Below are 55106 nucleotides of genomic sequence, written 5' to 3'. Positions count from 1 at the left end.
CCATAACAAAGGATGATGTAGGAGCAGAATTAGGCCATTCAACCCATGAAGTTTCCTCATAACCCCCAATTTCCCTACTGATGAACAATCTTGCTACCTCAATCTTATCTCTATTTAATGACCAACCTCTTCAGCCTTCTGTGGGAAAGAATTCCACAGATTCACTACCCTGAAAAACCTCAACCTGAGCTACAAATATTCTCAAAACTCGCTAGAGGGCATAATCTCAGACTAGGGTGTTGCACACTTGAAAGGACACCACTTTGATTGGGACAACACATCCATCCTCGGACAAGCCAAACAGAGGCACACACAAGAATTCCTAGAAGCATGGCATTCCAGCCAGAACTCCATCAACAAAACACATTGATTTGGAGCCCATCTACCATCCTCTGAGAAAAAGAACAAGAAGTGACACCACCACAGGAAATGACATCACCAACCCAAGGAAACCTGAACACAAATAGAAAGCGGAACATAACACCAGCGCTTCATCGGAGGCTCACTGATGATGTTCCCTAGAATGGTGACGAAATGGCTGAAAACTAACCTTCCAGCTCAGCAAGCAAACTTACATCTATTATGCCCTCTGGTCAGAGACACTCTCACAAGACAAAGTAGCCCCTCCACATCTACCTTACTGCTAAGGATCTGCCATTTCTTTATTCCCATTATGAATTCTACTGACAGTGTCTACAATTTCATTTCAGTCAAACATTTTTACCAATATTCCTAAGGAAGCTTTTAGATTTGTTTTTAGCTAGATTGCCTTTATGTTCTATTCCTCCCTTCCTTATCAGTTTCTTGGTCCACCTTCGTTGTATTTGATAAATCCTCCCAATCCTGAGAATTACTGCTTTTTCTGGAAACCTTATAGGCATTTTCTATTCATACTACACTGTACTGAATTTGGTTTGCTATGGTTGGCTAACCATTTTAGAATTTGAAGGAATGTACAATTGCGAGGTCATGTAACAATTTTTAAAAAGATTATACATTACCTACATACAGTCATGCCTGATAACGTTTCCTTGGTCCACTTCAATTTGTGCCTCATTTCATTATTCAAATGTAACACCCGTGCTTTGGAGCAAACTAATTCACTAATATGTCAGTTACTTAGCTGTGGGGAGAAAAATGGAATTTGCAACTGATATCAATTTATCTATTTGCTGCACATTAGCTCCTAATGTGATTGTATACATATACATAGGGAAGGTTAAGAATGTCTTCAAAGTCAAATAATTTGCCACTTGCCAAAGGTTATAAGCAAGTAATGTCCAGTTTGGAAAGGTATTGGAAGTTGACCAATTATAGGGAACTCTTCTACAATAAACAATGCACCATCTTCACAGAAGAAAAAAAATCCAGTACGACATTTATTGGTGTTTTAACTGTCTTATTGCAAGATTTCTACGCTCAGCATAATACTGCTCAATAATGAAACAGTGATGCCTTCAAAGACTCTGACTGTCCTACAAGGCAGTAGCATTACAGCATTCAACTTAACAGCTTAATTCCATAGGATACAGATCTGTGTGCGTTACGTAGGAATGTTCCAAATTCAACCACTTGCGTGGCAGATGGGTGCACATAGTACTAATTGCATGCTGCATTTAGATGCAAGTGTAATATCTAGCCTCCCTATAAAGTTGCATGTATCACACAAGTAAATATCTTCACATGCACCTTGTCAATGAACAAGGCATGGCATATGTTCCCTGACTGAGGAAACACTTTTCTTACAATGATGCTACATTGTCATATTTCAGGTGACGTTAAACCAGGATTTCTTGTACCCGAGGCAAAATATTTCCTACCAAAATTGAAACAGGGTATCTCTCTGCTGTCCTAGCTCATATCCAGTTGTCAACTCTTGCAGTACTCCCTTGGAATGAGGACACTTAGCACAGAATTCCCGAGTAGGGAGGGAGACAGAAGAGCTTGCAAGTTAAGAGTTGTGTGAAATCAGAATAGAGTCAGTGAAAGGCAAAGGAGGTGGTAAAGAAAAGGCTAACAGAGGGGAAAAAAGATCTTAAAAACAAAAATCAAACAGTGGCAGTCATTTGTTCGTGCTCTTATGTCTTGGTTTCACATCACCCATTTTATTTCGAGGCCAACTACACCTTTGTGAAATAGGGAATGCCATTGTAGGTAGTCCAATGCACTCTTCCCAGATGTTAAGTAAAATTCCTAAATTGTCCTATGTTGTTTGATCACTCATGAGCTCCAAGTAGAGAGGGGAGTTTGGAATGAAAATATTTGCCATTCTGATGTTATTGCCTGCACATCTATCATTGAATACCATCAATACACATGAATTATCCAATTTCCTCTCTAAAACTGTGTATATGCAGCTTTCAAAAGACTGCAGTTTAATAAAATTAAATGGCTGCAATCCGTTTTGGTACATGCAAAGGATGTGGAAGGCAGTGCACGTGATAAATGCAAAGTAAATTAACAATGTTTATTAGAATAAACCATGAACAATGAGTTTTACTGTCATTGTTAAGGTAAACCTTCATGTAGATGTAGCCAATTACATCAAAATGCCATATTACCAGTAGTTTGTAGGAAGTGATTGCTTTTTGTTCTTCAGCTACCATATGACGAGAGATGATAATGCAATGGTAGACGTTAGGAAGCCACAATAAATTACACAATGAATCAAAGTAAAAAAATAAACTTACCTTACAGTGTGGAATGAAATAAGGCTGGAAAACAAAACTGATCAACTAAGAAACACCATTCTGCACCAAAACAAAGCTAGGATTTTGCAGGATGATGTAAACTGTTGTGACTGATCACAATACAACTTGCAAAATATGAACATATGTTCAAGCACAAGATCCTAGATTCATTCAGGGAACTGGTTCTTTATAAAATTATAATTCATGCTTGTTTAACCTAATCTATTTAAAGCCATGTACAAAAACCAAAGTTGATTTTAGCCCAACCAAAAAATCACAACTGGTTTTGCATATATGTGTCATGGATTTGAGGCTGGTATAGTTTAGAAATCTCAAAGAGTTCTCATATGTTAACAAACCTTAGATTATGACCGTATGGACCACACCGGGAACTAACTTTCTCACATCACAAAGGCACTAACAATTATCTTCTATTCAATTACAAAATCTTACAACCTGTTGATTACCAGCTTATATTAAATGAGACAAAGCTTGTAAAAAGATCCAAGATCAATATATTGATGCAATTCTTATACACAGCTACAACCCCAGTGGGTTGGGAACTGAAACAACGATTGCGATTATTTAATGGGCAAAATGCAGAGTTGTTAAATGATGAATTTTATTCAATTAATATCCATCATTACACTATCAGTTCTGCAGTCTTATGTTTAACGGTAAAACCTTAAAATCCCACAGTTGGACCAAATAATCTGGCATTTTTACAAGATGTAGGATTTTCCCTATTTCATTCTGTAAATGTACTGTCTCAAGTTGATTGCCAACAGGCAGACAAATTGAGTTCAACCTCCACTTTACAACTGGGTCTACTCCCTGTATTAGAAACTATACTGGAGATACCAATCTTAACTGCATTTCTAGGATGCTAAATATAAGGTAAGAGTAGCTAACTAGGCACAACATTCATGCCCTCCATGATTCAATCAAGCAAAGCCCTGTTTTCACACGAAGAACGGCAAAATAGAATTTTCCAAAATTACATTCTCTGTAAAAACGAGGCAGAATTATAATTATTTGGCAGCGTTTCAATCCACAACCTTGTTACAGCCATATTGTGTGGGTATGCCAAGAGGAACACCATTGCACATTTTCAACCGTTTTGAGATGGGTAGGTGTGATACAGTCTCAGAATAGATTTGCAATCATCTCTGTCACTAACACTGGTACTTGGTAAGAATGCAATTGGGAGGATCATAAGTTCAAAATACCCTCTTCACCAGATAAAATGAAAATAAATGAAGCTTCATTACAGTCCAATTTAATGAAATGAACATTGAAATGAAAGATACACAATGTACGACAAGGAGTTACTCAATCTATTTTATTTGCATGTCATGAGGAAAAACCTTAAATAAGACTTCTTCGCCAGCTTGTCCACGACTGTGTTTACAACCTATTCAGGTTGCATTTTAATGAAATCTCAATGTCTTACAAACTTCAGACCAAAGGATTCTCTTTCGAAGTGCAAAATGCAAACAAGTGATTTCAACCAATTGAAAGATGCTGAACATTCAGCATCATTAAAATATAAAATGCCTTAGTTCACTGTATTTGCAAACTTGTGATTTTTCACTTTTAATATAGTAAAACTTTGGAATAAGTTTCCTTGTTGGTACAGTCTTTATCCAAGTCTATGGTGTGCCAGCAGCTTTTAGTTGGCTTCATTCTTTGATGCTTCATCAAAATTTTCAACAAGATCTGCATAAACAAGTTTAAATACAAGTTTACAGTGAAACTATTGCACTATTTACTTATAAAAAAATTTCCATCCAATTTTAACAGGTCAAAGTATAAACCGTTCAAATTATTAGTAGAGAATTATCAACAGCTCCAAAGACTGCAGCATCAAATCTGTAATAGGAGAATGTTAAAATGTCGATTCTAAACCTTATTTATTCCAAATATTTTACTACAGCTTACCACTGTGCCATCTAGCAACTTCTTTCAATTGTCAATATTACTTGACAGCATTCCTTCGAAGGACTGGCACGAGGGGAAGACTCAGATGCAGTACTAACAGTGGATGTTATGCAAGTGCAGAACGAAAAAAAAAGAGAAATATACTGTCTTTAAAAATGTTTCAATGGCAACTCCAGAAGGATGCACAGTAGGTCAGTGCTGATTTGTGGAAAGGAAAAAAAAAATCACCAGTTCAGGCCAATTTATCAACAAGTCAGACTGACACGACATGAGTCGTTCATATTCTCAGTTACCAAATATTTAGGAATGGCAGAGGGGGAAAAAAAAGGGCCATTGGAATACTGAAAAGGTTGATGATATTGCAGTTTTAAATTGAACTGATTTAGTATTTGTCAGCGGAAGATCATGGGAATGTTATATTGTTGACAGTTTACTTGATTTTATTTACATACCTCCAAAGAAGCAAAATAGGCTACCAGATTTCAAACCTGTGGGACGAAACTAATACCCCAATACAGACTGGGATAAACTGTGGTAAGGGAAGAGGAAGGGAAATATCTGAGATGGGAGGAGTGCACGAGAGAATATTCTCAAATCAATAAACTTCTAGTTCAACTAGGAAGCAACCAGTTTTAAACTGGGTTCTGTGAAATAGGTACAAGTTTACTACAACAGGAGATAGTCCAGAAAACAGGAACAAAAAATTTAATTCTTGCTAAGCTAAGAATATATCCAAGTTAAAAATGTTCAACTAGGTCAGAATCAACTTAAGAAGGAACCTAACACACAGAAAGATGAATCCAAAATAAAGCAATAACCAAGCAAATGAGCACATTCAGCAAATGAATGAGGTATATTCCTTTAATGTAAAGGTAGAATAATCAAAGCTCATGAGACCGGCAGAAGAGGAAAAAAAGTTTAAAAAAAAAGGAGACACATCATTGAGGAAGATCCACATTTGCTCAGCACTTGCTGCATATCTTTTCCTGTTCATTCACTGGATTTGGGCATCATAGCTAGGCCACCATTTACTACCCAACCAGAGTTGCACTTCAGTGCTGGGAGTTGCCTTCTTTAAAATCTGCAGTCCATTTGGTATTGGTCAACTTTCAATGCAAATAGAAAGGGCGTTCTAGAATTCATTAACCAGTGACTGGTGATTATTTTCAGGCTCAGATGATGAATGGCCCGGACAGAGACTTGCAGATGGCGGCATTCTCATATCCACTGTTATTGTCCTTTTAGATGTCAATGGTCATGGGTCTGGAAGGTGCTGTTAGATACAGCTTGGTAAATGTTTGCCACGTAACTCGCAGATGCTGAAGATCTTAAGCATCGCTCAAAGGAGAGAGTGAATGTTTGTGGATGTACAGCCTTTCAAGCTGTTTGCTCTGATCTGGACAGTGTCAAGCTTGAATGTTGCTGGAATCCAAGCTGAGTGTCAATAAGCAGGTTATTGCGTGGCAAGTGCTGCTTGATAGCAGTGTTGATGACACCTTCCATCACTTTACAAATGAAAGACTACAAAATAGTGAGACAGTAATTGGCTGTGTGGGATTTGTTGTTGTGTACAGCATATACGACACCAATTTTCCATGTTGTCAGAAATTTCCATGTTGTCAGAAAGCTATGTTGTAACTGTACTGGTACAGCTGGCACATGGCTAGCTCTGGAACAGATCGCCTGTACTATTACCAGAATGTTGTCTGGGCCTGTAGCCATTATTGTATCAAGTGTTTCTCTAACTGTCTCTTGATATCATGAGCAATGAATCACATGGGCTGAAAATTAGCGCCAGCAATGCTGGGACCATTTTCTCTAATACTGATTCACAACGTGATTGGTGTTGCATAGGCAAGTATTCATCCCTAATTGCAAGGAGGCAGTTAAGAGTCATCAACATTGCTGGGGTCTGGAGTCACAGGTCGGCTCGACCAGGTAGAAACTGCAGTTTCCTTCCCTAATGGACATTAGTGAACCACCAACAGATTCATGATCATCATTTGACTTGAAATTCCAATTTCATTTTAGTCCATTCAAATTCTTCCATCTGCGATAGCAGGACTCAAACCCAGGTCCCCAGAACCACTACCTGGAATTTATCTCTGGATTACTAGCCTAGCAATTAAGCCAATAGGCCATCAATTCCCACCACCAGGTGGGGCACAGATGGATCATCTACTCAGTGCAACTTATTCAAACTGTTTCAGCCTTGTCTGAATTATGCAGGGCTTTCCCACTGGGGGAGAGGGATATTTGTGGATCCATTTCCTTCTCCAGTAAATTGTTTAATTGTCCAAAACCATTTGCAATTGTCTGTGGCAGGACTGCTGAACTTACATCTAATTCACTGTTTGAGGAATTGCTTATCTCTATCATGAGCTGTGTATCATGCAAGTAGTCCTGTTTTGTATTTTCACCAGATTGACACTTAAGTTTTAGATATACTTGGTTCTGCTTCTGACATGCCCGCCTGCATTCTACATTGAACTGGGGCTGATTACAATACCAGCAAGTCAGGGGAAAGCAGGAATATTCAGGGCCATGGGAGTGCAGATTGTGCTTGGAGAACAATTTGGCTGCTGCTGATGGACCCTCAAGGCCTCACAGGGGCTCAGTCTTGAAGTGCCTGATCTCTTTGCAGTGGAGAGCGGCGCGAGCCGGGTGGACGTGAGGTCAGGGCAGAGAGGCAGTTGGGAAGCTAAGTGAGTGCTATTTAAGTACTTACCTCCAAGCCAGCCGGTCCTTTTTGCAGCAGAGTGCTATTTAAGTAGGTGTATTCTCAGCCCCAGGTCCTACACGGTAGGGCCTCCCTCCCACCCTCCTCCTTAAGATTCCAACGACTCACAGCAAACACACAAGGGCTGAGGGAAGTGCCTGGTGAGTGAAGTGCAAGTTTTCGGTGAAGAGGCTCAGTGAGGAGATTACACCACTGTTGAAGAGGGTGAAGACATGACTGCCAAGCTGATTCAGTGTGCTGCATGCATGATGTGGGAGGTTAGGGACACTGATGATGTTTCTGGCTCCTATAACTGTGGTAAGTGTGTACACATTCAGCTTCTGAAGGAGGCTGTTGCAGCACTGAAGAAAGAACTAGAAGACCTCAGGCTCATCCGAGAGAATGAGAATTTTCTGGACAGGACCTTCAGCAAGGTCACTACACCGAGGATACCTGAAGAGAGAAGGGGGACGTCGATGACAAAGGAAGACATGAATGAAGTACAAGTGACCCCAAGGGAAACACCTATTGTAAACAGGCTGACTGCCTTGGAAACCGCAGAGACAGACGACACTGCCAGTCCGAGAGGTGGGACAGGTCTGCGAGTCAAGAACTGCTGTAGAGGCAGAGCCGAGAAGTCAGACATCATGGAGAGCTGTGGTAATAGGGGACTCCATTGTGAGAGGGACTGGCAGGGGTTTCTGCGGGAACAGGCGATATTTGAGGATGGTGTGTTGCCTTCCTGGTGCCAGGATCCAGGATGTCACAGAGTGCAGAGAATCCTCGAGGGTGAAGGTGAAGACCCAGAGGTGGTGGTGCATGTCGGCACTAATGACGTCGGGAAGAAAAGGAGGAGCATTCTACAGCGGGACTTCAGAGAACTCGGAAGAAGGCTGAAAAGCAGGACTTCCAGGGTGGTTATCTCTGGTTTGCTTCCAGTTCCTCGGGCTGGAGAGGGCAGGAACAGAGAGATAATGGACCTGAACGTGTGGCTGAGGACTGGTGTCGGAAGCAAGGATTTAAATTCTTGGATCACTGGGCTATGTTTTGGGGTAAGAATAAGTTGTACAGGAGGGACGGTTTGCATCTTAATAATCGGGGAACCAGCTTTCTGGCAGGCAGGTTTGCCACTGCAACACAGGTGTGTTTAAACCAAGTGGGGGGTGTGTGTGTGTGTGTGTGTGTGTGTGTGTGTGTGTGTGTGTGTGTGTGTGTGTGGGGGGGGGGGGGGGGGGCAAACTGGAAATTTAAGAATGAAGTTAAAGGGAAATTGAGAATGAGAGGTGAAGAAGGTCTACAGAATCAACAGAGCAGAAAACTCAAGAAGAGATTGTACAGTATGGCCGAGTGAAATAAGGATTGATAGGAAGGGTGAGGGGAGAAACAAATTAAAAATATTATATATGAATGCACGAAACATAAGAAATAAGGTGGATGAGCTTGAGGCTCAGTTGGAAGTTGGCAAGTATGATGTTGTGGGGATAACTGAGACATGGCTTCAAGTGGACAGGGCCTGGGAAATGAATATTCAAGGCTATACGTGCTATCGAAAAGACAGACTGGTGGGCGGAGGGGGTGGGGTAGCCCTGTTGGTGAGGAATGATATTCGGTCCCTTGCGAGGGGGGACATAGAATCAGGAGGTAGAGTCAGTATGGATACAGCTGAGAAATTCTAAGGGTAGAAAGACCCTAATGGGAGTTATCTACAGGCCCCCAAACAGGAGTCAGGAGGTAGGGTGCAGGTTGAATCAAGAGTTGAAATTGGCCTGTCACAAAGGTATCACTACAGTTGTTACGGGAGATTTCAACATGCAGGCAGACTGGGAGAATCAGGATGGTACTGGACCCCAAGAAAGGGAGTTTGTAGAGTGCCTCCGAGATGGATTCTTAGAACAGCCTGTACTGGAGCCGACCAGGGAGGCAGCAATTCTGGATCTGGTGTTATGCAATGGACCGGATTTGATCAGGGACCTCAAAGTAAAGGAGCCATTAGGAGGTAGTGACCATAATATGATAAGTTTTAATCTGCAGTTTGAGAGGGAGAAGGGACAATCGGAAGTGTCAGTATTGCAGTTGAATAAAGGGAACTATGGAGCTATGAGGGAGGAGCTGGTCAAAGTTCAATGGTGCAAGACCCTCGCAGGGATGGCAGTGGAACAACAATGGCAGGTATTTCTGGATATAATGTAGAAGGTTCAGGATCAGTTCAAACCAAAGAGGAAGAAAGATCCTAAGGGGAGGCGGGGGCAGCCGTGGCTGACGAGGGAAGTTAAGAACTGTATAAAAATAAAAGAGAAGTAAAACATAGCAAAGATGAGTGGGAAGCCAGAGGACTGGGAAGCTTTTAAAGAGCAACAGCGGATAATTAAAAAGGCAACACACTGAAAAAATGAGCTATGAAGGAAAACGGCCCAAAAATATAAAGGAGGATAGTAAAAGCTTTTTTAGGTATGTGAAAAGAAAAAAAATGGTTATGACTAAAACTGGGCCCTTGAAGTCAGAAACGGGTGAATTTATTATGGGAAACAAGGAAATGGCAAATGAGTTGAATGGGTACTTTGCATCTGTCTTCACTAGGGAAGACACAAGCAATCTCCCAGATGAGTAGTGGCAGGAGGACCAAGGGTAATGGACAAACTAAAGGATATTTATATTAGGCAGGAAATGATGTTGGATAGACTGTTAGGTCTGAAGGCTGATAAAGTACCCTGGGATGCAGACCATCAGGTCACGGGGACTTAAGGAGATGGCTCTGGAAATTGTGGACGCATTGGTAATTATTTTCCAAGATTCTATAGATTCAGGATCAGTTCCTGCGGATTGGAGGGTGGCAAATGTTGTCCCACTTTTCAAGAAAGGAAGGAGAGAGAAAACAAGAAATTACAGACCCGTTAGCCTCACATCAGTGGTGGGAAAGATGCTGGAGTCAATTTTAAAAGATGAAATTATGACTCATTTGGATAGCAGTAACAGAATAGGTCAGAGTCAGCATGGATTTACGAAGGGGAAATCGTGCTTGACTAATTTTCTGGAAGTTTTTTGAGGATGTATCTATGAAGATGGATAAGGGAGAGCCAGTGGATGTAGTGTACCTGGACTTTCAGAAAGCCTTTGATAAAGTCCCGCATAGGAGATTGGTGAACAAAATTAGGGCACATGGTATTGGGGGCAAAATACTGGGTTGGATTGAAAATTGGCTGGCTGACAGGAAGCAGAGAGTAGTGATAAACGGGTCCCTTTCGGAATGGCAGGCAGTGGCCAGTGGTGTATCACAAGGTTCAGTGCTGGGACCGCAGCTGTTTACAATATATATTAATGATATAGACAAAGGCATTAGAAGTAATATTAGCAAATTTGCTGATGACACAAAGTTGGGTGGCAGTGAGAAATGTGAGGAGGATGTTATTAGAATACAGGGTGACTTGGGCAGGCTAGGTGAGTGGACAGATGCAGTTTAATGTGGATAAATGTGTGGTTATACACTTTGGTGGGAAGAACAGGAAGGCAGATTACCATCTCAATGGAGTCAACTTAGGTAAAGGGGAAGCACAACGCGATCTCGGTGTTCTTGTACATCAGTCAATTAAAGCAAGCATGCAGGTACAGCAGGTAGTGAAGAAAGCTAATAGCATGCTGGCCTTCATCACAAGAGGAATTGAGTATAGGAGCAAAGGGGTCCTTCTGCAGCTGTACAGGGCCCTGGTGAGACCATACCTGGAGTATTGTGTGCAGTTTTCGTCTCCCGATTTGAAAAAGGACATTCTTGCTATTGAGGGAGTGCAGCGTAGGTTCACGAGGTCAATTCCCGGAATGGCGGGACTATCATATGTTGAAAGATTGGAGCGACAGGGCTTGTATACTCTCGAGTTTAGAAGGATGAGAGGGGATCTGATTGAGACGTATAAGATTATTAAGGGATTGGACACTGTGGAGACAGGAAGCACGTTTCCACTGATGGGTGAGTCCAGGACCAGAGGACAGTTTAAAAATAAGGGGTAGGCCATTTAGAGCAGACTTGAGGAAAAACTTCTTCACCCCGAGTGTGGTGGACATATGGAATGCTCTGCCCCAGAAGGCAATGGAGGCCAACTCTCTGGATGCTTTCAAGAAAGAGATAGACAGAGCTCTTAAAGATAGTGGAATCAAGGGTTATGGGGATAAGGCAGGAACAGGATACTGATTGTGTATGATCAGCCATGATCATAATGAATGGTGGTGCTGGCTCGAAGGGCCAAATGGCCTACTCCAGCACCTATGGTCTACCCCATTGACTCACAGTGACAGAACATGATGGAAAACATTATCATTAAGACATCAGGACCTCATCTCCACAAAGTCTGTGTGATAGTCACTTTTACCAATAGCATTGACAATAGGTATATTTTTGCCAAGCAGATCACTGAGAATGAGGTCAATCTTAAAAAGTTGCCCAAAGAAATTTGTGGTTTGATGTCTGTGGTGCAGATTTCCCATTTCCCAACAGTCTTTCCATCTATATAGGATCTCCATGGATAGGAGACTCAAAGAGAAAAAGCTTTTTCTTTGAACCTGAAGTAATACGTAACCAAATCAAGACAAGTTCATTTTTTTCCAATAACTGGTCTGCAGAGAGATGATTCAAAAGCAGGAGCATGGATGTTTTGCTGCAATTGTAGAAGGCCTTGGTAAGATCATACCTGGAGCAGCGTGCAATGTTTTGGTCTCCTGACAATGACTGCATTCCAAATAACACAAGTAACATGTGACAGACAGAGCAAAAGTGATCATATAACCAAGGGATCAGACCTAAGCTTTGCAATCCTGCCACATTCAGTTACAAATGATAGGGGACAGCTAAACAACCAACTTCAGAAATATCCCAGTCCTCAAAAGATGAGGAAACACAGCACAGATGACAAAGCTGAAGGACACGCAACAATCTTCCGTCAGAAGTGCCAAGCGAATGATCTATCTCAATCTGCGCCTGAAGTTCCCAGCCTTACATATGACTGTCCTCAGCCAATTTAATTCTCCACATAACATCAAGAAACAGCTGAATGCTCTAGATATTGCAAACATTAGGGTCCCCAGGAAATTTTCCACCAAGAGTACTTAAGAATTGTGCGCTAGAACTAACCGTGTCTGTGCTCCAGTGCTAAATGCCCTAAATCAAGTTGTGCTCGTGTAGCTACAACACTGGCATCTAGCGATGATGTGGAAAATTGCTGGGTATATCCTATTCACAAAAAAAAAGGTTAACAAGACAAATCGAACAGTCAATCACAACCCTGTCAGTCTACTATCAAAGCGAAGGAAATAATCATCGACAGTGTTATAAAATAAGAATCAGGTTGCAAGATTAAGACTAAACTATCACTCTACCTGGGACGTCATCATCTTCTTCATCAATGTCTTCAGGTTTGGGCGTTTTATTATCCAAAACTAGATTAAACAGAAAATAAATGGTTTAGATCAGTACCAAAAATGTACACTTCCCAAATTATAACACCTTTACAACATGCCATTACGAAAAGGTCCAAGTGTTTTGATGAAACATAACACTATATTTCTATATTACTTCAAATTTAGTTAAAGACATGCACTACATCCAGAAAACTATTATTAAAAACATTTCATGACACAAACTGATTTATATTCTACATAGATTGTGACAATATAAACGTAAAACTGCAAGGTACAAGTTTAAGAGATAGTGGCCAATAAATAAGGCAGTAACAGATCAATATACCCCAAATATATTTACACAAGGAAATTCAATTTCCATGCCATCCAGTCAAATTCATACACAACAAATTGACATGAAAAGGAATTATCTGAATTGTTATCACATTTCTGACCATAGGAGTGTGCTGTGTGCAAACTGGCCACTATATTTTCTACATTATAAAATCAACGATGCTTCAAATGCACATCAGTGGCTTTGAGGCACCTAAAAAGTCCCAGTTTGTGATAACAGGTTACTAAAATCAATCCATTTTCCTTCTTATTTTAAAATCATGCTAACTGTGTATGAGCATAAACAACTAAATCACACTTCATCCACTGTGCTGAATTCCAGAGCACAGAAGGAAGGTTTCTTCTAAGCAAAATTAGTCTTATCCAATTCAAAGCTACACAGATGCTGTCTTTATTTGTGACCCTTAAATACTTAAATTGTTTTCATATTAAACTTGTTGTGGATTTAACTGCTAGAACTTTTTTTAAAAAACATAGAACGTTGCATGTAATAAAATGCATTAAAAAACCTTAAAACTTTGGTATGAACATTACAACATGTAGAAGTTGAATTTTGGACTACTTTTTAGGCTCCAAGTCAGAGGTGACTTTTACATGGGTCACGTTTGAGGGATTTACATGCATGCTTGATTGAACCGAAAACTATCAACTGGTTGCAACACAAGAGAGTGATAGAGACCAAAGAATTTACACTCTAATTATTCATGTTCAGATTGTGAATGAACAAAAATAACGTGAACATTAAAAAGCAACAGTTTCATCATTATCTAGTAAACAATTTCATTAATAATTTCATAAATTGATAATAAATTAACTGGCATCAGGGATTATACATGGCCTCAAATTTTTGGCCCTGGAAGAAAATTGAGATATTTAGGCCAAAGATCATGAGGCCAACATTTATACAAGTATAATTTTCATATGAATATAATGGCAACTTAAATGCATGAACTCCGTTGCTTATCCACCAATGAAAATACTACATCTCAAACAAACCTTCACAACTTAGAACTTGAATATTACATCCCCTAACATTCTCCATGAAGAGAATTCTTCAATTCAGAAATTCCCAGATTTTGGCAGTCTGTTCTTCATCTCAAGTCTTTCATCCTTACTATCCCAAGGAATTTCTGTACCTGCTCCACTGGTACTTAAGACAGAGATTGAGATGTTAATGGGTTCACATCCCATGAATTTTTATGCTCCTTCTCTTCTCATACAGGGGTACGTGAACATTGTCTGAACTTCCTGCCCGAATAGCATCGGGTGTGTAACATATATAGGGGTGTGAAACGTATGTAAACACAAAAAGCATTAAGCTCTGTAATCTTTATGGCTCTACCCACACTGCTGCCTACCCCTGTTTCTGCTGAAATGGCCAGGTCATTGACCTTTGATCAAGCCAGGCAGTTGTCACCACATGAAATCGCAACCTGTTATCATACACTTGGTGACAATCAAAGCTGTATCCTGTTCTCAGATGTAGTAACATGTATCTGCCAATTCCAAGCGTATAAAAGCAGGGACTGTCCCCTGTTCAGGGAGAATCGCTCACAATACTCAGTACTCTGAGCCGGGTTGCGTACAGCAATCCTCTGAAGCTTGTACTTGCTTTATAATAAAGGATTGCGTTTTTGTAACCGGGTCACTGTCTTGCTCTTGCATCAAGTTGGTGAGGGTCTCTGAAAAACGAACCTATGATGATGACTGGTTTAGGGGTGTGGATGGTGGTGGGGTATACTTTTATCCCTGGCAAGCAATGGGGCCTGAATTAGTGAAAAACATTTAAGACTCAGTCAGGCATTTTTTTTAAATTGCCAAGGGAGTGGATGGTAATAGGTGACATAGGTAGGCAGGTGCAGCTGAGAACAAGACCAGATCAATCTTGATCTTGTTGAAAGGCAGAGCAAGCCCAATGGACACAGTCATCTACTCCTAATTTCTTAAGCAAGTTGTGTACATCTCCAACATTTTTCTCACTTGTATCTAGCCTGGAATCTTACTCATTTAAAAAAAGTTTGTTTGTAACTGTAATCTCTATCTTAAATTCCACATTTCATGTACTGCCCATTTCTGCATCCCTTACTTTATCGGAATGGGGTTGAGGTAGAAGGTCAATCATACTTGTGTTGAACAGGAAGCAATTTTATTCAGTTCGACAGCCTACTATTGTAATTTTCCTAATGTCATGGAGCAGGTATTCAGACTCCTTGGGATAATCAGTCAACAAAGAAATTGGATTACACAGCTATTGCACAAACTTGGTGCATCCCACACCCTTGACTATCAGTGCAGTACTCTTCAGCTGCCCTTGCTCTGGAAATTTAGGCAAATGACTACTATGCAAAAAGATTTCACAAACATCAATGAAATAAATGACGAGACCATCGATTTTGGTGATATTAGTTCAGAAAGAAATTCTGGTCATCACACCGGGAGAAATTTGCTGTTCTTTAAACCCTGCCATTGCATTTAAATGACAACAGCCAAAGTCTCTGCAGAGGTGGTGATAACTTAGAGCTCAAGAGACAAGTTACCCCTGAGCTCAAGATTCCAAAATCTATTTCTCCACATTGCATTTGTTATCATATCTACCCCTCTTATTTTAAGATCTCACTAAACATAATCCTCTTCAGCCTGTCACATCTCCATTGCTTCTTCTATCAATCAGCTCAAATCTGCACACACTCATTCTCAATCCATGACCATCTGAAAAAGGTGACTTTCAAGGTACACGAAGTTCTCATCATATTGGTATCACATTATCCCAATGTTAACTACTCCTGAAGGGCAACATTTTCACATATGGGGCATTGCATACATGAAATGACCTGCCAGAGGAAGTGGTAAATGCAAGTACAGTTACAACATTTAAAACACATTTAAGTGGTAAGTGAATTGGAAAGGTCTAGAAGCATATGGGCCAAATGCAGGCAGTTGGGACCAGTTTAATTTGGGAAACTTGGTCGACACGGATGAGTTGGACTGAAGAGTCTTTTTCCGTGCTGTTATGACTCTATATTCCAGAGTCCCTTCTTCCTGGCGAGTGGAACGTGTCTACCACTGACAGGTATGAATTTTGTTTTATAAACCTTTAAAGGCAGACAGATTCTCACATACAGAATTGAAGAAATTAAAAAAAAAATGAACAGCAACACTGCTGCAATACAAATTGTAAATCACTATATTTATGGTGGTTAATTTGGTTTTGGTATGGAATTGACTAAGACTAAAGTTTTCCATCTAGCTGGTGAGTACTGCCCAGATCAAAGGGTAGCTTAACTTTGAGGTGAATAGCCACTGACAGATAGATTGTCAACAGCATGAGGGTTTGTTGGATTCCAATCTGGATTTTGTGGCCGTTGGTCTCAGATTTCCCACTCAAGATCGCTAGATTTCTTTATGCATGATTTTGATGAAGTCGTCTCTTGGTCATTCAAATTTTTACAGCTCAATCCACACAGCCTTACAATTTATTATGATTATTGCTTGTTGATGTGGAAATGACAGCAATGGGCATGTTGACTGCAGTACATGAAGAACTTCCCAGAATTCACCCTAAATCTATCCTTTTGCAGTTTACATGTCGTTTTTTTTATTACATTTATAGTTTTACTCCCAACTCAACGGACTTCCTCAAACAAACGCCTGTAAATAACTTTTGCCTTTTAGAAAATGATTCAACAGTTACCCAATACAATGAGTTTAACTAAGGCTTGTGTGGGTAATTTCTACAAGCTGTGGTGCAAGACTTCGTACTAGAACACCAGTCGCTCAGTAAGAATTCAGCAAGCTTGGTCAGAAGAATATCTCACACAACCCACAAATTCAATCTTATCCATTGTTATCCTATTCATTCATTTCTAGCAATCCTGTCTTTCCTAATTTTTTTGGCTTAATGTCTGTCTTTTCTGAAGTTTGTTTGATTTATTAGCACTAATCTATACTTTTCCAGAATCTTACTGTATTTACTTTAATGATCAACTTTTCTTGTACTTTCTTTCATGTGAAAATGTAACCAGGTGCTATTTCCTTGATATTTCCCCAAGTAAGCTACTTACACAACTTCATTTCCCAAATTATGAATCAGTGTTATTGCGATCTTTGTAGTAAACAATCCTGGATCCTACCCACAACCTCACAATTTTGCCAGATAAGTATAATTTTTACACTGATCCATCTCAGGCTTTAGGGTTTATAATGGATCCACTGTATCGGCATTTTCTTTTATTGCTTTCATCATTCCTTAATTTTCTTCCTTTTTGTGGCTTAAAATAAACTCTTAATGGAGTAACAGTCCAGTTAATTCTAATTATCCAAATTTTATTTCATATTCCTAACAAAACTATCTACAGGTTTTAATGTTATATTTGAATCTTTGTTCTAAAACTACCACCCCTCTGAAATACACTGTAGCCAGTAATACTCAGGTCCTAGGGCCTAGCAACCTAAGCCAGTGTGAAAATTTACATGATATTGTACGTTGAACCCATACAAGACTGCAAATACCAGCAGCATAGATGAACAAATTGAGAATTAAAGTTAGTTTTTCTTTGATCCAGCTGGTAAAAAAGAACGCACATACATGAAGACTTAAAAAAAATCCTCATTCCATTTATGACAAATTTTTTAGCTAAGTGATTGCATTCTTGGCTGAATAAAAACTACATTAGAGTTGAGGTGTAACAATCCAAGCTGACACTGCAGCACAGTGGTGACATAATGCTACATTACTGGAGGTACTGTCTGCTATATGAGACAGTAACTTGTTTTATCTGCTCTCCCAGATGGATGCAAGAGATGCCTTGGCACTAATGTACAGATGAGGAGCTGCTCCCCAGAGCCACAGTCAATATTTATTCCTGAATGAACTTTATTACAACAAATTATCTCACTCAGTTTTTGGGATTTGGCTCCATGCAGTTTAATCGCCATATTTCTTACCTAACAGTAACCACACTTAATATTTAATTGGTTGTGAAACATTTTGGGACATCTTTAGTTTGAAAAGGAGCTATAACTACAAATTATATATTTTCAACTTAATAATGTTCTCCAAAATTAATTCCAATAAATCTTCGATTTGTGATCCAGTGACCTAGCAAATATTCCTTGTTTACAGGTACAGTAGGTTGTAAATGGAATTATTTGCTTGTTCCATCTACACGCTAAAATTGTTCTACATAAGCAATACAAATACATATTCACACGAAGATACTCACACTATTTTCTTGGCTCTGATAACCCACTGCGCATGTTGTCATGCTACAGAAGAATGAAACACAAGCACAAATATGCAAAAGATCTTATTCATACCTTGCCGTGGCAACTGTTCAGCTAACTTTCTAAGACTTGTTAAACTGTCGGCTCCAAGCTGGCTCAGGATGCCAGGAAGCATTTCTGTGATCTGTTTTGTCTCAGCATGGCCGGTAATAGCAAAAGTATTGGCAGATAATGAGGCCTGTACTTTAGGATTATTGAAGTGAATGACCTGGCCATCATCCTTAATCATATTCACCTGTTCAGGACGAAATAGAAATATTCATAACATGTGTCATTCATCTGAATAAATATTTTCAATGTAGTATTAAATAGCAACTTTAATAGTGTCTCTTAGAGGAATCAGCTCATGAACATGGTTGTTTAAATTTTCATCCCTCGATCCGAAAACAGAGACCCACACTGTTGTGCGGTTTAACGTTAGCAGCTTCCATCACCCAAACCAACTGGTTATGCTCAAGATCAGATAATAAGGGTTTATGTTATCAATCATAATACAGCAAAAGTGTCCTACTTTTTGGCATTTAATATCCACAGATTCATTTTTTTCAACTGTAGTTAGTGCACAAGTACTATTCGGATTTGGAACCATGGCACACATCAATCTGTTTTCGTACTGTTCAGATTAACAGTCTACTTCGCAAAGCTAGATAATGAGCTGTGACACCAATCCATTTTTACAAGTTTACAGAAGAACCAGACCATAACTTCCAAAAGAAATTCAGATGGCAGAAAAGAACTCAAAGTAGTTGCATTCATCCACCACGCAAGCTCCATGTTGGGAAGCAAAAAAATGCCAGCAACGTAATTAAAATGGAATCATGTCTCTCAAGAGAGAAACTGAAAATACAGTTTCTATTAGTGAAGCCAAATCACAAATAGATTTGAACTGACGTACAGAAAATTTTACAATAGATTAAGTGATCAAATAATTTAGTAAAAAAAATGCACAGTAGGTACCTCCTCAATTCCAGCAATATTATTGACTGCCAGTTTCTTCAGCGAGCTTTGCAATTTTTTATCATCAGCTGTAGCTGTTCTATGTACTACCTTCTTCTTTCTGCGAGCTGTACCCTGAAAATAAAAATTGTTTGCAAAGTTAACCAGCATGGCCAATTACTGGAAACTAGTCAAAGGAAAAGTATACTAAAAGGCTTCTTCCATTATTACAGCTTAAATATGAAACAGTTAATAAAACTAATGAGAAATATTTCTGTAGAATCCTATTAACATCAGCACATGACATTAAACTTCAATTAATTTGTAATAACACAAGAATACACAAATAGTTATCACTAATGCAAAGTTTAAACAGTATATTACTTCACATGAATGCAAAAACAGTGATAGATTACACATGAACAAGGCATGGTTTAAAAGAACTTGTTCTGTTAGTAATACAATTTTGTTTACTTTAATAGGCTAAACTCAGAGGCATTTTCCATTGCTGCTGTGACGAAACGTAAAACATGCATGATTTTTCTTCTCGAACGAAACAGCTAAAGACAGGTTGATAAAAAGCCAGTCAACCAAATTATGCAACCAAACTATTCTCATGTATTAACAACCATGATCTGTTGACTTAAAGTCATTATATAATTTCATTCAGCAGTGAAATGAAGCCAGAAATCAAAAAGCCATCCATGCACAAAACGTCATGCCTGCACTATGAAAGCTAAGAACAGTCCCCAGACACAAAAAGTATGATGAATGATAAATGGGTTAGATGTAAAATGCATAAATTAGTATAGTTATTGATAGCAATACTACAGATTTAAAACTGGTAAAAGAATGAATAACAGTGCAAAAGTCCTTTGGGTCCACTGTAAAATAATCTTACTTCATTTAAAAAGCTGTACTTCAATACTTGCAAGTTATTCCTAAAACTGGAATAGCACAATTTTATCAGACCTTTTGGTCAGAACAGTTTTGATGTAGATGCAGTATAATATTGGTAAATGAGAGGTTATCCACTTGGGAGCAAAAACAGGAAGGTAGAATATCTAAACAGCTATAAACAGAGAGGGGATGCACAATCAGACCTCATACCCAAGACAGCGAAGTTAAGCATGCAGGTGCAGCAGGCAGTAAAGAAGGCAATTTATATGTTTGCCTTCACACCAAGTAGATTTCAGTACAGGACCAACGATGTCTTGCTGCAACAAGAGATTTAGTGAGCCTACACCTGGAACACTGCTTTGGTCTCCCAACCTGAGGAAAGATGTTTTTGGGACAGAGATAATGCAGCAAAGGTTTAGCAGACCGATTCCTGGGATGGCAAGAGTGGCAATGAGGGGGGAACTGATTGGGTTAGGATTATATTTGCTGGTGTTCAGAAGAATGAGGGGGAGATCTCATTAAAACCTATAAAATCAAAGGGACTAAATGCAGGGAAGCTAACAAGGGGAACAAGAACCAGGGGCCACAATCTAAAAATGATGGGTAGACCAGATAGGAGTGAGATGAGGGGAATTTCTTCACTCAGAGTAGTGAGCCCATGGAACTTGATAGTAGTTGAGGCCAAAAATTGTATGATTTCAAGAAAGGGTAGGATATAGCACGTGGGACTAAAGGAATCAAAGGGTACAGGGAAAAGCAGGAATAGTCTACTGAGTTGGATGATCAGCTGTGATCATAATGAATGGCAAAGAACTGAAGAGCTGAATGACCTACTTCCACTCCTATTTTCAATGTTTTTGATTTATTATACACAGAGTAACTTTAAAGCGCAAAAGTGCAGACTTGACTCCTATTAGTTCATCTGCAATGCTGTAAGAAACTAATTTTACAAAGAGATGGATGTCTACTAAAGACGGAAACCTGCAAAAATTCATGGAAATTATGTTAAAATTTAGTTGTTAACAGGACATATTTAAAATGCCCAATAATTTATATTGTTATTATGGGTGTCTGCAGTGTATTGTAAAATAATGGGGTGAAAAATCCTTTTTAATACAAAATATAAATAGAGCTTAAGGTAAGGCAAACCTAATTCAGAAAATAAAAATTTCTACTTTTGACAGATCCCTTTTGATCAGAAATGTTAGTACAAAATTGGTGATCTACCTTGAAATCTGTCAATTTAACTTTCAGAAGGGAACTCACATTGTAATGCAATCATATATCATCAGTATTACAGCCGAAAGACACACAGTGCATCTTGCTCCTCACACATGCCCATGGCTGGGGTAGGAGTCCTAGCACTAACCAGTCTGCTTCACTCGTAGCACATTCTTCTGCCTGAAACAAACACTTCAACTGAGATAACAAGCTAAGAGCTGGATGAACACAGCAGGCCAAGCAGCAGGGAAGCAGGAAAGCTGAAGTTTTGGGCCTAAACTCTTCTTCTGAAAAATCTGTTTTTCTGAAGAAGGGTATAGGCCCAAAATGCCAGCTTTCCTGCTCCTCAGATGCTGCTTGGCCTGCTGTGTTCTCTTTCAAACAGTTCAACCGTGTGGAATCAAAGCCAAGCCAATGGAACTCTCAACTCTCAGCATTTTCTGATAGTCATCACTGATTAGTGATCAGGACTAGAAACTTTGGGTGATTCTATATGTCAATCTCTAGATGTGGAACAGAACATAGTCACACCAAAGAACACGCTTTTTGAACCAACCAGCAGACACACGAGTAAAAAAACCTCGAAATTAAATCCTCAAAAAATAATACTTTGTAAGATAACCATGATATGCACCACAAGATCTGATTGCAATGCTCACTCAAAGGCAACTTCCTTTTCACAGATAAAGTAGACATTTTATTCACTTATTGAGAATAAAATATAATGGTACTATGTAACAGCACTGACCTCATGTTTCAAGGTACCTGCCAAATGAAGGACAAATCTCCGTTCGAGTTGTCCACGTAGTGTGGCTTATTCCTGAAGTCAGAATAAAATTCCAACACCTGTTCATCTGTGTTTATGAGGAGTTGGGAGTGGAGGTAATTATACTTGAATAAAAAGGAAATAATTTCCTCCAAATTATCAGAATGTGAATGAAAAAAGAGCGATGTGTAAAGACTTCATTATTACAGGTCAAACTTTGAAGCTATTAATCAAACTAACCTAGGAGACTATTTATCGTTTTGTAGAATCCTACCATTGAAATCAGCTATTGTTCGTCATTACAGTAGGTTTTTTTTATTAACTGGCATCTATGAGACCAGCAGTGCACCGTTTGATCATGATGTCCACAGAATCAACAAAAAAAAACACTAAGTAATAGAAACGCAATGCAGGGAGTATACTCATCAATATTCTACCTTATTTACAGCATAAATCACTTAAAATAAGGTAATTTTGCCTTAAACAAAATATACCAGCCAAGAATTTTCTCACTCATACCCTCAAGCCAAGACTTGGACATTGTGGAGAATGTGATAATACAGTAAACCAGTACTTGAGGTATATAATTTTTATCAAGAATGCCAATAAAAAAAATTGCTGTAATTGAGAGAATGAGTGATAGATTTGTGATCTATCCTCAGTTGCCAAGCATCATCTGCAACTTGTGTAACTCCATGAAGCACATATGCTTCCATGATGCCTCTTCTGTCTACACGTAAAATAACCAGCTCGTTTTATTGGATGGTTTATTGTTACAAATCCCTTCAAACTTGCCAAAGCTGATCACATATAATGAATGGCTCTGAACTAAAGCATTCAGTCTGTATATGTAGCAACTATTGAGACCAGCAATGAAAATAAAGTTCTTCCCCCAGTTTAATGCTGTCAGTTGAGTAGGAACAGGGCATATGCTGCTCCGCAAAATTCAGTCATGCAATCTTGAATATCTGCGTGAAACAACCAAGCGCCGCCTCAGTTTAACATCCCATCTAAACGATTACTCTGTATAAGAGAGGGTAGCACTTCCGCAGTTCTTCATTGTAGCGTCAGGCCGAATGCACGTCAAAGCCATAACATTCTGACTAAAGAGGCTACGGACAAGCTTAATACTAAGGTTTCTTTTAAAGTGACGCTCTGAACTTGATATGGTACAAAAGGTTTACGCCTAAGGCAAGATCATATATGGTTAGGGCTAATATGTTAGCTTGGAGAGAGGACTGACCAAACATCAGGAAACCAAGAGTCAGGATAAATGGGCCTTTTTCTGGCTGGCAAGCTGCAACTCGTGGGCTACCTCAGGGTTCAGATGTCAGGGCCCACCTTTTTACAATCTACCCTTGCATCCAAGTCATCAATATAGAATGAACTGTAGCTAGATTTGCAGATGACACTAAAATAGATACTACAGTAAATTACAACGAAAAGGCACAACGTCATGGGCTGAAGGGCCCGTAAGGTGCTGTACTGTTCTATGTTCTATAAGAAAGAAAGAAAGAATCGGCAAATTAAACAGAGAAACTTCAAACTGCTTCGGTGCAACAAAGGGGGTGGGAATGAGGGGAGGTCTAGTTGTCAATGCGCAATGGTAATAAGGAGGGCAAATGATATTTTGGCATTTCTTGCTTAAGGGGTGGAGTATAGTCGGGAAATCTTAAAGTAATTGAACAAGGCAAGATTGCATCTGGAGTACGGTGTACACTTATGGTCCAGTTACTTGGAGACAAGTAAGTGTATTGGAGACAGTTCAGAGAAGCTTCATTACATTAATTCCAGAGACAAAAAAGCTTGTCTTATGAGGAAAGACAAGCAGATTAGGCCTATACTCAAGAGTTGATAAAGATGAGGGAGCTCTAATTGAGGAATACAAGATTCTAAAGGGAATTGACAAAGTACAAGTAGTGCAGACATTTCCCTTTGTGAGGCAATCTGGAATGTCACTTTAGGGCAAGGAGTGACAGATTTTAAGATGATGACGAGTTACTACTCTGAGTGTAGTGGATGCCAGATCACTGAATAAACTTAAGGAAGAGATAGACAGATTTTGAACTGGTGATGCTTTAAAGGGTTACGTGAGCAACAAGTCGATTGAGACCAATTGAGCCATGATCATAGCAAATAGTGAAAGAGGCTTGAGGGAATGAATTGCTTGATCCTGCTCCTCACTCTTCCGAATGCTGACAACTTGCAGAAAGGTTTCAAAATATAAGTCAATCTCAGCCAGGACCATAATGTATTCACGACACTTGTTTTCACGAGATACGGGCTCTCCACTTAATAATCTCTGCACACAGACTAAAACTGGGTGGTGACAAAAATACACTTGCCTTACAACAATCTAAGTCACAAGCACTGGCAAACTAATGTATTACTGTACTGCAATGACTAAGTGTTTTTCTAAAAGTACTTTATTGTCTGTAAAAACACCAGGACATCCTAAGGTCACAAAAGGCATTATTGAAATGCAACCCTCAACTGAAATGAGGAATAGGCAATAAGCAACATCCACGGTATTAAGTTATATTAATTAAACAAAAACCTCACCTTTCCTCCTATTCGGACCTGAGCCTGCAGTTTAGCTAATTTTTCCTGATTCATAGTGTTTACTCTGAGGAAGATAAAAAAATTCAAATTATCAATACTTGGATCAAAACTTAAATTACAAGTACGCAATAGAATCTATTCCCGTAAATTCAATTTGTGATTCTGGTCAAAATGTTAGTTATCAAGTAGTTTTATCACCCGTACACTCACGTCTAATCTTCTGTAAATTCTTACATTTTTTCATCATAACCCCGCATCAGTAGAGTAACACGTCCCAAACACCAAGTACAAATGGAAGGCAGATTGAAAACTTCAACTACACTCACGCCGTGTCCCTCCTAAATGTAACCAACAACAAGAATTCAGTCCGCAACGAACATGAAACGCGAATCTCAGAAAATGAGTGTTTTTCTCCGATCAGACACAGAACTAAAACACTCCGTCCACCCGGGCTCACAACAGAAGTCAGGATGCGGCCTAACCTCGTCCTGGCCTCTGAACAAGAACCAGCCACTAAATTTGCACAAACTGCCCGCTTCTAAAAACCCAGCTACCAAATACTTTTTACAAAAAAAATGCCCCAACCAAACGAATCGTTTCCCATCAATGCTTAAATCACTCGCACGCAGATTCCACGCCGACCTGATCAACGAGCCGACTGTCCGACGACTTACACTCTCAAAACTTTCCCTGCCCCACTCACAAACCTTATTATGTTTGCCCGGACCCAAAAGAAACACGCGGTGACCAAGATGGCGGCTATGGAAAGAGATGGAGGTCGGGAGGCAGTACGTAGCGCCCAGCGCGTCACCCCACACGTGACGAGACCGCTCGCGCTCGCACATGCGCAGCGTCCAGAGGAGGGACGGCTGTCCGGAGCGCTGTCACTTGATACTTTTTGTTTGGGCTTCGTCAGCGCCACTCAACTCCCGACCTTACTGCAGCCGTGGTTAGACGTAGACGAAGGAGCTGAATTCTAGAAGTGGCATGAGTATGACAGCATTTGACCGACTGTGGCCCGAGCAAAATTAATCACTGGGCATCAAAGGGCAACCTCTCCGCTGGTTGGAATCATGCTTGGCACGTAGGAAGATGATTGTGGTTGTCGGAGGTCAGTCGTCTCAGTTTCAGGACATCTCTGCAGGAGTTTTCCAGGGAGTGTTCCCGGGCCCAACCATCTTCAGCTGCTTCATTAGTGACCTTCTGTCTACAAAGTCAGAAGTGGGAATGTTTACGAACGATTGCGCAATGTTCAGCAGCATTTGTGACTCCCATGCTGAAGCAGTCCATGTTCATATACAACAATATTTGGACAAAATCCAGACTTGGGCTGACAATTGGCAAGTAACAATTGTGCCACACAAATACCAGGCAATAACTATTTCCAATAAGAGACAGTCTGACCACTGACTATTAACAGAAAGAGCATTCACTGTTCAAGTCCGGACATTTTCTTTACACAGAGTTGTGAGAGCATGGAATGCGTTGCCAGCAGCAGTTGTGGAAGCAAGGTCATTGGGGACATGTAAGAGACTGCTGGACATGCATATGGTCACAGAAATTTGAGGGTGCATACATGAGGATCAATGGTCAGCACAACATCGTGGGCTGAAGGGCCTGTTCTGTGCTGTACTGTTCTATGTTCTATTACCATCACTGAATCCCCCACTGTCAATGTCCTGGGGGGTTACCATTGACCAGAAACTCATCTGGATTAGCCATAAAAATAACAAAGCGTGTAGCTGGATGAACACAGCAGGCCAAGTAGCATCTCAGGAGCACAAAAGCTGACATTTCGGGCCTCGACCCTTCATCAGAGAGGGAGATGGGGAGAGGGTTCCGAAATAAATAGGGAGAGAGGGGGAGGCGGACCGAAAGATGGATAGAGGAAAAGATAGGTGGAGAGGAGAGTGGAGGTGGGGATGGGATAGGTCAGTCCGGGGAGGACAGACGCGTCAAGGAGGTGGGATGAGGTTGGTAGGTGGGAAATGGAGGTACGGCTTGAGGTGGGAGGAGGGGATAGGTGAGAGGAAGAACTGGTTAGGGAGGCGGGGACAAGCTGGGCTGGTTTTGTGATGCAGTGGGGGGAGGGGACGAGCTGGGCTGGTTTTGGGATGCAGTGGGGGAGGGGGAGATTTTGAAGCTTGTGAAGTCCACATTGATAACATTGGGCTGCAGGGTTCCAAGCGGAATATGAGTTGCTGTTCCTGCAACCTTCCTATTCCCAATTCTTTCGCCTCCGCCGCATATGCTCCCAGGACAAGGCATTCCACTCCCGCACATCCCAGATGTCCGTGTTTTTCAAGGACCGCATCTCCCCCCCCCCCCACCGCAGTGGTCGAGAACACCCCTGACTGTGTGTCCCACATTTCCCACAACACATCCCTCACACCCCGCCCCTGCAATAACCGCCCTAAGAGAATCCGCCTCATCCTCACATACCACTCCACCCTCTGGATACAACGCATCATCCTCCGACACTTGCGCCATCTACAATCCAACCCCACCACCCAAGACATTTTTCCATCCCCACCCTTGTCTGCCTTCTGGAGAGACCATTCTCTCCGTCACTCCCTTGTCTGCTCCACACTCCCCCCTCAACCCCACCACTCCCAGCACCTTCCCCTGCAACCGCAGGAAGTGTTACACTTGCCCACACACCTCCTCCCTCATGCCCATCCCAGGCACCAAGATGACTTTCCATATTAAGCAGATGTTCACCTGCTGATCTGCCAATGTAGTATACTGTATCCATTGTACCCGGTGTGGCTTCCTCTACATTGAGGAAACCAAGCGGAGGCTTGGGGACCGCTTTGCAGTACACCTCCAATCGGTTCGCAATAAACAACTGCACCACCCAGTCATGAACCATTTCCACTCTCCCTCCCATTCCTTGGATGACAGGTCCATCATGGGCCTCCTGCAGTGCCACACTGATGCCACCCGAAGGTTGCAGGAACAGCAACTCATATTCCGCTTGGGAACCCTGCAGCACAATGGTATCAATGTGGACTTCACAAGCTTCAAAATCTTCCCCTCCCCCACTGCATCCCAAAACCAGCCCAGCTCGTCCCCTCCCCCCACTGCATCACAAAACCAGCCCAGCTTGTCCCTGCCTCCCTAACCTGTTCTTCCTCTCACCTATCCCCTCCTCCCATCTCAAGCCGCACCTCCGTTTCCCACCTACCAACCTCATACTGCCTCCTTGACCTGTCCCCTCCCCACCTATACTCTCCTCTCCACCCATTTTCTCCTCTATCCATCTTCGGTCTGCCTCCCCCTCTCTCCCTATTTCTTCCAGAACCCTCTCCCCATCCCCCTCTCTGATGAAGGGTCTAGGCCCGAAACGTCAGCTTTTGTGCTCCTGAGATGCTGCTTGGCCTGCTGCGTTCATCCAGCTACACACTTTATTATCTTGGATTCTCCAGCATGTGCAATTCCCATTATCTCTAGCCATGTAAATACATTGGCTACAAGAGCACATCACAGATTAGAAATATTGCAGCAAGTAACTCAACTCTTGACTCCCCAAAGCCTGTCCACCACACATAAGGCACAAGTCAAGAATATGATGGAATGTTCCACACCTACCTGGATCAAAGTACCTCCAACAATATTCAAGAACCTTGACAGCACCAAGATAAAGCCTGCTTGATCGGCACCACATCCACAAAAATCCACACCCTCCATCACTGACAGTCAGTAGCATCAATATGTACTACCGACACTACAGAAATTTACCAAAGATCCTGAGAAAGGAACTCCCAGATCCACAACTACCTGTATCAAGAAGGATGAAGGCAGCAGATACATCAGAACACCACCACTAACAAATTCCCGTCTAAGCCACTTACTGTCCTGATTGGGGAATATATCGCTGTTCCTTGATTGTCATTGCATCAAAATCCTCAAATTCACTCCTAAGGGCATTGTGGGACTTCAGCAATTCAAAAAGGCAGCCCACTACCGTCTTCTCAAGGGCACCTAGAGATGGGCATTAAATGCTGTTCTGCCGGCAATGCCCATATCCCATGAGTGAATAAAAACAAACTGTTCAGCAAAGGCAGGAGTTCTGAAGAAGGGTCACTGGACCTGAAAAGTGAACTCTCTTTCTGCACATGCTGCCAAACCTGCTGAGATTCTCCAACAATTTCTAATTTTGCTTCAGATTTTCAGCATCTATATTTCTTTGTTTTATTATATTGAGGCAGTACTCTTCCCTGGTTCCTAATGGAGATGTGGTCTGAAATTACATTCTTGATGCTTTCTGAGTAAAGAGGATTTTTTTTAACCCTGAGATTCCTTATTTTGTTTTGTGGTGACTTACTTTCCCTAAATTTAGATTTCCCAACAAATAAAAGAACTTTTTTCCATCTTATCTATAATTTCAAAGATCACAATAATTTCATCTGTCTATTCTGGATAATGTAACTGCAGACTATTCACTCTTGTTTTATACTTTCTCTAACAATTTAATGCCTCTGATCTCTTAGATAAGACATTGGGCTATATTTCCAATATTTTGCGTGGCTCAATGGTTAGCACTGCTGCCTCATCATCAGGGACCTGGGTTCGATTCTACCCTCGAGCGACTGTCTGTCTGGAGTTTGCACATTCTCCCCGTGTCTGCGTGAGTTTCCTCCGGGTGCTCCAGTTTCCTCCCACAGTCCAATGATGTGCAAGTTAGGTGGATTGGCCATGCTAAATTGCCTGCAGTGTCCAGGGATGTTTAGTTTAGGTGGGTTACACATGGAGAAATGCAGGAGCAGAGGAATGAGTCGGGATGGGATGCTCTTCAGAGGGGTGGTGTTGGGCTGAATGACCTGTTTCTGTACGGATTCTATGGACTATGGTTTGTATTAACTTTGTAGGATCAGACTGTGAGACACTCTTATTCTGTTTAATTATCAGGAGAACTTCCACCTATGCTGTTGTCAATAATGGTAAATGGCACTTGTTCTTTCTGCATTCTATTATTTACGGCTGCCAAGGTTGAAAAGAGCAAACGTATTTCTCTAGAATTTTCAATGGAATTTCCTAATACAAAACATGCATTAGAAAGAAATTCTCCACTGTGTTTTGATGGCAGAATTTCCGAACATTAATGGGATGTCATATAACCTTACAGCTTCTACGTACGATCCTATGATCGTTCCCAATTGCAAGCACTTTCATTCCACAAGTACAATGGCTCTGTGACTAGCAGAACTCAAAAGTTAGGGAGCGGTTATCATGCATTAAAATTGAAGTAAGAAGTAAAAATATTTAACCATCTAGCGTAGTTTCTGCCTGTTAGTCAGTCCTTAGTTCCTGCCCAGTATGTGACTTTCCTTTCCATGTGCTTTAATTTAGCTCAGCAATCTTCATTGGGGCACCTTATCAAAAGGTGTTGAAAATCCGAGTATATTACATCCATTGAATCCCCTTTATTAATTTTATTAGCAACATTCACAAAAAACTTTAGATTTGTCAAATACAACTTCCCTTTCCCAAATCCACACCATGCTGAAACATATCATTGTTATCCAAGTTTCTATGGACCAAATGTGGACCAAGATTTCTGGTTGATCATCCTCCCTTGAAGAAGGTCCTTCAGCACCTCCATTACATCCATGACCCTGACACCAGGTAGGCAATATACCATCCTGGAGGAACTTTTAATTCTGCAGAAATGCCTGTTTGTTCCCCTTACAGTGGAATCCTGTCACTTTTGTCCTACCATTCTTCTTCCCTTCCTCCCACTCCTTTCACACCCCATATAGCTGAGACACCCCATGGTGCTATGAGGACTTGACTCTTGTTACACACCCCTGAGGGACCTTACCCTCACTAGCTTCCAAATGGAATACTGATTAGCAAGCAAGATAGACTCAGGAATAGAATAACTGGTTCTCCTAGACCACCTGGTGGTCACTCTTTCCTCGTGACGCACGCAGTTCTAACTTGTGGTGTAACCACCTCCCTACTTGTGCTAACAATATTTTCCTCTGCCTTGTAGATATAGTCCAGCTGTTTCTCAAGTTATGAAATCCAGAGCTCAAACTTGTGCAACTAGTGACTTTCCTGTAGATGTATTTCTCTAGGATACATGTGTTATATCAACAGTTTCACAGAGACTGTAGGATGTACACACTCTATTTGGCCCGATTGAACTGTCATTATGAAAAATCTATGTGTTACCTTTCAAATAAACATAAACTTGCTAAAAAACTAATTTAACTTTGCTCACTTTAAATGTATTTCATCTTGGTTTAATTTCACTTTATTCGGATGGAGGTGAGACTAATTTTTTTTTCTCAGAGTATTGTGAGTCTGTACAATGCTCTTAAAGAGCAGTGGAGGCAAGGTCATTGGGTATTTTAAAGTCAAAGGTAGAAAGATTCTTGAGGGAGTAACTGGGGAGTCAAAGGCTCTCAAGAGTAGACAGAAAAGTGGAGTTGAGAGCATAATTATATCAGCCAAGAGCTTACCAAATGATGAAACTTGCTCAAAGGGAGCCACATGGCCGATGGTTTAACTAATTTGCATGTTTGTAGGACATAAAGAGTCAATAAAGGGGTATAGGTGTGTTAAGTCAGTGGGCAAAAATCTGGTAGATGGAGCGTAATGTAGAAGAAAGCAAGGTTGTCTTCTTTGGTGGGAAGAATAGAAAAGCAGAAGGCCATTTAAATAAAGGAAGGCCACAGAATACTGAATGATGTGGGTATGCCACATTCCTGAGTAACAAGAAGTCAGCAAACAGGTTCAGCAAGTAATTAAGAAGGCAAATTGAATATTTACTTACTGCAAAGGCAGTCTTGTAACAACTGTATAGGGCATTGGCAAGGCCACACTTATTGAGCAACGTACAGTTTTGGTCTCCTTATTTAAGGAGACTTGCATTGAAGGTTGTTCAGATGAGGTTTACTAGGTTGATCACTGGGATGTTTGGTTGCTTTATGAGGAGAAATTGAGAAGTTTAGACCTATATTAGTTAAATTAAAAAAAAGGAACTGGGGGAATCTAGAACTAGAGCATACAATATTGAAATAAAAAGACTCCCATTTATTATAATGATGAGGGATTTATCAGGGTGCTGTTAATCTTTGGAATTCCCCACCTCAGACATCTGTGGAGGCTAATTTAATACATGTAAGGCTGAGACAGACAGATACTTGACTTTTCAGGAGTCATGGGTTATGGGTACGAACAGCAAAACTAGAATTAAGTCCATTGCCACTTTTGCTTTGCTACTGATTACACATGTAAGCAATCAGAAGAAATGGACTAAATTACTCAAGTTGTTGTAATAGTCTCATGAATCACAACTAATCAATGAAAGTATATCGATTAGCAATGCTAATGTGAGTGCAGGTTAAGATGCAACATCATTTCTTCACACTTAAATTGTAATTTATGTTGCTGTTACTATAATGGACAATTCTATTGATCAATTCAAAAAAGATCCTCTAAGTATATTTATGGAATGATTGGAAAGAGATGTATTTTGATTCACTAATATTACAATTATAATTTTCATTTACTGCAGATATTGATTAGTTTTAGTTTTGAAAAAAATGCTAAATTTATGAAATACGTGAAAGAGATAGTTGACCTTTGGCATGCTCCATGACATCTACACTAGTTCGGCTACATTTATTGGATTAATGGCAGATGTACACCAAAAAAAGTCTTATGTACAGTAAACTGATCACTGGATCACAACTGCAGTGTTCACACCTCTCCTAAATGGACACTTACAAGTGAGATATGATGATGGTGGACACTGACACTGATTATTAGGATACAATACTGATGACTGAATGTTTAGAAGGGCATTAGAAAAGCTGTGCAGAAACAAAAAAGGCTGACAAGTCCTGGAGAAATCAGAGGCCAATGAATTGTGCATCTTCTCAGTCCACTGTCTTCCTCTGCAACAAATACTGCAGAGACTACAATGCCAGAGAGGTGCCCCTGAGCTACTGGGAGATGCTTAACACTGAGTAGACCACCATGGCCTAAACCATCGTCTCTCATCTGAAGGCTGCTATCACAGCAAGAAAAAGACAGACAAATCTCAATACTGCTTTAGCTATGGTATAACTACCTACAAAATGATGGCAGGTGCATATGCATGTTTCACTCACACACCTTGTAACTTTCTCTTAGCTTTATAATTGCTCAAGTTATCATTGCAATTATGTACAATTGTTCTTTTAGCTAGACAGTGATGGAATTCAGTACATGATGCCAATTCAAGAGCTAGTATTGAAAATATTGATGTCTTTGAGTGCTACTTATTTGTCACCACTTTGCCAAATTGCTGTCTTCAATTTATACTTTCTAAACAACCTGTTCAGAGATGTACAACACACCTCTGGAGCAGGTGGGACTTGAGCACAAGCCTCCTCGCCAAAAGGTAGAAACACTACCACTGCACCCTCTGTCTTCAATTTACTGATTACACACTATTTGCCTTAGCTAGATTTAACAATGACTTGATATGTGTTTGGTATTTAACATTCATGAATCTAACAGTTAAGGTTAAATTAAACTGAATAAAACCATAAAAGGAATTGTGTAATGACTAAATAAGAATATAAATCGTTCTATTATTCCAAATTTTAATATGGCCAGGAACTATCCAGCATATAAAGCCCACACTTTAGCTCCTTGCCATCTAAACCAATTTTCATTTTAAGTTAACAACTATACGAATGAATTAACACAATAAACATGTTCTCAGTTCCACATTCACCAGATCATCTTCAAAGTCTGGATGGGATTTTCCACCTGCAATCTTGGTTAAATTGGCATTGCAAATCAGTTGTCCATAAAATAAACTGTTCAATTTTTAATTTAATTGATTTTCTGCAGAAGTGAGTCAAAAATCTACCGTACATCCTCTAACTATAATTTATGTTGCAACGTTTAGATGTGCGTTAACAAACAATCTGAATTAAAGATTTACAATACTTATTTGTATTTATTTTATTGATACAATAGTATCATTCTTAGAGTAGTGATAATAAATGCTATCACACAAACGTATGAAATAGGATCAGAGATAATGGGAACTGCAGATGCTGGAGACTCCAAGACAACAAAATGTGAGGCTGGACGAACACAGCAGGCCAAGCAGCATCTCAGGAGCACAAAAGCTGACGTTTCGGGCCTAGACCCTTCATCAGAGAGGGGGATGGGGGGAGGGAACTGGAATAAATAGGGAGAGAGGGGGAGGCGGACCGAAGATGGAGAGTAAAGAAGATAGGTGGAGAGGGTGTAGGTGGGGAGGTAGGGAGGGGATAGGTCAGTCCAGGGAAGACGGACAGGTCAAGGAGGTGGGATGAGATTAGTAGCTGGGGGTGCAGCTTGGGGTGGGAGGAAGGGATGGGTGAGAGGAAGAACCGGTTAGGGAGGCAGAGACAGGTTGGACTGGTTTTGGGATGCAGTGGGTGGGGGGGAAGAGCTGGGCTGGTTGTGTGGTGCAGTGGGGGGAGGGGATGAACTGGGCTGGTTTAGGGATGCAGTAGGGGAAGGGGAGATTTTGAAACTGGTGAAGTCCACATTGATACCATATGGCTGCAGGGTTCCCAGGCGGAATATGAGTTGCTGTTCCTGCAACCTTCGGGTGGCATCATTGTGGCAGTGCAGGAGGCCCATGATGGACATGTCATCAAGAGAATGGGAGGGGGAGTGGAAATGGTTTGCGACTGGGAGGTGCAGTTGTTTGTTGCGAACTGAGCGGAGGTGTTCTGCAAAGCGGTCCCCAAGCCTCCGCTTGGTTTCCCCAATGTAGAGGAAGCTGCACCGGGTACAGTGGATGCAGTATACCACATTGGCAGATGTGCAGGTGAACCTCTGCTTAATGTGGAATGTCATCTTGGGGCCTGGGATGGGGGTGAGGGAGGAGGTGTGGGGACAAGTGTAGCATTTCCTGCGGTTGCAGGGGAAGGTGCCGGGTGTGGTGGGGTTGGAGGGCAGTGTGGAGCGAACAAGGGAGTCACGGAGAGAGTGGTCTCTCCGGAAAGCAGACAGGGGAGGGGATGGAAAAATGTCTTGGGTGGTGGGGTCGGATTGTAAATGGCGGAAGTGTCGGAGGATAATGCGTTGTAACAGTTCATCCACTTCACCAACACCTCCCACCCCAACCTTCAGTTCACCTGGGCCATCTCCAGCACATCCCTCACCTTCCTGGACCTCTCAGTCTACATCTCAGGCAACCAGCTTGTAACTGATGTCCATTTCAAGCCCACCGACTCCCACAGCTACCTCCTCCCACCCACCCTCCTGCAAAAATTACATCCCCTATTCCCAATTCCTCCGCCTCCGCCGCATCTGCTCCCACAATAAGACATTCCACTCCCGCACATCCCAGATGTCCAAGTTCTTTAAGGACCGCAACTTTCCCCCCACGGTGATCGAGAACGCCCTTGACCGCGTCTCCCCCATTTCCCGCGACACATCCCTCACACCCCGCCCCCGCCACAACCGCCCCAAGAGGATCCCCCTCGTTCTCACACACCACCCTACCAACCTCCGGATACAACGCATTATCCTCCGACACTTCCGCCATTTACAATCCGACCCCACCACCCAAGACATTTTTCCATCCCCTCCCCTGTCTGCTTTCCGGAGAGACCACTCTCTCCGTGACTCCCTTGTTCGCTCCACACTGCCCTCCAACCCCACCACACCCGGCACCTTCCCCTGCAACCGCAGGAAATGCTACACTTGTCCCCACACCTCCTCCCTCACCCCCATCCCAGGCCTCAAGATGACATTCCACATTAAGCAGAGGTTCACCTGCACATCTGCCAATGTGGTATACTGCATCCACTGTACCCGGTGCGGCTTCCTCTACATTGGGGAAACCAAGCGGAGGCTTGGGGACCGCTTTGCAGAACACCTCCGCTCAGTTCGCAACAAACAACTGCACCTCCCAGTCGCAAACCATTTCCACTCCCCCTCCCATTCTCTTGATGACATGTCCATCATGGGCCTCCTGCACTGCCACAATGATGCCACCCGAAGGTTGCAGGAACAGCAACTCATATTCCGCCTGGGAACCCTGCAGCCATATGGTATCAATGTGGACTTCACCAGTTTCAAAATCTCCCCTTCCCCTACTGCATCCCTAAACCAGCCCAGTTCATCCCCTCCCCCCACTGCACCACACAACCAGCCCAGCTCTTCCCCCCCACCCACTGCATCCCAAAACCAGTCCAACCTGTCTCTGCCTCCCTAACCCGTTCTTCCTCTCACCCATCCCTTCCTCCCACCCCAAGCCGCACCCCCAGCTACTAATCTCATCCCACCTCCTTGACCTGTCCGTCTTCCCTGGACTGACCTATCCCCTCCCTACCTCCCCACCTACACCCTCTCCACCTATCTTCTTTACTCTCCATCTTCGGTCCGCCTCCCCCTCTCTCCCTATTTATTCCAGTTCCCTCCCCCCATCCCCCTCTCTGATGAAGGGTCTAGGCCCGAAACGTCAGCTTTTGTGCTCCTGAGATGCTGCTTGGCCTGCTGTGTTCGTCCAACGTATGAAATAGGAGTAGGCCACCTGCCCCCTTGAGCTTGATCTGCCATTCAATGAGCTTCAGGGTGATCTGATTCCTTTCCCATATTTTATAACCCGACAGTCACAATACCTTAATGGCAATTAAATCATTCTCATTTACTTCTATTTGTGCTTTCAAATTGTCAACTTTGATGTGAATCTGCATGTATTCAGACACAATGCCTTTAATTCTGCCTTTTTAATTTCATACAGTACTCTAAGGTTCTTGAGTAGATTTGTTGCTTGGGTTGTGGATGCTGTGGTTGGTTTGCCGACTGAGCTGTTTCGTTAGTTCGCACACATTTCATTACCCTGCTGGGTAACATCATCAGTGCAGCCTCCAATGAAGTGCTGTTGTGTTTTCCCACCTGGTATTTAAACTCTGGCGTCCGTTGGATTTGAATACCTCATTTCTGGTTTTCCTTTGCAGTGGTCCGTGAATATAGGGTCGAGTTCTATGTGTTTGTTGATGATCTTCTTGGTAGAGAACCAGGCCTCGAGGAATTCCCATGCTTGACTGTTTGGCCTGTCCTCGGATTCTGGTGTCAGATCTGATCTAATTTGTGGCCCTCTTAACTGTAAATTCTTGCTACTACTGCTATTTGTAGTTTAATGATAATAAAATGTGAGGCTGGATGAACACAGCAGGCCAAGCAGCATCTCAGGAGCACAAAAGCTGACGTTTCGGGCCTAGACCCTTCATCAGAGAGGGGGATGGGGGGAGGGAACTGGAATAAATAGGGAGAGAGGGGGAGGCGGACCGAAGATGGAGAGTAAAGAAGATAGGTGGAGAAGGTGTGGGTGGGGAGGTAGGGAGGGGATAGGTCAGTCCAGGGAAGACGGACAGGTCAATGGGAGAGAGATTCCCTGAGGTTGGTCCGGAGGGAGGAGGGTAACTTCTTCAGGTTAGGCATCCCTGGAAGAGGCTTCGCAGTGAGGTTAAAATAGTATCAGAGATAATGGGAACTGCAGATGCTGGAGATTCCAAGATAATAAAATGTGAGGCTGGATGAACACAGCAGGCCAAGCAGCATCTCAGGAGCACAAAAGCTGACGTTTCGGGCCTAGACCCTTCATCAGAGAGGGGGATGGGGGGAGGGAACTGGAATAAATAGGGAGAGAGGGGGAGGCGGACCAAAGATGGAGAGTAAAGAAGATAGGTGGAGAAGGTGTGGGTGGGGTGTTTTGTGTTATAGCTTCACACTTTGAGACTTCGTTTTTAAATTAGCCAGGTGCTGGTCCTGGTGAGTCTGCCTGCCCTCTTCTTTGTAGCAGAATTAATCTCCTGGTTTAATGGTAACAGTGAGTGAGGGATTTTCCTAGTTATGAGATTACAAATTGTGGCTGTTGATGGCCCACAGCATAGTTCTAATGTGTTTAGTTCTGAGTCACTAGAAATCTGTCCTATTGAGCATAATATGAGTTTTACACAATACAGTGTAATATATCCATAATGTGAACGTAGCCACTTTTGTTTCTAGCATGACTGTGGTCACTCCCACCATTATTGTCATTATGGACACCTGCAACAGGCAAGTTGGTGAAGATCAGGTTTCACATTACAGTTTTTAATGTCAGATAGGATGGGGAAAAATCTATATTGGTGAAGATGAGGTTAGGTAGTTTATTTCCTCCTGTTAGTTCCTCCACCACGTACCGCAGACCCAGTCTGTCTGTAATATTCTTCAGGACTCAGCCAGCTTGAGTAATGGTGCTGCCACCAAATCACCTTTAGCAATTGACTGAGAATATATTCTGTGCCATTGTCACTCTCAATGCTTCCTTTCAAGTGGCAATTAGTTTTCAGCATAAAGGAGTACTCATTCATTAGCAGAGGAGTGCTGAAGAAGGTGTGGGGTTAGTTGGTGGTAATCAGAAGGCTGTTTCCTTGCTCATGTTTGGTCTGATGTCAAGAGACTTCATGGGGTACAGAGTCAATCTTGAGGACTGCCAGAGGGCAACTCTTTCCATTGTTTTCACTTCTGGTGAGTCTGTTCTGTCAGTAGGACAGGATATATCCAGGCACGTTGACAGTGGCATCTGGAATATTGTCTATAAGGTATGATTCTGAGAGTACTTCAGGTGAAGATGCTGCTTCACTGCTGTGGGACAGCATTCCCAGTTTTGGCACATACCCCTGGACCTCAGTAAAGAGGATTTTGCAGGATTGACAACGCTGGTTTTTATGTTGTCATGTCCATGCCTAAGTAGTTGCTGGGTAGCCCATCCAGTCTCACGCTTTTGTTTAGACCTGGAGTGGGCCTTGCACGCACAATCTTCTGACTTGCTGAATCCCATACAGCGCGACCAGGTCTCTGGATCATCTTGATCTTAATTGTTCCACCATTGGTGGCTGTACTTTGGATATTTTACGTTAAAGTGACCGTGTAAAAACAAGTTGCTTATTTTAATATGTTGCTAAATATTACCATGCGGAGATTTGTGCATATCAAGTAAATATCTCACGAGCGAAGCACCTTCCGATAGAATTTATTAACTAATTCTTGTACAGTACATGTATATCTTGAGATGTTACCATTTGGACGATGCGTTGAACTGAAGGCTTGCATATCCGCAAAAGACTCCGCGGCACGATTCCGAACAGAATGGGTTACACGGCGTTCTGATGCGTCAGAAATAGTAAGAACTGCTAATGCGTCACTTCCTCTGAGCTTCTACTTTCCTTGAGTTACTGGCGAGAGGGTCAGAGCCGATAATGAAGCTGCAAAGGTACCTGTATCTCGTCCTCCTTAACATTCTTCTGATCTGCTTTCAAACATATGGGAGCGAAAGTCTTGGAAGAGGTGGGTTAGTTTATATTTGTTTTATTTAAACGATGGCTTTGATGTGGTTTAATTGAAAACCGTGGAAACGCAAAAAATCGTGTGTCTATGGCTAATCCGTTACCTCTGTCAATCTTTCTCGCATTTGATTAGTCATTCTGATCTAGAACTCAGAAATAATGGGAACTGCAGATGCTGGAGAATCCAAGATAATAAAATGTGAGGCTGGATGAACACAGCAGGCCAAGCAGCATCTCAGGAGCACAAAAGCTGACGTTTCGGGCCTAGACCCTTCATCAGAGAGGGGGATGGGGAGAGGGAACTGGAATAAATAGGGAGAGAGTGGGAGGCGGACCGAAGATGGAGAGGAGAGTATAGGTGGGGGGAGGTAGGGAGGGGGATAGGTCAGTCCAGGGGAAGACGGACAGGTTAAGGAGGTGGGATGAGGTTAGTAGGTAAGAAATGGACGTGCGGCTTGAGGTGGGAGGAAGGGATGGGTGAGAGGAAGAACAGGTTAGGGAGGCGCGGCTTGAGGTGGGAGGAAGGGATGGGTGAGAGGAAGAACAGGTTAGGGAGGCAGAGACAGGTTGGACTGGTTTTGGGATGTAGTGGAGGCAGGGCATGAGCTGGTCTGGTTGTGTGATGCAGTGGGGGTAGGGGACAAACTGGGCTGGCTTCGGGATGCGGTGGGGGAAGGGGAGATTTTGAAGCTGGTGAAGTCCACATTGATACCGTTGGGCTGCAGGGTTCCCAAGCAGAATGTGAGTTGCTGTTCCTGCAACCTTCGGGTGGCAGCATTGCGGCACTGCAGGAGGCCCATGATGGACATGTCATCTAAAGAATAGGAGGGGGAGTTAAAATGGTTTGCGACTGGGAGGTGCAGTTGTTTATTGCGAACCCAGCGGAGGTATTCTGCAAAGCAGTCCCCAAGCCTCTGCTTGGTTTCCCCAATGTAGAGGAAGCCACACCGGGTACAGTGGATACAGTGTACCACATTGGCAGATGTGCAGGTGAACCTCTGCTTAATGTGGAAAGTCATGTTGGGGCCTGGGATGGGGGTGAGGGAGGAGGTGTGTGGGCAAGTGTAGCACTTCCTGCGGTTGCAGGGGAAGGTGCCAGGTGTGTTGGGGTTGGAGGGCAGTGTGGAGCGAACAAGGGAGTGACGGAGAGAGTGGTCTCTCCGAAAGGCAGACAAGGATGGGGATGGAAAAATGTCTTGGGTGGTGGGGTCGGATTGTAGATGGCGGAAGTGTTGGAGGACGATGCGTTGTATCCGGAGGTTGGTGGGATGGTGTGCGAGAACGAGGGGGATCCTCTTTGGGTGGTTGTGGCGGGGGCGGGGTGTGAGGGATGTGTTGCGGGAAATGCGGGAGACGCGCTCAAGGGCATTCTCAACCACTGTGTGGGGGAAAGTTGTGGTCCTTGAATGCCTCATTCTGGGAGCAGATGTGGCAGAGGCGGAGGAATTGGGAATAGGGGATGGAATTTTTGCAGCAGGGTGGGTGGGAGGAGGTGTATTCTTGCCCCCACAACTCCTCCCTCACCCCCATCCCAGGCCCTAAGATGACTTTCCACATTAAGCAGAGGTTCACCTACACATCTGCCAATGTGGTATACTGTATCCATTGTACCCGGTGTGGCTGCCTCTACATTGGGGAAACCAAACAGAGGCTTGGGGACCGCTTTGCAGAACACCTCCGCTCGGTTCATAATAAACAACTGCACGTCCCAGTTGCGATCCCTCCCCCTTTTAACTCCCCCTCCCATTCTTTAGCTGACATGTCCATCATGGGCCTCCTGCAGTGCCACAATGATGCCACCCGAAGGTTGCAGGAACAGCAACTCATATTCCACTTGGGAACCCTGCAGCCCAATGGTATCAATGTGGACTTTACCAGCTGCAAAATCTCCCCTTCCCCCACTGCATCCCAAAGCCAGCCCAGTTTGTCCCCTCCCCCCACTGCATCACACAACCAGCCCAGCTCATCCCCTCCACCCACTGCATCCCAAAACCAGCCCAGCCTGTCTCTGACTCCCTAACCTGTTCTTCCTCTCACCCATCCCTTCCTCCCACCTCAAGCCGCACCTCCATCTCCTACCTACTAACGTCATCCCGCCTCCTTGACCTGTCCGTCTTCCCTGGACTGACCTATCCCCTCCCTACCTCCCCACCTATACTCTCCTGTCCACCTATCTTCTTTTCTCCATCTTCGGTCCGCCTCCCCCCCTCTCCCTATTTATTCCAGTTCCCTCTCCCCATCCCCCTCTCTGTTGAAGGGACAAGGCCCGAAACGTCAGGTTTTGTGCTCCTGAGATGCTGCTTGGGCTGCTGTGTTCTTCCAGCTCCACACTTTATTATCTCTGTTCTATAACTCCTCTATTTTTGTCATTTGGACCCAGTCGTTGACCGGAAATGGTGAAGACCTTGATAGGTAACAGGTCCAGCAGCAAATAGTTTACTTAATTTCCATTTTTGTCTTCTAGTGTCCCACACTCTAAAGAATTGCCAATGAAGAAAACAATCGTTACGCGCACGGTAGTGTGTATAATGAATACCAAACAAATTTAAATGATCCAATTCCATTGAATTGAGATATTAAAATAACATTGTATGAGGTTTTAGGTGTCGACGTTTGTCTCTAACAATTTGTCAGAGATGGAAATTCATAGGAATGGCAACCTTTTTTCAGGATTTGGAGACCACATTCACTGGAGAACACTGGATGATGGAAAAAAAGAAGCAGAAGCCAGGTATGCAAAGCTAAGTAGAAACTTCCTGTTCAACTTCTGACTTGGAATTTGTGATTTTAAACTTTGTATATTTAGTTGGCAATTGACTGGCTTCCTCCTGGAATATCAAAGAGCCAAATTTGTCAGTATGTCTTAATGTGATTTTATTAAAATGTAATTCTTAAATGAAACATAATCAGGTATAACTTTTCTGTCAGCATGCTGCCTGCTTTATGTTTGATTCATTGCCAAATTTGTGGAACATGTACGTGTTTTGGGTTTGATAATTTAGTCTAGCTGTAGGAAGAGGTGCAAACAGTAGGACTGGTTATTTTATCATGCCTTTCCTGAAAGTATTATTTCCTGCAGTTTGAAAGATCTCATTTTTGCAGGTAACGAAGTGTGAAACTGGATGAACACAGCCGGCCAAGCACCATCTCAGGAGCACAAAAGCATCTGTGCTCCTGAGATGCTGCTTGGCCTGCTGTGTTCATCCAGCTTCACAAACTTTTGTGCTCCTGAGATGCTGCTTGGCCTGCTGTGTTCATCCAGCTTCACACTTTGTTATCTTGGATTCTCCAGCATCTGCAGTTCCCATGATCACTGATATCATTTTTGCAGGTATCTTGCCACAAGGTGCCAGTATTTACCTTTCTAAAAGGAGAGCTGTTTTGCACTCAAACAGCAATAGTTGCAGTAGGCAAATTGATTATAAAAACCATAAGTCTGTGAGATTGTTGACAATTGCTACTATTTATGCCCAAATCAGACAGCAACTCCATCCCAGTTTCCAAAAATGTTACTTTGTGTTTAAGCAACAACTATGAATGCCAGTAGACTGTTTGTCTGTAGATAAAGATAACTGAGCAGGGTCTGTGGGTCATCAGTGTAGTAGGGTCCCAGAGAAAGGAACTCAGGTGGTATGTTTGAGTGGTCAAATAGACTGAAAAGGCTAGAGTTGAAATCCATAACTTTCCTGATTTGGCTGGTTCAGCAGCTAGTTGCCAAATGAACATATGAATCTCTGTTTTATCATTTTGTGGCACCATGACAGTTTTGTTGTAATGCAATGCCCTAGCGATGTCTTTCAGTGTAGCTTTTGCTTTTGTTTGTCAGCAAGGGAAAATACAAAGAAGCATAATTTTTAAGTTGACTTTTTGATGTAACTGTCTTTCTCAACTACTTTTACAATTTGCTTCACTCATGGGGCATGGACTTCACTGGCTGGACCAGCATTTATTTCCCATCCCAACTTCCCCTTGACGGTGGTGGTAAGCTGTCTTCCATGTGATGCAGTCAGTTTGGTGTAGGTATGCCCATAGTACTTTGGAGATGGAGTTCTGGGATTTTGACCCCGCAGCACTGAAGAAACAACAATATATTTCCTTCCAACTCTAGATGGTGACCACCTCGGAGGGGAGTTTATGTGTTGGTGTTCCCGTATATCTGCTGCAACTGACATTCTAGATGATGATTAAAAGTTTGGAAAATGCAGTCAAAGGAACCTTCGTAAATTTCTGCAGTTCAAGTTGTAAATGTGAGGCGGATATTATGAGAACGCAGGATAACTTGGACAGGCTAGGTGAGTGGATGGATGCATGGCAGTTTAATATGGATAAATGTGAGGTTATCCACTTTGGTGGCAAGAACAGAAAGGCAGGTTAGTATCTCAATGGAGTCAAGTTAGATAAAGGGGACGTACAACGAGACCTAGATGTTCTTGAACATAAGTCAATGAAAGCAAGCATGCCAGTACAGCAGAGAGTGAAGAAACTGAAGGCATGCTGGCCTTCATCACAAGAGGAATTGAGTATAGGAGCAAAGAGCTCCTTCTGCAGCTGTACAGGGCCCTGGTGAGACTGCACCTGGAGTATTGTGTGCAGTTTTCGCCTCCATATTTGAGGAAGGACATTCTGGCTATTGAGGGAGTGCAGTGTAGATTCACGAGGTCAATTCCCGAAATTGCAGGACTATCATATGTAGAAAGATTGGAGCAACTGGGTTTGTATAGACTTGAGTTCAGAAGGATGAGAGGGGATCTTGAGTGAGATGTATAAGATTATTAAGGGATTGGACACTCTGGAGGCAGGGAGCATGTTTCGGCTGATGGGTGAGTCCAGAACCAGAGGACAGAGTTTAAAAATAAGGGGTAGGCCATTTAGAGGAGAGTTGAGGAAAACCCTCTTCACCCAGAGAGTGGTGGATATATGGAGTGCTCTGCCCCAGAAGACAGTGGAGGCCAAGTCTCTGGATACTTTCAAGAAAGAGATGGATACGACTATTAAAGATAGTGGAATCGAGGGTTATGGGGATAAGGCAGGAACAGGACATTTATTGTGGATGATCAGCCATGATCATAATGAATGGTGGTGCTGGCTCGAAGGGTCGAATGTCCTGCTCCTGCACCTGTTGTCTGTTGTCTGTTGTCTAAATAGGACACATGGTTGCTACTAATGGAGGGGATGAATGCTTGTGAATGTAGTGCCAATCAAGTGGACATGTTTTATTTCGAATCATATCAAGCTTCTTGTGAGTTGGTGCTGCTCTCTTCTGGCAAGTGGGGAGTATTCCATCACACTTTTGACTTGTGCCTTGTAGATGGTGATCAGGCTTAGTCACAAGGTGAGTTCCTTGCTACAAGGGTCTTAGCCTCTGACCTTGTAGCCACAGGGTTTATATAATTAATCCCATTCAATTCCTGGTGACTGGTCATCCTTGGGATGTTAACGGTAGGGGAATCAGGTGGTGTTGCAAATGAATGTGAAGGGGTGATAGATTCTCTTGTTTGAGATGGTCATTGTCTGGTACTTGTTGGTATGAATATTACTTGCCATTTGTCAGTGCAAGCCTGAATATTGTCCAGATCTTGGTGCATTTGGACATGAACCAGAAGCTCCTTTTGAAGCATTGTGCAGTCATTAGTGAACGTTCTCATTTCTTACTTTGTGATGGAGGGAAGATCTTTGAAGCAGCTGAATATAGTTGGACCAAAGATACTACCCTGAGGAATTCCTGTCCATCTGTGACAGACTTGAACCCCCACAACTAATTTCCGTATACCAGGTGTGACTCCAACCAGAGCTGGAAATACCACCCCCCCCCAATACCCGTTGACTCCAGTTTTGTATGAATTCCTTGAGCCACACTTGGTCAAATGTTGCTGTGATGTCCAGGATAGCCACACTCACCTCACCTCTGGAATTCAGCTCTTTTGTCCCTGAGGTTTGTGAGAAATTTGTAGCTCACATTGTGGATGTTGTGGTTGGTTTGCTGGCCGAGCTCATTCATTGTTCCGCAGATGTTTCATTACCCTGGTGGGTCACATCATCAGTGCAGCCTCCAATGAAACGCTGTTGTGTTTTCCCGCCTGGTATTTAAACTCTGGTGTCCATTGAGTTGTCACTTCTGGTTTTCCTTTGCAGTGGAGTATATATAGGGTCTCGCTCTGTGGTTGATGGCTGTAGTGGAGAACCAGACCTCTAGAAATTTCTGTGCTTCTCTCTGCTTTGCCTGTCCTAGGATCAAACTAGAGGAGATATACCAACTAATAAAGAACGCTCTCTCACTGGGATCAAATTTACCAGGGAAGAGGAAAAGAACAAAAAGCTCCCACTCCTGGACATCATGGTAGAATGCAGGACTAACAGGGAATTCCTGATGAAAGTACACAGTAAAACTACACACACTGACCAGGTGCCGAATTTCAACAGTAACTAGCCCAACAGTCACAAACAAAGTTGCATGAAAACACTGCAGCAACCCGGACCTATGCCAAAACGAAGAAGAGTGCCTCCTTCCAAGTATTCAAGGTCAACAGATACCTGTACGACTGGGTAGGCGATGCCTGTTACACACACTACAACAGGAAGATACTGCACGCCCTAACACCCTCATCACAGTACCATATGTCAAGAACATACCTGAACTGACCACAAGACTCCTATGACCACTGAGCATCAAAGTAGCACACAAAACCCACATCAACTCTCTGCCAACTGTTAACCTGAAGCAAAGACCTCTTACCCACTGTGGTCAGAACCAATGTTATAATACAAAATTTCCTGCAAAGTCTGTGACAAACATTATATTGGGCAGATAGGAAAAAAAATTAGCCACAGAAGTACATGAGCACCAACTAGCAACAAACCAACACGACCAATAGTCATGCATCTCCATCCAGATGGATAACGAAAACCACCAGTTTGATTGGGACAACACCAGCATCCTGGGACAAGCAGAGTAGAGAGAAGCACAGGAATTCCTACTGGCCTGGTTCTCCACTAAGAAGGCCATCAACAAACACAGAGCTAGACCCTCGATATATTCCACTACAACGGAAACCCGGAAGTGAAGTAACCCAGCTCAAGAGACCCCAGTAAAACCTAAGTATCAGGCAGGAAAACACGACAGTGCCTCATCGGAGGCTGTGCTGATGATGTTACCCAGCAGGGTAATGACATGTCTGCAGAACAACGAACCAGCTCAGCAAGCAAACCAATCACAACATCTTTTGTCCCTTTTCGAACCAAAGTTTAATGAGTCAGGACCTCACTGGCTTGAATGGGACACAAACTGAGTGTCAGTGAACAGGTTGTCATTAAGCAAGAGCTGCCTGACAGCACTGTTGATGACACCATCCATCACTTTTTGATGATCGAGAGTAGAAAGATGTGATAATTGGCTATGAGAGATAATGGGAACTGCAGATGCTGGAGAATCCAAGATAACAAAGTGTGGAGCTGGATGAACACAGCAGGCCAAGCAGCATCTCGGGAGCACAAAAGCTGATGTTTCGGGCCTAGACCTTTAATCAGTGAGGGGGATGGGGAGAGGGTTCTGGAATAGAGAGGGGGAGGCGGAGAGAAAAGAAGATAGGTGGAGAGGAGGCAAAGGTGGCGGAAAAACTGATAATTTGGCTATGTTAGATTTGCTCTGCTAAACGTGTACAGGACATATTCGGGCAATTTTCCACATGTAAATAAAATGGCATGCCAAGACATACATCACTTGTAATGCAGAGAGTCTGTGGCGTGAATAGCTAAGATATGCAGCCTTTTCTCATCATCTAATGTATTTGCTATCACCAATTATCACTGGACTGGCATCTGGTATTTTCAAGTACCAGCTGTGAGGTCCTTCAATTGATTCAACTAGTAAAGGTAGTGTACAACTGAACCCTACAAAGAAGGTTCAATTTCTGAACTTTGCTGACCTACTTGATTTTTGTTTTAAACTGAGTTTGCAGTTGACCTTGGTGCTGCTATATTGAGAGAGAAGAATTAGCCATGGTTCCCAATACTACTCCTTACTCAGTGACCCTTCAAAGAAGGTTTGTGTCTGTCTCTATATCTGACTAGCTGTTGAGTAGGCAGAATAGTTTGCCAGTGGCTTTCAGTGTCCAGATTAACACTTGATAAATAGCATTTATTATTAACAATGTCTACTGTGTCCTCTTGGATAGATAAAGCAACAACGACATTTATAAGAATTGTGACGTTTGTTTGGTCAGTGATATGGATTTAATTTTAAGCTTGCGTTATTTGAAAATTTATTTTAGCTTGATATTCCTATGGAAAATGTAGCCATTATGGTGATTAGTCAAGAAATATTTACTCAACAAGACATTAAAAGGCTACTGTTTCATTTTTTTAGTGGCTTACCATTGATGTTGATTATACACAAAAGCTGGTGTGGTGCATGTAAAGGTGGGTTCCAATGTTTGTTTAGAATCTGATTTAAGATTTAGAATTTATTTCTTTCAAATATAAACCAAATAAATGGACAAATACTCTGGATGCTCTTAACTTAGTTGCCATTGTGGACAGGTGGAATTGAGTAATTTCTTTTCATTTCTTTGTCAATTAGCGCTGAAACCCAAGTTTGCTGATTCTAAGGAAATCTCAGAAATGGCTCATAACTTTGTTATGGTGAATATAGAGGTAAGAATCTCTGTCCCTTAGCCTCATGAATAGGATGGAGTGGTAAACGTCATCCAATCCTACAAGATTGCCTGATTAACGCCACAATGTCTGAAGCGCCTGAATTCGGTACCCACTGTCATGTAGCTGCTATTTAACTTTAAGGGAGAGATTTTAAAAAATATTACTGAAAAATAGTGTATTTTTATAAAACAAGGCCAAGTAGTGAAAAAAGATAAGGAGAATTCTTCCCGGGGCGGCACAGTGGCTCAGTGGTTAGCACTGCTGCATCAGCGTCAGGGACTTGGGTTTGAATCCACCCCTCAGGCAACATTCTCACCACGCTTCCATGGCCCCCCCCACAGCCCAAAGATGTGCAGATTACGTGGATTAGCCATGGGAAATCTAGAGTTACAGGGATAGGGTAGGGGCTTGGGAATGGGTGGGATGCTTTTCAGAGGATCACTGTGGACTTGATAGGCTGAATGGCCTGCTTCTACACTATATGGATTCTATGATTCTCTGAACTTCTTCAGCAATCAAAACTGATCTAAGAAGACATGTTTATATCACTTGTTAGTTACCTACCTTTTTTAATCAGGTCCGATGTTTTGCCGATTTTCCTCAGCAAGGAATTAACCAGCTCTTTTTCTTTGAGATTATGTAAACAATAGGCATTCGCTGCATATGCCTACAACTTGTTTCGTAGGTGAGCTAAAGATTGCCCATAAACAACTGTGTCTGTCACCTACTGTCCTCTCCTGTGTATCAGTGGGAACATAATACAGGCCTTTTAAAATTATTTCTCGCCCCAATTTCAGCATTCCTAAAGTCAGTACACCTGGTCTTTTAAGCCTGAGTTGTAAAGATAATTTGAGAAGGGAATCACTTTTGTAACCCTCCTCAAAGTTGTAGAGAAGTTTCAATATCACTTGCCTTGTAAGAGGATGAAGACTGAATGCAATGTTCTTCTAAATCTGCTCATACAATGTTGTATGGGTTTAAAATAATGTGCTATTTAATATTGAGTAGCGGAAAAAAATGAGCGTATTTGTTTCTGTTTTTGTAGGATGAGGAGGAGCCAACTGATTCACTCTTTAGTCCGGATGGAGGCTACATACCTAGGATCTTATTTTTGGGTAAGAAAAAAGCATCATCTAAGGCTTCAGCTTGGCATGTTTCTGCATTAGCACCGTTGAAGTGAGGAATTCTGGGGGTGCAGGTAGGGGTTTGTCAAGATCTGTGCGTCCTCCCTGCAGTTCTAAACTTCAATGATTTATAATACGACGTAGAATGATGTGTTAAATTTAAGCCTACGATTACTACTTGTAAATGTAGAAAATCAAACTTATTTTGGACCAACTTTCTTGATTTAATTACTCCACAACTGGATTTTTTGCTGTTGGGTGGACTTGATTGTTAATCTTTAAAAGTGATGGTAACACTGTTGACCAGCACTTGGCTCTAAAGTTCATCTGTTTTCAATGCAGAGTTTTTTGCTTATTTTTCCAATATTAATTTACAATGCTTTTGTGTTATTACGGTGCTGAAGGAGGCCATTTGGCCCATCATGTACATATTTTTGTTTGGAGAGCGAGTCACATCAGCCCCATTCCCCTATTCAAATGTTGCAGCTTTGTAAGTTTACTTGTTTCAAGTGTCGATCCATTTTCCTATTGAAATTTTATTGTCATGTTTACTTCCACTATCTTCATGATCAGTTGAATTCCAGCTTCTTTCTCAAATCTTGTAGACTTCAAATTTCCGTGCACCTGTGCATGGAAGATGCAATAGATGACCCCTTACTCATTATGGAGATATGAGAATCCTTATTGAAGTAATAATTTATTGCCTATTCATGGTTGCCATTGAGCAAACGGGACTGAGTCTTTTGTTTTTAACTATTGCTTCTTCATGTGGTGAAGATAATTTTGATATGTTGTTAATTGGAGTTTGACTCAGCAAAACTGATATTTGGATATTTATGATTAATGGCTCAGTAGTAAACATAAATCAACTCCCTTCTAAAACAAGAAGTCATGAATAAAGTTTACCAAATTACATTCAGTTTTGTTACCATAATATCAGACAGTTATAGGAACTAACAGTTAAGCCAATGAGATTTTGAATATATGCTAATGGTTTACTAAAATATGGGGACATACTAACAATAGGCAAGTGGACAGATTAAATATTCCTATTTTCTTTGAAGAGTAAATGTTAGAATAATCAAATTCTAGCAAGTAACAATTGTTATTGGCCTGTTAATAATTAAGATATGCGAAATTTCTCTCTTAATTTTGTTTTACTCTTGATTACATTGTAGATCCCAGTGGTGAAGTTCATCCAGAGATCATCAATCAAAATGGAAATCCCAAATACAAATATTTCTACAGTTCTGCTGACCAAGGTAAGTACACAGCGAGTGTTCACTTGTATCTTCACAGAAACATTTTTTTTCTTCCTTGGTGTCCATGCCTTGATTCTTGTTACCAAAAAATGAGTTGCTGAACAGTAGTCAGGTACTTCCCATAGAAAGGAAGAGTAATGTCAAGCTAGGTATGTGCTCTTGCATGTCAGTTATAGGATGGCTGTACGGGAGACTTGAGAGACCTTCGTGTGCCACTGATGGAATTATTTGACGTTGTTTACTCCAGAGAATTTTGTCCTCCCTGGATTTGACAGCTTTTTTTTTAAAAAAGAAGTTGGTTTACATATGATGAAATGTCAAAGAAACCATGTAAAACATCCCCCGTGGCCTACTTGGTAAATGCGCCGTACAGGTGTTGACACAGAGGCAATTTATCTCTGCCTTTTTCAGGGCAATCAGGGAGAGGCAATAAAGGCTGTCTTAACCGGCAACTCCTACATCCTATGAATTAATTTTTAAAAATAGTTTGATCCTAAGCTGTGGTAAGTTAGTAGTTTCAACTGGGTTGGGAGAAGTTTAAAGCTGTGCGAATGAAATGATCCAGTAGTTCCAACTCTTGATCAGAGCTTACCTTCTAGAATGTGTTTACGTGTCAACATTGAATATGGAGGGCATAGGGGAAGAGGACATTGTTGTCTTATTTTCACTGGATTTAAAAAAATCACTGGAGACCCAGAATAATTTTCTGGGGACTTGGGTTTGAATGCCACTATGGTAGATGGCAGAATTTGAATTCAACAAAAAACTGGAGTTAAAAATCATTAGACAACAACAATGTCAAATAATTCCATCAGTGGCACATGAAGGTCTCTCAAGTCTCCCGTACAGCCATCCTATAACTGACATGCAAGAGCACATACCTAGCTTGACATGACTCTTCCTTTCTACGGGAAGTACCGAATGATTAGCATGAAGACATTGTTACGTGTTGTTAAGAACCCATATGGTTCACTCATGTCCTTATGAGATGGAAAGCTGCTATCCTTACCCGGCCTGGTCTATTTGTAACTCCAGACCACAGCAAAGTGGTTGACTTTTAACTGCCCTCAAAACTGGTCTAGAGAACCAACAAGTTCGACAGCAACAAATGATGAAACAGTACTGCCTATGTCCCTGAACAAATTAAAAGTGTCTGATTGTGGAATGCTCTGTGCAGTGAAAAAGCTTGTTAATCCTCCCTTTGAAACCTTGCATTTTAAGGCACACCCTAATGGTCATTCTTCCAGAAGCATAGATCAAGAAGATGGAAAAGATGATAATTTAAATTAATTTCTAAATAACAAACAAATTAACCTTTCAAATTTAACTGCCGTTTAAAAGCTCTTGGAACTTGCACATATCCATCTAATTGTAATACCTGGTGAATAGAGAGTTTTCATCAGATTTGACGAGTAGCATGCATAACATGAAAATCCTAAAATATATATTAAAAATAGATGTTACTCATTTGAGGACTCTTTCCAAATAGACTGAAGTTACCAATTTTTGTCTCTTATGATTTGTGTTAACCTTTATTAATCTTTTCTTTTCTGCTTTTAAATATAGTGGTGTTTGCCATGAAGGAAGCCCAAGAAAAGCTGACTGGTGATATAGCTACAAAACATCGATATTCAGATGAATTTTAAGTTAACCAACTACTACCGTCTTATATTTCTGAGCTTTAGAGCCTTGTCTGAAGCCATTTTTTGATTTATTCTTGTATTATTTCACTGTTAAATTTAGTGTATGAACTTTTTTTTAACTTTCTGAATAAATCCAGAAGTATAACATTGAACACTCTCATCTTGTGGGAAATCACATCTGCACTGTTGTGGGATAGCCTACCAATGTTAAATAAATTCTATTATTTCAACAGGCGTTAATTTCTGCCTTCTGGTTCCTCTATGGGGTAACTAATTTTAGCCACTCATCTACCTATTTATATTTTTCACTTGTCTGCAAATTGTCCCTCCAATCAGTCATGAAATGGATGCCTCCGTGTGGGTTACAATGTTAGGTGACATGCTGAATAATTATTTGTTCAGTGCAACAACCTTAGTCAATGACAAACAAATGATTGGTGCTCAAAAATTGTCATGGTGCAGTACGAAAAAATGATATGCGTCTTAGAATATTGTCAGTGTATCATATATTTGCCATGGATACTTGCTATCTTTTCCTCTGGGCTAAAAATACCTGGACACAAGTTACCAGTGACTTCTTCAAGCAACTTATTTGGGGAATTTTACTTGAATAGCTTGAGAAGGATCTGTAAACATTTCTCTCCCACTTCCCAATCGTGACGTTTGTTCAAACTCACCATGTGAGAACTTGAACTTGCTTGTCAGTTGATACTTTAGGTTGTAACTCCAAATCTTGCATCTTAATTGTTCATTTGTAAAATCATGTGCAAATGTGATTTTCAATTTAAGCATCTGTTCTTGTATAGCCACAATGCTTGTAATTACATTATTGTGTTTTTAGTTTTAAAGGCACTTAATGTTTTGCTTTTTAAAATCTTCCATCTGCCTTTGTTTTTAAAAACAATAAGGCATTTGGCTGTACGAGTGTGGGACCTTGGAATTTAACAGCACAGGGGAATCCTTTGATCTAACATCCTTGTAGAGAAGACACCTCATGGTTAACAGACATGGGAAGGGGAAGAAATGGCCATTGGTCAATTCTTGATGTGTATCAGCACTGAAGGAAAGGAAGACATGAGTGCCATAGCACTGCTAGGACCATGGTCTCCATTCTGAGCAGCAAGGATTTCTAACTTTCCAATCGCTCTTTTATTGTAAACACTTCTTCTAAAATAGCAGAGGAATTTCAGATTTTATTAACTTGGAGAATTGTAGGGTTATGTTTTTAATATTTTCCTCACTTAATTCTTTACACCTCTGAAATTTAAAATTATTATAGAATCCCTACAGGGTGGAAGCAGGCCACTTGACCCATTGAGCCCACATCATCTGTCTATTAGAGCATCCCACCTCCACCCTGCATTTCCCACGGCCAGTCCACCTAACCTGCACATCTTTGGACTGAGAGGAAACCAGGGCACCTGGAGGAAAACTGTGTAGACGTGGGGAGAATGTGCAAACTCCATGTAGACAGTCGCCCAAGGCAGCAGTCGAACCTGGGTCCCGACTGCCGTTCTGCAACAGTGCTAACCGTTGAGCCATAATTTTTTTATATAGGTGTTGCTTTGATTTATTCTGGCAATTAGAAGAATTCCAAATGTCAGTACCTGGATTTGTCCAGTGGTATGCGAATTCTGAATAGCTGGGAATTTCTATGAAAGTGATAAGCTTCGATGCATAACCATGTTTATGGATTCCAACCATAAATATTTGTGGTTATTTACACACTATTTTTGCATTTTTGGTTGCTTTGCGTAGCTTCAGCTATGAGAAAACGTTTTCTTAGACGTGCTATTTCTTGAGGCAGAATGAGCATTGTCATGTTTAATGGACATGTTTGAGAGCAGTTATTTATTATGTAGGAAGTTTCCAAATTTTTAATGGAATTTTAGCTTTTTGGGTTCAGTAATGGTGTGGTCGTATCCAACTATATCCATACTTGGTCTCTCAACAGTGGAACCATATTGTACTTGTATCTGATGAATTTGGAGACGAGCTACTATAATCAATTATAAAAGTAGAATTGAAGTCTAATAAATAAATGAGTGTAATTTCTGTATTTGTAAGCTATCAAAAATTTCATATGCCTTCTGTATTGTTTGAGACAATTGAGATCAGATCAGACCAGACAAATCAAAGCTCCCTTGTTGGCCTGTGTGAAGTAACTCCTTTAGCCTTTACTTTAGTGGTACATTTGTAATGCAGAAAATTAATTGAAATTGAACTAGATGTTTTCTGTACACATTTTTGATACAGCTTCGGGAATAGAAAAAAAGATAAAATTAAAAAATTTGGGAGAGTTATCTGATTGTTATTTATCCACCCACCATTCTAGAATTTTATCTAACCACTCCTTAAGGTGAGTTGTACGCATGCACTCAACAGCCTCAGTTCCTCAACATGAAACCCATCAAGATTGAATTGCAGTCAATATTGGAAATTCCCCTTTCTCACCTTTTGAATTCAACAAGTTGACAGTGGTACAGGCTCAGATTATGCAAAACAGATGGAGGAGAAAATAGGTAGAGAGGAGACAGACAAGTAAAAGAGGCGGGGATGGAGCCAGTAAAGGTGAGTGAAGGTGGGGAGGTAGGGAGGAGATGGGTCAGTCCACGGAGGATGGACAGGAGAAGGGGGCATGATGAGGTGAGTAGGTAGGAGGTGCGGGTGTGGCTTGAGGTGGGAGGAGGGAATAGGTGAGAGGAAGAACAGGTTTGGGAGGTGGGGACGAGTTGGGCTGGTTTTGGGATGCAGTGGTGGGAGGGGAGATTTTGAAGCTTGTGAAGTCCACATCGATACCATTGGGCTGCAGGGTTCCCAAGCGGTATATGAGTTGCTGTTCCTGCAACCTTCGGGTGGCATCATTGTGGCACTGCAGGAGGCCCAGGAAGGACGTGTCATCTAAGGAATGGGAGGGGGAGTTAAAATGGTTTGTGACCGGGAGGTGAAGTTGTTTATTGCGAACCCAATGTAGGTATTCTGCAAAATAGTCCCCAAGCCTCCGCTTGGTTTCCCCAATGTAGAGTAAGCCAGAACGGGTACAGCGGATGCAGTATACCACATTGGCAGATGTGCAGGTGGACATCTGCTTGTTGTGCCAAGTCACCGGGGCCTGGGATTGGGGAGAGGGAGGAGGTGTAGGGTCAGGTGAAGCACTTCTTGCAGCTGCAGGGGAAAGTGCAAGGTGTGGTGGGGTGAGAGGGGATTGTAGAGTGGACAAGGGAGTTGCGGAGAGAATGGTCTCTCCAGAAAGCAGACAAGGTGGGGAGGGACAAATGTCTTTGGTGGTGGGATCGTCCACCACTGACGCAACTCTGCCCACAGCT

The 55106-nt window shown here is 42.0% G+C and overlaps 2 protein-coding genes across 5 annotated transcripts; one reads left to right on the top strand and one right to left on the bottom strand.

Annotated features, from left to right (window-relative positions):
* Nucleotides 1-4018: 4018 nt before the first annotated feature.
* Nucleotides 4019-25590, bottom strand: btf3l4 (basic transcription factor 3-like 4). Of its 4 annotated transcripts, XM_048540029.2 has the most exons (7): nt 25462-25573; nt 24989-25092; nt 24755-24818; nt 19327-19440; nt 18403-18604; nt 12712-12771; nt 4019-4409 (listed from the first exon to the last, which is right to left on the bottom strand). In XM_048540029.2, the coding sequence occupies exons 2-7, from the start codon at nt 25009-25011 to the stop codon at nt 4363-4365; spliced, it is 510 nt and encodes a 169-aa protein (XP_048395986.1). In that variant the 5' UTR covers nt 25012-25092; nt 25462-25573; the 3' UTR covers nt 4019-4362. The 4 variants fall into 4 exon arrangements, with proteins under 4 accessions (XP_048395986.1, XP_048395989.1, XP_048395987.1 ...); XM_048540032.2 differs by lacking the exon at nt 24989-25092 and having other exon boundaries at nt 25462-25590; XM_048540030.2 differs by lacking the exon at nt 24989-25092 and having other exon boundaries at nt 25397-25467.
* Nucleotides 25591-38956: 13366 nt separating this feature from the next.
* txndc12 (thioredoxin domain containing 12 (endoplasmic reticulum)) lies at nt 38957-54079 on the top strand. Its single transcript, XM_059647941.1, has 7 exons — nt 38957-39100; nt 41770-41830; nt 47462-47514; nt 47675-47748; nt 48797-48866; nt 50054-50137; nt 51704-54079. The coding sequence occupies exons 1-7, from the start codon at nt 39013-39015 to the stop codon at nt 51781-51783; spliced, it is 510 nt and encodes a 169-aa protein (XP_059503924.1). The 5' UTR covers nt 38957-39012; the 3' UTR covers nt 51784-54079.
* The last annotated feature ends 1027 nt before the right edge of the window (nt 54080-55106 follow it).

This window comes from Stegostoma tigrinum, chromosome 8 (assembly GCF_030684315.1).
Source record: "Stegostoma tigrinum isolate sSteTig4 chromosome 8, sSteTig4.hap1, whole genome shotgun sequence".
Lineage (NCBI taxonomy): Eukaryota > Metazoa > Chordata > Chondrichthyes > Orectolobiformes > Stegostomatidae > Stegostoma > Stegostoma tigrinum.
Note: the sequence above shows the minus strand (reverse complement) of the source record. Positions and strands in the feature narration are given on the sequence as shown.

What these genes read in the sequence shown, in the direction of transcription:
- btf3l4 (XM_048540029.2), bottom strand. Translation starts at nt 25,011, where the DNA reads ATGCGGGGTTATGATGAAAAAAT. An exon ending in AGGTCCGAATAGGAGGAAAG is followed by an intron (nt 19,441 to 24,754) that starts GTGAGGTTTTTG and finishes TTTTATTTTCAG; the next exon opens with GGTACAGCTCGCAGAAAGAA. An exon ending in TGAACAGTTGCCACGGCAAG is followed by an intron (nt 12,772 to 18,402) that starts GTATGAATAAGA and finishes TGTTTAATCTAG; the next exon opens with TTTTGGATAATAAAACGCCC.
- txndc12 (XM_059647941.1), top strand. Translation starts at nt 39,013, where the DNA reads ATGAAGCTGCAAAGGTACCTGTATCTCGTCCTCCTTAACATTCTTCTG. An exon ending in CTGGTGTGGTGCATGTAAAG is followed by an intron (nt 47,515 to 47,674) that starts GTGGGTTCCAAT and finishes TTTGTCAATTAG; the next exon opens with CGCTGAAACCCAAGTTTGCT. An exon ending in CTACAGTTCTGCTGACCAAG is followed by an intron (nt 50,138 to 51,703) that starts GTAAGTACACAG and finishes TTTTAAATATAG; the next exon opens with TGGTGTTTGCCATGAAGGAA.